Source organism: Lissotriton helveticus, chromosome 4_1, assembly GCF_964261635.1.
Source record: "Lissotriton helveticus chromosome 4_1, aLisHel1.1, whole genome shotgun sequence".
In the NCBI taxonomy this organism is placed as follows: Eukaryota; Metazoa; Chordata; class Amphibia; order Caudata; family Salamandridae; genus Lissotriton; species Lissotriton helveticus.
Window position 1 is genome coordinate 1,411,391,197 of NC_136063.1, and position 72,089 is coordinate 1,411,463,285.

The following is a 72,089-nucleotide window of genomic DNA, read 5'->3' on the forward strand; positions in this document are numbered from 1 at the left end:
CTATAGGTCGTAACACAGGTCGTTAAATTTTCCGGTCCTGTTTTGGTTGATGTCTCTAAAAGGCCCTCTCTATTCTGATTGTGAGCCCGTTTTTTGCATTTGTTAATTACTCGCCTAGGGTAGTCGCGGTCTGCCAATTCTTCACAGAGATCTTCTGCTTGGACTCTGTATTCAGTGTTCTTACTACAGGTTCTCCGTAGCCTGAGGAATTGGCTGTAGGGAAGATTTTCCCTCAGAGGGCGGGGATGGAAACTATTAAAAGATAAAAGACTGTTCTTCGCTGTTTCCTTGAAGAAAGTGCGTGTTTGGAGAGATCCATTGTCTGCATAGATTGTGATGTCCAAGAAATCTAAGCTTCTCTTGTCAGCACTGTACGTAAATTTTAAGCAGTTGTCTTTGGTGTTAATCCAAGTGTGGAAGTCTTTCAAGTTTTCTTCATCCCCGTTCCAAATTAGCAGAATGTCGTCAATATACCGCTTCCAAAGCAGTATATGACGAAAAAAGGGTTGGTTTCTGTGTGGATGTGGGTCCTTTCGAAGGTGCTCACATATAGCCCTGCCACGCTCGGGGCAAAAGTACTGCCCATCGAGGTCCCGTGGCATTTCAAGTATAGGGTCTCTTTATATTGAAAGTAGTTCTCTGTGAGGGCGAGACGGCAGCATTCCAAAATGAAGTGTCTTGGTGTCTTATGTGGCCAGTCTGTGTTGAACAGAATTGTCTCTAACATATCAAGGGTCTCTTGTTGGGGCAGACTAGTATAGAGACTTTCCACGTTGAGTCCTACTAGTATCATTGTGTCAGATGAGTACTCGACGTCCTTCAGGATGTTCAAAAGGTCCCTGGTATCCTTTAGGTACGTTGGCGTTTTTTGCACCAACGGTTTCAAATAATGATCAGAAAATTGTGAGAGGGGCTCCAAAATTGATCCGATCCCGGAAACAATTGGTCTCCCGGGGGGTGGCATCCGTGCTTTGTGGGTTTTTGGTAATGAATAGAAGTATGGGATTCTTGGATTTCTTGTTTCCAAAAAATCGGCCTCTTTTTTGGATAGCCAATTGTTGGCTTCAGCTTCTTCTATCATCATGCCTATCATTGTCTGTAGCCTTTTAGTGGGATCTGTAGTTAATCTTTTGTAGAACTTCTCGTCTGATAGTAAATCCAGGCATTGTTTGTCATAGCCGGCTGCAGAGAGTATGACTACGCCTCCGCCTTTGTCGGCAGGTTTGATTACAATTTGTCCATTGTTCTTCAATTCGTCCAGTGCCATCTGTTCTGCTCTTGTTATATTGTGAAATGGTCTCTGTTGGTCTAATACTATCTCGTCTGTCTCTCTCATGATCGCTTGCTCAAATGTGGCAATCGCAATTGGGACCTGAGAATTTAGTGGACAGAAAGTAGACTTGTTCCTCAGCGATGTATCGCCGTCTGTGGAGTTCATTGGCTGATCCTTAAAAAAGGCTTTGAGCTTTAAGGTGCGACAGAATTCAGCTAGTTCGCATTTTGTCTTGAAAATATCAATTTTCGGGGTTGGAACAAATCCTAAACCTTTGTTAAGGACATTCTCTTGTTCTTTTGTTAGCACTTTATCAGTCAGATTCACGATGAGGGAGTTGTGTCTAGTCCTGTCTTGGCTCTTGTCACGCTCCTTGTTTGAACCTGGCGAGTCTGGTCGGACCAAGTTACTCCTCGTTTTCTCCCTCGTTGTTGCATTTGGCTGTTCCCTAAAAAAGGAACCCTAGGTTGAAAATGTTGTCCCTGTTGATGAGGCATTTGTTGATTCATCGGAGGGGGGCCTGGGAAGAACGGGTTCATCCAGCCTTGGAATTGGGGATTGAAAGGTGGAAAGGGCATCCCTTGATGGTTCACTTGGAAGAATGGTGGGCGCCATGAGTTCCTACCTCTGCGGTTACCTCTTCTATTCTGGGGTATTCCTCTATTGAGATTAGAGAATTCGTCACCACTTTGATCTGAACCATCTGCTGATGAACCACTGGTAGACCCATAGTTTGATGTATTGTCATTACATTTGTGGTCCTTGTTACTATACGGATGTACACGTTCTAGAGAGAACCTTTTGAGTTCCTTCGCCAACTTCTGTAGTTTTGTTTGGGTAAGATATTCTTGGGTATCTTCCATCTCTTTGTTGATCTCCTCGAGTCTTTTTTTGTAAATGGTAACGTTCACTGTATTGTTGAGTTTGGTTTCCAAGATCTGGATCTTGATAGTGAGTTCATCTGTTAATCTGGAGGCGGTCTTGATGATCAGGACTAAATAGTCTCTCGTGCATTTCCAAGATATGGCCGACCAGTCCTTTCTAAATGCAAGATCTTTCAGAAAAATTTGTGGGGCATTCGTCACCCAGAGACGTCTGGGAGCCGCGTTGACCCTCAGGTACTCTGTCATGATGATGCCATGAACAGCGGTTCTTACTTGTTCCTTTCTTGTCTCAGTCAAGTCGTCCCAATCTGTAGTGCTTGTGAGAGTCTGAGTGAGGTCACTGTCCAGAAAACGTGGGGGTCTGGCTAGTATTGCATCGATTTCTTCGGTCGTGAAGCTCAATCCGAAGTTTTCAGCCATGGTTGGTTTGTACCAAGGCGTGGGGCTCAATCCGGGTTGGATATTGGGAGAGTCCAGTTATTGTTATGCTCCCAGAGCTGTGCGCTGCTTAATACCTGCTAATCAATAAAGGGAGGAGGAAGTTGTGATCCTTCAACTTCCTAATAGCAATCCAAAAAATCAAATGGGGAAGGATCACTAGTCCTGCATGAACCAGGGTATGCAGGAAATGGAACAAATTGTATCCAGTAAAAAACCCTCATGCACGTGCTGGGAAGTGTGGTTAGCGGTATATATTGGTTCTCCGCTCTGTATACAAGTGTGTGCATAATCATAGGATTAGTTTGTTGGTATGCAGCCTCCACCAGGAGAATCTTACCCTTGGTTGAAAACAGTAGTGACCCAGTGATGTGGACAGTGTTCAGTAATAAAAATTACCCGGAAAACCAGAAGGAAATAAATGTATTAGGTCTGGGTTCGGGTAAATCCCATAAGGGAATGCTCTAGATAGTGCGTTCTATTGAAAAAAATTAGGTTTTTCAGGACGTACCAGCATTAAGATAACAATAAAAATGGCCGACATGTTTCAGCCCCATATGCCGGGATTCGGACTTGGGGGCTTTCTTCAGGACCAATAGTGGTGTTCAAAAGTGATATTACTTTACTAAACTTTAGAAAGTAAATGTTAGAAAAAGGAAATATTTAACCTGTTTTTCTTCTTCGAGGTCTCAATGTACCTGTGAATCAAGCATTACAGACATATACAGACAAAACAAGGGAAAGAGGTAAAGGAGACATATAAAGTAGTGAGTGCACTACTAATTAATGCAAAATTGATGCAACTTAAAAATGGCAATACTTCGTGACCTTCAGTAACTGGCAGTGTCAACTCTCTCTTTCTCCACAAGTGTGTATCATGCAAAAAGATTATCTTATAGTAAAGTGATGGTATATTTCTAAATTTCGTGCTTGGTAAGAACTGTTAAACTAGTTCCCATTGCCTGGAAATGTGATGTTTTTCATTCTTTCTTGATAAATGAAGTTAAATAGCATGTGTGATATGCGGAATTTAAGTGATCGTATGGAAAAAGACTCATGTGCCCATACTTATGGTCCTATTAACAGCGTGGTCAGTATCAACGATCTAAATCTGGTGCTTTCAAGATATAGCTAGCCACTCCGATCGATTAATTATTATACTGAAAAAATGCCTACCTGAAGTGTAGTTTAGTTACACCTCCTTCGGGTATTACAAGGGCTTCGAGTGGGCTAAATTCAAAAAGGATTTATAAATATTCAGGTCGGAATCTTGAATACTTGCGGTTGAGTCGTGGTGTGCTCGGCGGGCGTTGTTTACCTAACGCTCCGCTCCTCGTGCCTCGCGTTACGCTGTGACTGCCTCTTGTGACCCGGAAGTAGTCTAGCTAGGCTACCGGGTTGAATTTAATGCACAAGGAAACAGAGGTAGAAAGGGGACTACATTGAGATACAGTTTTGTGTGTCCCGAAGTACCACTACGTGAATCGCAATTTAGAGAAAGTAATTCTTAAGAAATGTTGCAATTCGAGAAAATCACAGGGACTATGGGGAAGGTTGGTCTGAAGGGTCCCAAATGTTACATTTGGTAGATGATTTAAAAATGAAATTCTCACTGACTACGGAGAATGATGGGAACAGGACTGGGCAATTTGCACACATGAGAGGATTTTCTCGTTTCATATCTATATGCCGAGGTTTTTTGTTTCGTGATCCTGCTGATGGGGCAGGTGTCGAGCCAGTATTTTCATGTGATAACCTGCCCATGTCTCCTGAGGTACATCGGGATGACATGTAGGAAGGTTAAACAGAGGATTGGTGAACATCGGAGCAATGTCAAATGTAAAAAGAGTACCACCAAGATGGCCAGTCATTACCTAGAAAAGAACCACACAGTCGATGAACTGAACTGGGTCGTGTTGGAAACTCTAGAAATAAAAGACCACAATGCAGAGAAAATCCTTTTCGAGAAGGAACAACGCTGGGTACATCGTCTGGGCACTGACACAAGAGGCCTGAATGATAGTATCCCATGGCTGAGCCTACTGAGATAAACAATATCACTCCCTTTTTAAAAAATTAACAATAGCCATGTCTCCCATACAGACTTTGAACACTAAAGTGACAGCCATTTCCCGGAGTAGTCTGATTAGCTACATCATACCTTTCTTGGACTTCCTCATCCCTCTCTGGTTAAACATGGCTGCACTAAATTCTAGTAAGTTCCCCTAATGCTATCTGGTCATATAATCAGATTTAAAAAGCTTTCTTTGTTATAATCTGCCCAATACTCCTTAATAAGTACCACACGAAATACTGGCTCGACACCTGCCCCATCATCAGGATCACGAAATAAAAAACCTCGGCATATAGATATGAAACGAGAAATTCCTCTCATGTGTGCAAATTGCCCAGTCCTGTTCCCATCATTCTCTGTAGTCAGTGAGAATTTCATTTTTAAATCACCTACCAAATGTAACATTTGGGACCCTTTAGACCAACCTTCTCCATAGTCCCTGTGATTTTCTCGAATTGCAACGTTTCTTAAGAATTACTTTCTCTAAATTCCGATTCACGTAGTGGTACTTCGGGACACACGAAACTGTATCTCAATGTAGTCCCCTTTCTACCTCTGTTTCCTTGTGTATTAAATTCAACCCGGTAGCCTAGTTCGACTACTTCCGGGTCACGAGAGGCAGTCACAGCGTAACGCGAGGCACGAGGAGCGGAGCGTTAGGTAAACAACGCCCGCCGAGCACACCACGACTCAACCGCAAGTATTCAAGATTCCGACCTGAATATTTATAAATCCTTTTTGAATTTAGCCCCCTGGAAGCCCTTGTAATACCCGAAGGAGGTGTAACTAAACTACACTTCAGGTAGGCATTTTTTCAGTATAATAATTGATCGATCGGAGTGGCTAGCTATATCTTGAAAGCACCAAATTTAGATCGTTGATACTGACCACGCTGTTAATAGGACCATAAGTATGGGCACATGAGTCTTTTTCCATACGATCACTTAAATTCCGCTATATCACGCATGATATTTAACTTCATTTATCAAGAAAGAATGAAAAACATCACATTTCCAGGCAATGGGAACTAGTTTAACAGTTCTTACCACGCACGAAATTTAGAAATATACCATCACTTTACTATAAGATAATCTTTTTGCATGATACACATTTGTGGAGAAAGAGAGAGTTGACACTGCCAGTTACTGAAGGTCACGAAGTATTGCCATTTTTAAGTTGCATCAATTTTGCATTAATTAGTAGTGCACTCACTACTTTATATGTCTCCTTTACCTCGTTCCCTTGTTTTGTCTGTATATGTCTGTAATGCTTGATTCACAGGTACATTGAGACCTCGAAGAAGAAAAACAGGTTAAATATTTCCTTTTTCTAACATTTGCTTTCTAAAGATTAGTAAAGTAATATCACTTTTGCACACCACTATTGGTCCTGAAGAAAGCCCCCAAGTCCGAATCCCGGCATATGGGGCTGAAACATGTTGGACATTTTTATTGTTATCTTAATGCTGGTACGTCCTGAAAAACCTAATTGTTTTCAATAGAACGCACTATCTAGAGCATTCCCTTATGGGATTTACCCGAACCCAGACCTAATAAATTTATTTCCTTCTGGTTTTCCGGGTAATTTTTAATACTGAACACTGTCCACATCACTGGGTCACTACTGTTTTTAACCAAGGGTAAGATCCTCCTGGTGGAGGCTGCATACCAACAAACTAACCCTATGATTATGCACACACGTGTATGAAGAGCGGAGAACCAATATATACCGCTAACCACACTTCCCAGCACGTGCATGAGGGTTTTTTACTGGAGACAATTTGTTCCATTTCCTGCATACCCTGGTTCATGCAGGACAAGTCATCCTTCCCCATTTGATTTTTTGGGATTTTTATTATTTTTTTGAACTCTCCTTCAACTCCTGACATCGGTGAGGATTTGTCTTCCAGGTCTCCGGGTCACTCTTGAGTGACATAGACTCTGTCTCCTCTGCTTGAAGGTACTTCTCATCCTGAATCCACTTTTGGATTCCATGAACACTTTCTCCTTCTTCAGCAGCAGCACTTTTCTGAAGTCCTTCATTGGGTTCGACTTTGGTTTCTGACACTACTTCACACCTATGCAACAGGCTTCTCTGGTATAGGTAATGTGGGTTCTAGGGTATCCACAGGTGGGGTGCTTCTCCAACATTTTTGTATTCCAAGGGGTTTCTTCAGGGTACAGTGGGAAGGGTGCTTAATCTTTAAATTTGCAACCGCGACTTACACGTCGATTTGTAGGGAGAATGAAGTTGTGTTCCCACACAGCACATGATATCCGTGGGGCTTCTAGTCTCTCACCTTGGGTGGTTCTGTGGATCCCCAGCACTTCTACGTCCTCTGAACATTGTCTTGGCATGAGTCGTGGTTCTTATACCACTTTCTTAGTATATGGTTTGGTCTCCCCTTGGGGTCTACTGTGAATTTTGTGCTATTTACATGATTTCTATGCAAAGCATTGTGCATATCTCCAGGTAGGAGATATTTGTATGTGTTAGAAAGTATTATATAATAAATACATATTTTTATAAATACTAAGTATGGGCAAAATTTGCGAATTCGCGCTTCGCGAATTCGTGCGAAATGGCAAAAAAACTCAGCGAGTTCACGAATTTTCCCGCAAACTCGCGGATTTTTGTGCCATTTGCACAAATATGTGACCACGTGTGCCTGTAACTTTGCCAGCGCGTCAAAAGGCACCGAGGTCCCTTGAGTGAGCTAGCCATTATAGTGGGGACGGGCGGGAAGACGTTTCATACCGCTAGTGTGTGGTGGACAGGCCAAACGGGCGGGGCTTCTATGCGAGTTCACATGCATCTTGTTTATAAAGGGTCAGAGACCAAGCAGAGCAGCAGATGAGGAGAAAGCAGCCTCCTGGTCACAGGAGCTACACGGGGATGGCGCTCGGGAAACTCATGGATGCAAAAATACGTTTGGCACAGGACACCAGAATCCTTCAGATGTCCAAGATAGCTCTGCTGCGCGTGTTGGTACAAAGCCATTCTGATCCTGCTCAGTGGGTTCAGGCGCATGCAGCTGCTGCTGCTGGACAATGTCCCATCTCATACTAAACTGCCCCGTACAGGCATATGCTGGTGCTGGGCAGTAGGGTGCAGTGGCATGCGGGTGCTGCACGCCTTGTAAATGCGCATACCGGTGCCAGGGGGGACACATGTTTATTGGTGCTGTGTAGCAAGTTATGACTTTACATTTTGACTGCACCAGACGGTGGTACCAACTACACGGATGAGGAGCATCCAGGCACCAGACTTCATGGTGCAAGAGCATAATGGTGCTGTGCGGTATGGGTATATATGTACTGGGGGCAGGGGGCACTTAGCACAATGTGTGCTTACACCCAGAGGGCTCCCAGGCAATTGAGCACAAATGATTTTCACACTGAGAGGGCTCCGGGGCAGTTCAGCAGCACGGGGGCTCACACCCACTGGGCCCCAGGGCAGTTCAGTAGCACGGGGCTCACAACCCCTGGGCAGCTCAGCAGCGCGGGGGCTCACACCCACAGAGCTCCTGGGCAGTTTAGCAGTGCCACCCTCTGGTTCATCACTGTGACCCTCTGGTTCATCACTGCCACTGTCTGGTTCATCACTGCCAGTCTCTGGTTCACCACTGCCACCCTCTGGTTCATCACAGCCATCCTCTGGTTCACCACAGCCACCCTCTGGTTCACCACTGTCACCGTCTGGTTCATCACTGTCACCGTCTGGTTCATCACTGCCGCCCTCTGGTTCATCACAGCACCCTCTGGTTCACCACTGCCACCCTCTGTTTCATCACTGTCACCCTCTGGTTCATCACTGCCACCCTGTGGTTCATCACAGCACACTCTGGTTCACCACTGCCACCTTCTGGTTCATCACTGCCACCCCCTGGTTCATCACTGTCACCCTCTGGTTCATCACTGCCACCCTCTGGTTCATCACAGCACCCTCTGGTTCACCACTGCTTCACCACTGCCACCCTCTGGTTCATCACTGTCACCCTCTGGTTCATCACTGCCACTGGTTCATCACAGCACTCTCTGGTTCATCACAGCACCCTCTGGTTCATCACTGTCACTCTCTGGTTCATCACTGTCACCCTCTGGTTCATCACTGCCATCCTCTGGTTCATCAAAGCACCCTCTGGTTCACCACTGCCACCCTCTGGTTCACAACTGCCACCCTCTGGTTCACCACTGCCACCCTCTGATTCATCACTGCCACCCTCTGGTTCATCACAACCACCCTCTGGTTCATCACAGCCACCCTATGGTTCATCACTGCCACCCTCTGGTTCATCACAGCACCCTCTGGTTCATCACAGCACCCTCTGGTTCACCACTGCCACCCTCTGGTTCATCACAGCACCTTCTGGTTCACCACTGCCACCCTCTGGTTCACCACTTTCACCCTCTGGTTCAACACTGTCGCCTTCTGGTTCATCACTGCCACCCTCTGGTTCACCAGTGTCACCCTCTAGTTCACCACTGTCACCCTCTGGTTCACCACTGCCACCCTCTGGTTCATCACTGCCACCCTCTGGTTCACCACTGCCACCCTCTGGTTCATCACGGTCACCCTCTGGTTCATCACAACCACCCTCTGGTTCATCACAGCCACCCTATGGTTCATCACTGCCACCCTCTGGTTCATCACAGCACCCACTGGTTCATCACAGCACCCTCTGGTTCACCACTGCCACCCTCTGGTTCATCACAGCACCTTCTGGTTCACCACTGCCACCCTCTGGTTCACCACTGTCACCCTCTGGTTCATCACTGTCACACTCTGGTTCATCACTGTCACCCTCTGGTTCATCACAGCACCCTCTGGTTCACCAGTGCCACCCTCTAGTTCACCACTGCCACCCCCTGGTTCATCACTGCCACCCTCTGGTTCAACACTGCCACCCTCTGGTTCATCACTGCCACCCTCTGTTTCACCACTGCACCTTCTGGTTCATCACAGCACCCTCTGGTTCATCACTGCCACCCTCTGGTTCATCACTGCCACCCTCTGGTTCATCACAGCACCCTCAGGTTCATCACAGCACCCTCTGGTTCACCACTGCCACCCTCTGGTTCATCACTGCCACCCTCTGGTTCATCACAGCACCCTCTGGTTCATCACAGCACCCTCTGGTTCACCACTGCCACCCTCTGGTTCACCACTGTCAATCACTGGTTCACCACTGCCACCCTCTGGTTCATCACTGCCACCCTCTGGTTCATCACTGCCACCCTCTGGTTCATCACTGCCACCCTCTGGTTCACCACTGCCACCCTCTGGTTCACCACTGCCACCCTCTGGTTCCCCACTGTCACCCTCTGGTTCATCACAGCACCTTCTGGTTCACCACTGTAGATTATGGGGAGAAAGCACACCTGCCCAGCCTCAACCGAGACAAATTAATGTGGGGCTGTTTAATGTGTTACTGAATTTGAGCTTCAAGTCCAGCACCTGCTTCCTTATCTGTAAGTGCTCCTGTTGCTGTTTAATTTTTGTGAAAGGAGCATTGTGCCATAATTGTAACTATTCTCTGACCCTGCTTCGAGGGTCAGACCAGGGTCAGAGAATAGTTGCAAGTAGGCAACCAACTCTGGAGGCGCCGCTCAGGAAGCAATTACAGGGTTACAGCAGGTGCTCAAGTTGAAGTTAATTTCTTTGTAACCATTTTGTAAATGGTTACAAAAAAATTAGCTTCAACTTGGGCACCTGCTATAACCCTGTAAGTGCTTCATGTACTTCAGTTTTGCAAAATCCGTTCCGCTCGCGATTTCGCTGAGTTTTCTACAATTTCGCGAGATTCGCGGAATACGAAATTGCAGAAAATCCGCAAATTCCGCGAGCGGAACGAATTTTCCGCCCATACTTAATAAATCCCTTGTGTGGTTCTTTTTCACTTAATCTATACATATAAGATTGCATTCTAGTATAACAAACTGCTTTACAGTCCTACTGGACTACGCCTGAAGGCTGCTCTCCACAGCTACCACTTAGAGAGCTTCCTAAGGTTGTCTAAGACCTCTTAAATCACTTAAATAATTGTTGTCTGGACTGGAGGAGGGTGCCCATTTACATTTGTGGAGATCATATACCAGGCCAGCCTCTCACATTGGTGTGCAGCGTTTGGGATTCAAGCCAGCATTGTTTTACCAGATACATCTTTGTGTAGATTAATTGATAAACCATCACTAATAGTAGGCACATATAATACAAGTTTGGAATAGTAAGTTCTACTGAACTTAGGGTTGGGTAAGCCAAGGGTCGAGCACATCCTTTCTACAACTTCAGAGAGTTTAGTTCTCACTACGTTAGGTACTTGCAACACCCCTCTATACTTAGTGTGTCTTCAAAAGGAGATGCCAGTGGCTCTCTATCTGCTGGATACAGTGAACTTTCGTTCGAAGAACTGAAAGCACTGTGTGCCTCTAGAAAATTGAAGAAAGGGAAGGGAGCCAACACACCACGCCTTCTAGAGGTGTTACTGTTAGATGACCTTCAGAAAACAAGTGGGACAGATAAACAGGAATGAGTGGGTGGGCAGGTAGATTAAGAGAGGCCAGGTGGGGAACTCCTCTATGTCCTAGAATCTAAGCGTGACCAAAAAGCCCCTAATGAATCCCATCTGGAAAACACAGATCTCCCAGAGGATACTGCAGGTGGCTCAAATGGTACCCCCTGCAGTAGTGCAAAGTAGACCAAGGAGGTCTAGATCCTCCTCCAGAGAATCCAATGCCTCAGAACAGTCATTAAGGACCTCCATATATAGTAAGCGGGAAAACTCTTTGGATAGAGAATACCACATGCTTGAACTTGAGAAAGCAATGCTTAGGGTCAGGCAAGAGCAGTTGGCCCTTGACAAAGAGTCCCTAGAAGTCCAGTGAGCAAGTAGAAAATTTGTGACTAGAGTCCCATGGTGGCAGCAACAGTGTCCTTAAAGTTAAAGAAACTTCTTTCGACCATAGGAACCTGAATAAGATATTTCCTCCCTACCATGTTGGGATGACATCCACAAATGGATAACTGCGTTGGAAATGGCCTGGAAAGTTCGGAGGGTCCCCCAAGAGCAGTGGGCAGCTATCTTGTGGCTATCTTTTGCTGACAACAGAGGTAGAGAAAGGCTCCTCACTGTTAAAAAGGAAGATGATGATACTTACTCAGTGCTCTCATAGATGGGTTGGGCTTAACCACTGAACAATATAGGATTAAGTTCAGAGACACTCAGAACACACAAACCCAGGACTGGGTAGATTTTGTGGATAGTGCCATTATGGCTCTGGAAGGCTGGCTACATGGAAGCATAGTGCATGACTACCAAGTATTGTACAATTTGATTATGAGGAAGGAGATCCTTAATAATTGTTAGAACCAGCGTTTGCACCAGTACCTGGTGGTCTCTGATCTGACCTCTCCCCAAACATTGGGTAAAAATGCAGACAAATGGGTTCGCACCAGGGTGAAGCAGAACAACCAGGGTAATAGTGGTGGCCAGAAGAAGCGAGATTCTTCTAAAACTCAAGATAAGAGTGGAGGCAAGAGTACAGATAAGAAAGAGTCTTCCCGAGGGCCCCAAAAACCTGCATCTGGGGGGAGTCACAAATATATTTTTTTAAAGAACCTTTGTGCTATGTCTGTAAGGTAAAGACCAATTGGACAAAGGCTGCTGATTGTCCAAAAGCCAAGCAAACTTCTACTATCACTGCCCCTAAGGCAACTGCACCCCCTAGCTCCAGCTCAAGTGGTAGTACAACCTCCAAGGGATTAGTAGGGTTAACCTTGGGTTCTGAGGTGGGTTCTGACTCAATCAGGCCTCCAGCCCAGGCTTTTTTGGTCTTTGATGGTGGCATAGATCTTGCCACCTTACTGATAACTCCCAATAACTTGGGCAAGTACAGGCAACAGCCTTTAATAAATGTACAAGAGGCCATGGCCTACAGGGACACAGGGGCCAGTGTCACTACGGTGACAGAGAAACTTGCGTCTCCTGACCAGATCATAGTTGGACAAGTTACCAAGTGACCAATGCTAGCAACGTTAGGGCTAACCATTCCTTGGCAGTTGTGAATCTCAGCTGGGGAGGGGTAACTGGACCTAAGAAAGTTTTGGTATCTTCAGACCTACCTGTAGATTCTTTTTGTGTACTGATTTGAAAACTTCAGCCTGGGCTGAAGTAGCGTTCAGGATTCATGCAGAAATGTTGGGCATCTCTGAAAGTGTGTTTGTTGTGTCAAATGCTCAGGCCAAACAGCTTACACTGAACAGGCCCTGGATCCTGGAACAATGGACCAGATGCCTTCTAAGAGAAGGGGTGGGAAGGATAAGGCTTTGCCCTCCTCACAGACTCAGAATGAAGATAAGTCTCCTGGGAGATGATCTTAGTCCCTGTGAAGTTACTGCCTCAGAGGAACTTGAGCCTGATCAGGATGAATTCTAGGGGGCAAGTGGCCCTACCAGGACAGATGTGAGTTTGGAGCAGCAGACCTGCCCCTCTCTTGAATCCCTCAGACAGCATGCTGCTGCTGAGGCCACAGGGAATATCAGTGGGTCTTGTAGGATCTACTGGGATGAAGGACTTTTTTACTCAGAGGGTAGAGACCCCAAGCCTGGTGCCACCAGGAGGTTGGTTATACCCCAGAAGTTTAGAGGTTTCCTGCTCAACATTGCACAAGATATTCCTCTGGCAGGACACTTAGGGCAAAGCAAGACTTGGGGAAGGCTTGTCTCTCACTTTCACTGGCTCCATATGTCTTAGGACACTAAGGCATTTTGTCGCTCCTAAGCCACTTGCTAAGCCAGTGGTAAATCAGGTGGCATCACAAAGGCTCCCTTAATTCCACTTTCAGTGGCTGGGGTTCCCTTTGAGAGGATTTAGATTGACATTATTAGTCTCATGAACTCTCCAACAGCATCTGGGCACAGTTATATCCTAGTGGTAGTGGACCATGCCACTAGGTACACAGAGGCTATTCCCCGTAGAAACACTATGGCTCCTGTAGTGGCAAGGGCCCTCTTGGGATTTTTTTCCAGACTGGGTTTCCCTAAGGAGGTCTTGACTGACAGAGGTACAAACTTCATGTCAAGTTATATAACTGCAATGTGGAAAGAGTGTGGAGTGAATTACAAATTCATCATACCTACCACCCTCAATGCAATGGGCTTGATGAAAGGTTCAATAAGACCCTGAAGGGTATGATAATGGGACTCCCAGAAAAGCTTAGGCAAAAATGGGATGTCCTACTACCCTGCCTTCTCTTGCCTACAGAGAGGTTCCTCAGAAGAGGGTTGGCTACAGCCCTTTTGAACTTCTATTTGGATATCCAGCTAGGGGTCCTTTGTGTCTGGTGAAGGAAGGATGAGAGTTACCTCTCAAACCTCCCAAACAGGACATATTGGACTATGTACTTGGCCTGCGTCTCACATGGCAGAGTATGAGAAGAAGGCCAGCAAAAACCTGGAGGCCAGCCAACAACTTCAAAAAGCTTGGCATGACCAAAAGACTGTCCTGACTGTTTACAGCCAGGTCAGAAGGCGTGGGTGTTGGAGCCTGTGGCCCCAGCAGCTCTCCAAGACAAGTGGAGTGGACCCCACACTATACTTGAGAAGAAAGGTGAGGTCACCTACTTGGTGGGCCTAGGCACTCCCAGAGGTACCCATAGGTTACTTCAAGTGAACAGGCAAAAACCTTTTGTTTACAGGGCTGACATGGGCTTGCACATGGCAACTGATGAGGGACAGAAGGAAGAGAGTGACCCTCTCCCTGACCTCCTCTCTCAGAACCCTGATGGTGGATCAGTAGATGGAGTGGCTTTGGTAGGCAACCTCACTGATCAACCACAGATTGATTGCAGGAAAGTGCTCAATCAGTTCAGGCCTATGTTTTTCCTGACACCCAGTGAAACCAGTTAGTGGACCCATGAAGTTGACACAGATGAGAGTATACCTGTTAAGAATAAAATCTACAAGCAACTTGACCACGTCAGAGATTTCATCAGGACAGAGGTCCACAAGATGCTGGAGTTGGGAGTAATTGAACCCTCAGAGAGCCCTTGGACTAGCCCAGTAGTTCTAGTACCTAAACCTTACATCACGGGTAGAAAAAGAGAAATGAGGTTTTGTGTAGAAGACAGAGGTCTCAATGCAGTCACTAGAACTGATGCTCATCCAATTCCCAGGGCAGATGAACTTATAGATACTTTGGCCTCAGCCAAGTTTCTGAGTGCATTTGACCTGACTGCCGGCTACTGGCAAACCAGACTAGCTGAGAATGCCAAGCGAAAAACAGCATTCTCAACACCTAGTGGGAGTTATCAATTTATTGTAACGCCCTTTGGTTTGAAGAATGCACCTGCCACATTCCAGAGGTTGGTGAACAAAGTTCTCACAGGCCTGGAAGCCTATAGTGTAGCACATCTAGAAGATATAGCTGTCTTTAGCTCTACCTGGGAAGATCACCTGGTTCACGTAAAAAATGTTGTGGAGGTTTTGCAGAAAGCAGGCCTCACTATCAAGGCCACTAAGTGCCAGATAGGGCAGAGCAAGGTTGTGCTCCTTGCCCACCTGGTAGGTGGAAGCCAGGTACAACCACTACAGAGCAAAATCCAGACCATAATGAAATGGGTTGCTCTAACTACCCAGACTCGGGTCAGAGCTTTCTTGGGCCTGACTGGGTATTACAGAAGATTTATGAATGGATATGGGTCCATAGTGACTCCACTGAATGAACTGACATCAAAGAAAATGCCCAAGAAAGTTCAGTGGACAGTAAGCTGTCAAAAGGCATTTGATAACCTCAAGCAGGCCATGGACACTGCTCCCATTTTGAAAAGTCCTGATTACTCTAAAACTTTCATTGTTCAGACAGATGCATCTGAGTTAGGGGTAGGGCTGTGTTATCACTACTGAATGCAGAGGGTCAGGATAAACCAATCGCTTTTATCAGCAAAAGGTTGACCTCAAGAGAAAAACGTTGGTCAGCTGTTGAGAGGGAGGCCTTTGCTGTGGTCTGTTGCCTGAGGAAGTTGAGACCATACTTGTTTGGCACTCACATCATTTTTCAGACAGACCTGAAGCCCCTCTTGTGGCTTAAATAGATGAATGGTGATAACCCCAAACTTGAAAGGTGGTCCTTTTACCTACAGGGATGGACTATACAGTGAAACATAGACCTGGGAGTAACCATGCCAACGCAGATAGACTCTCCAGATATTTCCACTTAGAAACTGAACTGGGCAAGGTTGGTCTCATATCCCTACGTTTAGGGGGTTATGTAGGAAAGTAGGGTCTGCTTTTATGGTTACCCCCACTTTTTACCTGGTGCCAAGCTGTTTTTCACTAGTCTGACTGGGATCCTACTTATCCAGAACCCAGTCTCTCTGCTTTTCCCCTTAAATTGTTGTGGTCAGTACTTAGGTACATCCCAAATTGGATTCTGGGGTACTGTTATCAGTCCCTATTATATGGTACTTAGGTACCCAGGGCATAGGTACCCCAGAGGTCCTCTATAGGCTGAAGCATGAATTATGCCACCCATGGGAGAGCATTCAAAATGCAATTACAGGCCTGCCATTGCAGCCTCTGTAAGCTGTTGCTAGCACCACTTACGAACGTTATAGGTTTCCTATATCTAGGGTCACTGCACTTAAAAATGATAAGTTAGTCCTATAGCAGGCCTTATCAATCCTGAAAACAGGGTGCATGGTTCTAGGTGTGAGGGTGACCCTGCATGAGCAAGACAGCCCTATAGCCTACGGATTCCATTCTCCCGGGTTGTAAGTGAAGCAGCATGAGGGGCACATTTGGTGCCCCTCATGCACCTTCCATAGTCCAGTTAAAACCAGCTCTAGCGTGAAACTGTACAAAGGACACAGGAGTAACCTCCCCCTGTCCAAACCCTCCCCTGGAAGGGTCCCCTGAATCATCCCAACCCTTTCTTTAGGGTACTTACAGGCTTACCTGGGTCTAGATCCCTAGATTTGTCGTGGGACATGATTCAATGCAGACACCACTTCAACTTCTACCGTGTGGGCACTTTGGACTTTGCTGGACTTTTTTTTGGCTCAACTTCATCCCCCTTTTAGACTGCTGCATCGTCTGTGCCTGTACACCATACAGGAACCTTCTAAGGCCTGTGGGCATTCAAGACACCTGAAGGATTCTCCCTTGGAGTGAAGGAGTCACTTCCTTGCATCTGCAGGCACCGCAACTAAGCTGACCGGTCTGCTGATCCTGAGCTCCTATGGACTCCAAAAGGTTTAGCAACACAGGTGGTGGTTCTCCACAGCTCATGAGCCTTGCCCTGCCATCTCACCATGTTTGAGGTCAGTATCCCTTGTGGGAGCCGCAGGAACCGAACCCCTGTGCACCTCATCGACTTGTCGTTGCAAAGGATTGTTGGCATCCTTCTACCAAGATCTTTGGGCTCCATGTAGCCCCAACCACAAGCACCTCCAGTGACCAAAGTATTTGTCCACATCGCATTCTTTGCACCATGGCCTGCACCTTGTGGTGAGATGCTCGATGTCCTCTTGAGACTCCAGTGACTTCGGCTGTGGGTCCTGCTTAGGGTCATTTTTGTTTCTTTTGGGCTCCCCTGATTGCACAGGCCTGCTCTGACTCCCCTGCTTGTGGTGAGTCCCCTGGACCTTGCTGGTCCCGATGTTGCACCTTCGTCAACTTCAAAGTTGGTTGCAGTTGCCAAGGCTTGTTGGTGCTCCCGAAGGACATCAACCCCTCAATTCTCCACATCCAACGTGGGAAAGCTTTTGCTTTGCTCCTCGTCTTCTTCGGCATCGCCTGGTCCTCACACCTGAAGAGTCAAGGTCACTGTCAAGTGTCCTGCAACTCCCGACATCGTTGGACATTCTTCTTCCAGGTCTCCGGCTCACTCCTGAGTGACGTAGACTCTGTCCCCCTGCTTACAAGTACTTCTCATCCTGAATCCACCTTCGAATTCCACCAGACACTTTCTCTTTCTCCAGCAGCGGCACTTTCCTGAAGTCCGCAACTGGGTTTGACTTTGGTTTCTGACACTACTTCTCACCTATGAACCCGGCTTCCCTTGTTTAGGTAACATGGATACTAGAGTATCCACAGGTGGGGTGGCTCTCCAACCTTCTGTCTTCCACTGGGTTTCTTCAGGGTCCACTGGGAAGGGTCCTCAATCTTTCAATTTGCCACCATGACTTGCATGTTTATTTGCATGGAGAATGCCGTTGAGATCCCACACTGCACACGATCTCAGTGGGGGTCCTAGTCTCTCACTTTGGGTGGTTGCTTGGGTCCCGAGCACTTCTACTTCCTCTGGAAATTGTCTTGATACGAGTTGTGGTTCTTCTTATATCACTTTTTTAGTATATGGTTTGGTCCCCCGCCCCCGGGTCCACTGTGTATGTTGTGCTATTTACGTGATTTCTATGCAAAGTATTGTGTGCAAAACTTTCCGGGTAGGAGATAATTGTACATGTTAGAGAGTATTATATAATAAATACATATTTATAAATAATAACGCAGAAAGCTCTGGTAAAGAGATCTTTTGGATAGTCAGCTCCTTCACCAAGCCTTCTGTGATGGAGGGTGATATACAGCCTTCCCCCTGTGCATGAAGCTATTGGACTTCTTTGAGATCAAAATACAGAAGCTATATGCCACATTTATGGCAGGGGATTGGTTAGCTGAGCCACAGTCACAGGGAATCCTAAATACACCCACTCAAATTTTCTCCCTATTTCCCAGCAGTAATCACTGGCTGAAATCATGAAATGCAAGTCTGGTTCGCCTTAGGATCCATGAACCCCAAAGTTGTTCAAGACATTTGCTCATTTCATTAACCCTGTTTTAAATCACATTTGGAATACCTAGTTTTCCACCCTCATTTTCCCTGATATTGGGAAATATGCTTTGTTACTGCCCCTATTAAAAAAGCAAAACGCTGACACAACAGAGCTTAGCAACTTTCACCCAATCTCAATACTGCCAGCACCTGCGAAGATGATGTAACTGGTGCGACGCCAACTGGCCAATTTTATAGACGGTCATGACATCCTGTACGACACTCAGTCCGGTTTCTGGTCAGGATTCAGCACAGAGACTGCACTGGTGGAGGTGGTGGATTCTGTAAGAATGATGGTAGACGCAGGGGCTTCAGCAATGCTGGTTCATTTAGATCTGTCTGCTGCATTCGGCACAGTTGTGCACCCAATTTTACTGGACAGACTCAAAGAGCTTGGCTTACAGGTGGTAGTATTCTCCTGGATCCAGTCTTACCTTAAAGACAGCTCTCAAAGGGTCTTTCTCCAACTCCATCAATCGGAACTTAAGCCACTGTGGTGCGGTGTGCCTCAAGGCTCGGTCCTGAGCCCATTGCTCTTCAACACCTATCTGGTGCCACTCTTATGTGTCATTGCTTCTTGGGAAGTGAAGGCAGTGTCCTATGCGGAAGACACCCAGATGGTGTTCTCTTTTAAGGATCACTCAGCTGATTCTTTTACTAGATTTAGTCGGTATTTGAAGGACATTTCACACTGGATGAATAATAACAGGTTAAAACTTAACGAGGACAAGAGGAAGGTCTTATTCTTCGGCCAGACATCTCCTCCCCCGCCGGACTTTGGTGGCCAGTAGAAATGGGTTTGCACCTTTACCGGCAAACACAGTGAAAAACCTGGACTTCAAATGGGAGACAGACTTCTCTTTCTCGGCCCAAGTCTGTCATATATCAGCCTCATGCTTTGGGAAGTTGAGAAGTTTGAGGAAATTCTTGCATCTGTTGCAGAAGGATTGTCGCAGGATCATAGTCCATGCTACTGTGACATCTCGGCTGGACTACGCAAACTGTCTTTACCTCGGGCTTCCTGCCTATCTGATTAATAGATTACAGATGGTACAGAATGCGGCAGCAAAATTAATTCAACGAGTCCCATTCCGTAACCACATCTCTCTCCGCACATCAGACAACTTCACTGGCTACCTGTAGCTAAAACAATAGAGTTTAAGTCCCTGACTCTGGCCTTTCTGGCTTTGCAAGATGGTGGTCCGGGCTATCTTAAGCGTGGGCTCTGCCTATACCAACAAGAACACCTGCTGAAATCTAACTCCCAGCACCTGCTCTCTGTACCTTGATTTGCTAAGTCCCGTATCGGAGGCAGGTCCTTCACTGTGGGGACTGCCGGACTGCGCCTGATCAAGTCTGAATGGGAGTACAGAAAGACCTTGAAGACTTGGCTCTTTAGCCAATGCTAGTACCTTGGTTGGACCTCCCTCCACTGCTGTTGACCGCGAACCGTCGGGACACCTCTGCTTGAGTTAGATGTTGCACTCTACAAATGCTATTATTATTATAATTATTCTTATTATTCTTATTCTTATTTTTTTTATAAATTACTTGTGTGGTTCTTTTTCACTGAATCTATACATATAAGATTGCATTCTGTTAAACAAGCTGCTTTACTATCCTTCTAGACTAAGCCTGAAGTTTGCTCTGCACAGCTACCACTTAGCGAGCTTTCTAACGTTGTCTAGGACCTCTTAAATCACCATAAGGGTTGTCTGTACTGGTGCAGGGTGCCCACTTACATTCGTGGACATCAAACACCAGGCCAGTCTCTCACACCCAGCTTGGCGACCTTCTATTTTGGTCCCTAGATGGTTTGATTCTAACTGCCCTTGCACATCTTGGAAACTGAAGGAAGCCCTAAGCCAGATCCCTAGGGAACCTGTCCTAATTAAGATCTGTCGTAGGTCCTATAAAGTGGAACTAGGAAGACGAAAGGCTGCGCTGTAGTAGGCAGCATCGAGGGAGCTAATTGAGGCAAGCTCTTTAAAGAGTAGCTTGAATTTCTCGAGCCTCAAAAATAGCCTCTTGCTATCTAAAGTTGCAGCATACACCCTGGTGGCCCATATAACGGAAGACAGATGGGTACTCCACTTTGAGGACATGTTTCAGTGCCCCCTAACAGGATTACAGCATCTGGATTGGAGTGAAGGGAAATCTGCTTTGGTTTTTTCTGCTGAAGAAGTTAGGAAGGGAATCTCTGGGTTTTCCAGTAATAAAGTGCCAGGTAGAGATGGTATTCCACCTGATCTTTACAAACCTGACTTGAACTTGTGGGTACCAGTCCTTACAGCGGTTATTAATGCCGCAGTAAGGACTGCCCCCCCTGGTTCCTGGGCCATATTTCCTATAGTCCTAGTATTTAAAAAGGGAAATAGAGACAGTAAGCATTGCTACAGGCCAATCTCCCTGTTGAAGTCAGTGGTCAAGGTGGTTGGACCCATCTTATTAGATAGGCTGACCTGCTGGGCAGAAGAAAATGTCATCTTAGCCGATGCCCATTATGGCTTTCGTCTGGGATGGTCGACCATTGACCAATGCTTAAACTTATTTATGGTCCTGAACAAGTACACAGTTGCCCGGCTTTGGAGCATCCATCTGGCATTTATGAACCTGTCTTTCGCATTTGATTGCGTAAATAGATCAAAGCTCTGGCAGACCATGTTGTCAATCGGGTGGGTGGTGATATTGTCCATTTCCTGCACAATCTCCATAGAGATACAATGGCCGAGGTTCGATTCATCCAAGATTTGAAGGTTACCCATCAGTTTTCTATAAAATAAGGAGTTTGACAAGGGTGTACCTTTGCTCCTTTTTTGTTTATCCACCATATTAACAATCTGGAGAAGGTTTCACTAGAGTCTAAGGTGAATCATCCCTAGGTGTGCCGACATGGTCTGCCCATTTTACTGTAAGTGGATGGCTTGGTTCTTATGGCAAGAGGTGTGCAAATTTAACTAAATCCATTTGCCTAATTTCTGGAAGAACAGGACCTGCTGATAAACAATTTGAAATCTTATGTGATGCAGATGGGCCTTGTACAAGAAAGCACTATTGCCTCCAAGTTGGATCCATTCAGGTCCCACGTATACATGTTTTTTCCTACCTGGGGGTCCTGTTAGATGATAAGATGAAATGGGGCCATTAAAACAGAGAAAGAAGGGAGATTCAATACGTGCCAATACAACCATCTTTAACTTTGTCTCGAGATTAGGAAGAAGACTGATCGGGGCTCTCCTGCAGATCGTTTTTTATTGACTAGGTTTCGTTTTGATCTCTTTTATCTCCTGCTGGTGCAGCCATGTGGGTGTAGTAGGGGTGAAAGCCTTGCATCTTGTGACTGTGAGGGTAAGTCTCCACAGGACATGCTCCATTTTATAATGTTTTATAGTTATTTTGAGGTACAGAAAGGGGGTTGGGAGCACACTGCTTCACAGTCCCAGCACAGTTCGCCCCTTTGCATCCTGGTAAATGCAGTACACAGTTCAAACCTACTTCAAAATTAGCTGGAGTTTTTCACCAAAGTTGTTGCAGACATTGCTGTATATCTCTAGACTCGTGTTTCTCGATTGAGCCCATAATCATTAGAGAGCAGCAGTATCAGAGAGCAAAGAAAAATCATCTGGGGTTGCTGGAAATGCTGCCAAGTTCCTCTCAGGTCACAGTACCACTCACAGGCACACAGGTGCATCTCCAAAGCTCGTCAGCTTGCTGGCTCAACGGAGCCTTTTAAACAGAGAGTGGGTTGGGAGCACAGTGCTTCACAGTCCCACCCCTGTTCCTGTTTAATAGTACTTCCGTGAGTCATTGAGCTGACGAGCTCGTGGATGACGCACCCTCATGCCTTTGAGAGGTACCTGACCTTAGAAAGATGTTGGCAGCCTACTCAGCAAACCCCAAATTTGAAAGACTGTAATCTCTACTGATGACGGTTAAAGAACCAGAAACACGTGTCTAGAGATCAGCACTATCTGCGCCAACTGTGGCAAAACACTTGAACACTCTTGAAGCAAGCAAGTAACTGAAACTGCATTTACAATAATGCCAGGGGCGAACCTTGCTGGGAGGTGAAGCGGTGTGCTCCCACCCCTGTTACTGTTTAATAGTACACCCGTGAGTCATTGAGCTGACGAGCTCGTGGATGAAGCACCCGCATGCCTTTGAGAGGTACCTGACCTGAGAAAGATATTGGCAGCTTACTCAGCAAACCCCAAATTTGAAAGACTATAATATCTACTGATGATGGTGAAAGAACCAGAAACACGTGTCTAGAGATCAGCACTATCTGTGCCAACGGTGCCGAAACACTTTAACACTCTTGAAGCAAGAAAGTAACTGAAACTGCATTTACCATAATGCCAGGGGTGAACCTTGCTGGGAGGTGAAGCGGTGTGCTCCCACCCTTGTTCCTGTTTAATAGTACTCCTGTGAGTCATTGAGCTGACGAGCTCGTGGATGACGCACCCTCATGCCTTTGAGAGGTACCTGACCTTAGAAAGATGTTGGCAGCCTACTCAGCAAACCCCAAATTTGAAAGACTGTAATCTCTACTGATGACGGTTAAAGAACCAGAAACACGTGTCTAGAGATCAGCACTATCTGCGCCAACTGTGGCAAAACACTTGAACACTCTTGAAGCAAGCAAGTAACTGAAACTGCATTTACAATAATGCCAGGGGCGAACCTTGCTGGGAGGTGAAGCGGTGTGCTCCCACCCCTGTTACTGTTTAATAGTACACCCGTGAGTCATTGAGCTGACGAGCTCGTGGATGAAGCACCCGCATGCCTTTGAGAGGTACCTGACCTGAGAAAGATATTGGCAGCTTACTCAGCAAACCCCAAATTTGAAAGACTATAATATCTACTGATGATGGTGAAAGAACCAGAAACACGTGTCTAGAGATCAGCACTATCTGTGCCAACGGTGCCGAAACACTTTAACACTCTTGAAGCAAGAAAGTAACTGAAACTGCATTTACCATAATGCCAGGGGTGAACCTTGCTGGGAGGTGAAGCGGTGTGCTCCCACCCTTGTTCCTGTTTAATAGTACTCCTGTGAGTCATTGAGCTGACAAGCTCGTGGATGACGCACCCTCATGCCTTTGAGAGGTACCTGACCTTAGAAAGATGTTGGCAGCCTACTCAGCAAACCCCAAATTTGAAAGACTGTAATCTCTACTGATGACGGTTAAAGAACCAGAAACACGTGTCTAGAGATCAGCACTATCTGCGCCAACTGTGGCAAAACACTTGAACACTCTTGAAGCAAGCAAGTAACTGAAACTGCATTTACAATAATGCCAGGGGCGAACCTTGCTGGGAGGTGAAGCGGTGTGCTCCCACCCCTGTTACTGTTTAATAGTACACCCGTGAGTCATTGAGCTGACGAGCTCGTGGATGAAGCACCCGCATGCCTTTGAGAGGTACCTGACCTGAGAAAGATATTGGCAGCTTACTCAGCAAACCCCAAATTTGAAAGACTATAATATCTACTGATGATGGTGAAAGAACCAGAAACACGTGTCTAGAGATCAGCACTATCTGTGCCAACGGTGCCGAAACACTTTAACACTCTTGAAGCAAGAAAGTAACTGAAACTGCATTTACCATAATGCCAGGGGTGAACCTTGCTGGGAGGTGAAGCGGTGTGCTCCCACCCTTGTTCCTGTTTAATAGTACTCCTGTGAGTCATTGAGCTGACGAGCTCGTGAATGAAGCACCCGCATGCCTTTGAGAGTTACCTGACCTGAGAAAGATGTTGGCAGCCTACTCAGCAAACCCCAAATTTGAAAGAATGTAATCTCTATGGATGACGGTTAAAGGACCAGAAACCCTGTCTAGAGATCAGCACTATCTGCGCCAACTGTGGCAAAACACTTGAACACTCTTGAAGCAAGTAAGTAACTGAAACTGCATTTACCATATTGCCAGGGGCAAACCTTGCTGGGAGGTGAAGCGGTGTACTCCCACCCCTGTTCCTGTTATTTTGAGGTACCCCGGAAATCTTTTCTTATTCCCATTTTGGAAATGCCAAAGTTCAGGCAGGTGCGCCCTGCCTTTACTTTTTTACAAATGTTATCTGGCAACACTGTTTTTTACATCCTTAACTTTTTTAAATCAGCTGTTAGGCTCAGAGCTAGTTGTGATTAGCAGTTAGAGGTGCACAAGGGATGGTCAAGATATGACCCTGAATGTATTGAAATGTTCCACTGAGTACCTGTAGGGATCTTCTATCTTTTTATAGATTTTTTTATGTATAGCACTTAATGTTATTTAGTAGAATCTTTCCTCAAGAGACTTTTTTCTTGTACATATTGTTTTACTTGTTTTACCCGTCTTTTATGGTTTTATGCAAAAACCGAATAAAGTGATTTGATGATGATGATGATGATGGTGTATGAGGATATTGGTTTAGGGCAGCAGGTGACAATGCATATGTTGTATGGCAATCTACGAGTTATGCTACTGATAGTTGTAGACAGTTTTTTTTTACAGCAATACAGATAAACAAAAAGTCACAAAAACATTGTTTGTTCTTTCCTTTCATGTATCCATACCGGTCAACGCCCGTCAATAACATGACATATGGAAGGCCATTTACAGGAAGGTGCGGACCCTGGGGGCCTATAAGTAGTGCAGCGTCCATTGCCGCAAGAAGTAGGAGGACCTTAGAAGCTGGACACGTAAGATCGCTGAAGTTCAGCTCGGGAAGTCTCCCTAAGGAGTGAGGGGCACATGCCGCACCCTGACTCCCATAATATCCCACATTCTTGTGGTGACCTATCAAGAGATCGATGGGCAGTTGAGGGCCTAACAGCAGCAACATGGGGGTAAGTTCTTATCAGAGTTAAATGTTACATTACCCATTTTTCATTACAGCCAGGATTTTGACCATCGACATTCAGGTTGACCAATGGCCAATGCTCTAAAGAGTTCTTGAAGGGTTAAGTTTTGTACAAGGTGCATGATGATGTGCTTTGCTGATTGTTTTTTTATGATTATCCCACCTCATTCCTCTGCATAACCAATGTACTGTTCCTAGCAGACACATGGCTGCTTAACTTCCAAATATACACCATGTTGTTTGCTGTTATTAGGGACAGTTGTACCAAATAGGCAAATAGTCTTTATTGTGTCAGGTGTGATGGTCCTTCACTGATGTGGATGATGAAATGGTAGTCCCATTTCAGGTGACATAGCACACTAGGCACTTATGATGCAGTGGATGTACTAACCATCACATTGGTAAGTTGAGATTCTACACAAGTGAGCATGTGATCCAAAATGGCTAGTGACCGCGGAATTGATGGCTACATATTGGTATCAAGGCATATCCAAATTATGTACAGCATCAGAAATACTGTTTCAAACATATTAAACAGTGACAGATTTGCATGATGTCTTACTGTTTTACAAATGCGTGTGTAAGGCAGTCTGCTTTTGGCCAAATAATTGAAACAGCCATACAATTTGTGATGAAACACAGACAGGAATGTATACACAATGATGACAGAGTGACAAATATCCAAAACCATTCCTCATTGTCCTTTGTCATGTCCAGATTATGAGAAGTTTGCCTGGCATATGCTGTCCACTATTCTAGTGGGCACCTTGCACTAGTCCAAATGACACTTATTGATGGTAGGTTTAAAGACAACCTATATAGAAAGCTATCCTAGTAGTAGCTATGTAGAGCAGCCTTCAGGCTAAGTCTTGAAGGAATGTAAAGCAGCTTGTTTTACCAGTCTAAAATCTTGTGAATGACCAAATGAAAGTAGAACCACACCAGGTATATATATAAAATATATGTATTTATTCTAAACACATCCTTCTAGTCTCTTTATGAGGCTAGAGGCAAAAGTATGTTCATAAACTTATTTAGCACACAGTAAATTAGCACAATATACGTTGAGCCCTAGGGGCGTAGCAATCCATATACTAAGAAAGTGGTATAAGAACCACGACTGACATAGATACAAGGCCTAGAGCCTTTAGATCTGTTGGGGCCACCAGGAACCACCCAAGGTAGTGACACAGCAGAACCACGGGGGACGCGTGCAGTGTCTAAACAAGGCTGCGAATCACTATTAACTTCTATGGGGAAAGTCGCGTTTGGAAAATTACAGATTAAGGACACTTAGAAGGGGACTTGGAGCAAACCACTTTAGAACTAGGAGGTTCTAGAGTCAACACCCACGGGAGCACCAGAGTACTCGAGGTAACCTCACCCAGGTAAGCCGGGTGCATAGGTATCCATTCGTCATCGATTTCAGTGGCGAGCTGCTGAAAAATGCTTCAGGCGACCAAGTGGAAAGTGTCCCGGTGGATCCAAGGGTGGATCGGAGATTTAAAGAACCTGAAAGCAGAGTAGACAGAGTCTGGGTCACTTGCCAGTGAGCAGGAAGGCGATGAGAAGATGGCAACCGATGTTGGGTGATTTCAGGTGAAGAAGGTGAAGCTTGACTCTTCAGCCACAAGGACCAGGAGGTGTTGAGGACAACCAGGAGCTGGATTCAAGCTGTTGCACAAAGGATGTCGAGTACTGCGGTGTCGGTTTCCAGATTGGACCCAACAAACCTTGGCAACAGCAACCCGCACAGAAACAAAGATTGGCTTTGGTGCAGAGCAGCAAGGTCTGAGGGACTCACATTTAGAGGGGAGTCAGGACACATCTGGAGCAACCAGGAAAAAAAATCAAAAACAGAAGAGTTACCATTGTGGGGACCCATCAGTCGACGGACCAGGGATCACAAAGGGGCCTTGAGCAGAAATGCTAGAAGTGGACTCACAGAATACTCGTGGAGTGTAGGGCCACAATCTTCCGTGCAGATGGTGCTCGGGGCTTGGACTATAAGTAGCCCAATGCACAACTTCGTGAAAGCTCGGGAAGTTGATGCACTAGCAAATGTGCATGGTGTCCAGGAGTTTCGATCTCACGTCACTCGTGAGGGATGCGGGTCTCAACTTTGCTGGGATCTCGTGTTGGCCTCTGAGAAGTCTGGAAGTCCATGTCCTGAGTTGCAAATCCAGCGGGATCCGGCGGGAGCCTTGGAAATGCAGACTGGCAAGATGCTTCTTTGGTGCCTGTTTGACAGGGGAGTCACTCCTTGCCCCAAGGGAGATTCTTCCATCTTCTAGTCGATGGAGAATGTCAAAGTTCCAGGATATATGTTGCAGAGTTTCATCCAGGTGTAATCTGGAGTCCTAAGGACTGGGCTCCCATACTTATACTAAGTTAGGGGGTTGGACATACTCTGGGGACCCACCTATGGGAGGATCCCTTTGTCCAGTTTAGCGCCAGAGCAGGGGCTGAGTGCCCCTGCAACCGGTTTGAACTGGGATATGCACAGGGACACCAAGTGTGCCCCCAGCACTGTCTGAGAAGCATTCTATGAATGCACTCACCCAGTCCCAATACACTAAAGCCTGCCTGGAAGGTGGTTACACCTCCCTGTGACAGGAAACCTATTGTCCAGGCCTACCCTGCCAGAGTTTCGTCCAGCAGCAGGAGGCCAGACTCATGTCTGTGGCTGCAGCATCCATTTTGTGATGATTGGGCTCTTTTGAACTATTACCAGTTAGGCTAGTGTGTACATGTCTCTCCCTCTAGAAGGGTGGAATTCTACCCCCGCCGCCAGGACTGGTGGGGGGTAGGATTCCAAAGTGCTTGACACCAAACACAACATGTTTCCATGCAGTCATTCCAAAGTTAGCATTTACCGCGAGGTTATAATGCACTTAAGAGTATATGGTCTGGCTGCATCACAGAACAGCTACAGAAAATAGATTCCAAATGCTGCAGAGGGATCCTGCTCATGCATAGGCACCCTCTCACACAAAACCAAGCACTCTGCCTTCAGGAATGATAAAGCCTTCCTTAGGAGTGACTTATAGGTTTATATGTGTCAGTGATTAAAGGTAGATATAGGTATCCTATATCTCAGTAAGGGGTACATGCACCACCTTACCCAAGCTGCAGTAGCAGACCTGTGGTGCCATTTTGGAAGGCTTCCCAGGGGTGGGATAATACATGCTTCAGCCCCTGGTAGGCCTCTGGGGTACCTATGCCCTTAGTACCTAAGGTACCATATACTAGGGACTCACAAGGGTAACCCAGTAACCAATCTGGAGTGTACCTAAAGTACATGCAATCAATTTAGAAAGGAAAGCAGATAGTCTGGGGCCCTGAATATTAAGATCCCAGCCAAAGTCAAAAACCATCAAAACACCAGAAAAAAAGTGGGGGCAACCACGTAGTCAGATTCCACCTTCCTACATCAATGATGAGTGCAATGGAAATCTTAAAGGTATTTTGGAAGATGGAATGTTCCATCACATATATGTGTGAGTGTCCCATCAGGAAACCTCAGATTCAGGCCAAAGTCATGACTCATTAGGCAAATGCTGAAATGCTTAAAGGTGTACTATGTTGCATATTGTGATTCACTTCAGTTCAATTCAATTCTTTAATTGGTCTTACAAGTAAGATCATAAAAGTACATACAATTTCAATACATTAAAAATTTAATTACATAAAACATAAGACCCAATAATTAAGAAGATGCTCCTACTCTGTTTGTTATGCGGTCCATTTCATCTGTGTGAACATTGACTACTTAATAACAGTTTAGGAACATTAAATAGTACAGAAAATAAAAATTAGAACACAATCCCTCTACTGACTATGGACCCCCTTTTTTCTTTTTTTTCATACATGCCTGTAGAAATGATGTAAATGAGAAGCAGACGAAAGAGTTTGGAAGGGATTTAAAAAAATACAATGCTACGCAACAACATTTTAAATTATATCGTTTACAGATCAGGACAATAAGATTCTGTCTTTCCTGTCGATAGAAACCACAAAAGAATAGGACGTGAAGATCATTTTGTGGTGATTGCATATCACAGGTACACAAAAAAAAAGTTCAAAGTGCCTAACTTTCTTCCCAGGATATCCTATCACCAGGGTATCATGTTTAGATGGAATCTTAACAAAATACATTTGTGGTATTGTATAGTTACGTCAGCCAAGTAAAAATATCCTCCTCGTGCAGATGTGGGTTTAATTCATACATGAGGGCCGACTGACTTTGATGATTTCTTTCCCCTTTCTGATATTGAACCTGCAGCATAAATGTATCAGCCAACCTCCGTCTCGATATAGTCTTACAAGTAGATGGGTCCTTAAAGAGGTGATTTAAACCAATGGCCGTCAATTCCATCTCTACATACTTCAGCCACCTAATCCTGCTGTAGTTTTCTGATTTTAGAATATTACTTATAATATTTTGGGTAACAGGGACCGTGTCCCTATGCCAAATACAAAGCCACAGTAGGAGTGGGGCCAGTTTATTAGTGTATACAATGTAATGAAGGGCCAATTTGATATGAAGAACATAGTTAGAATAGGACTGGAGAAGAGAAGTAAAGGATTTAAAAAATATATTCTCTGTGGACTGAAGGGAGTCGTTAGGTGCCATGCCCCATACACCTGCCCCATAAGAAGCTGCAGCTTTAGTCTTAGCATGATGAATCTTTTTCACAGGGATAAAGGGTTTTGCTCCTAGCCTTTTAGAGAATACTTTTAAAGCCATTAAGCTCCCCTCCATACCCTTGGCTCTTCCCTCAACCACTTTAGACGATGATTGATTTTTGTCGAAAAGTATACCTAAAAAGGGAAACTACTCCACCACTTCAATTTTCCCAGAATCCATAAAAAATAATGGTGTTTTGTTGCGTTTCCCTGCCCCTGCAATAACTACAAAGGATTTCGACTGGTTAACCCTTAAATCCAGTGATTTCATAAAGACAGCATAGGCTGATATCATTCGCTGAAGCCCCATCCCGGTTCGGGCCATCAAGACAGCGTCATCGGAATATCCCAAAATTGGTAGCCGCTGGTGATTAGTGGACACAGGAAGATCAAAGGCTGCGCCCTTATGATGTTTTCCTACACCGTTAGTATAGATGGAAAAGAGAAACTGTGCAAGGACGCAGCCTTGCCTTACCCCTCTTAAGATCTTAAATGGTCGAGTGCATTCCCGTTTTTCCCATAACGGACAGAAGAGAAGGCATGAGAGTACAGATGACGAATAAAGTCAACTATAGCCCGAACAAGTCCCATCTCCTCCATTACATGCCATAGTCTAGGGCGGGACACACAGTCAAAGGCTGCGGCATATTTGTCCATAATCAGTGAGAGGTTCAGGCCCAATCTATTGTGCCCTTTCCTTGTTGAAAACCATACTGAGACTCCATTAAAATGTTCTTACCCTCTTACCCTTCACCCATGCCTCCATTCTTGTCAAGAGGAGATGGCCCATGAGTTTGGCTGTCCTATCAATCAACGAGATCGGTTGGTACTTTTTAGGGTTACCTTTATCACTCTTCTTGTGGATCGGGACAATTATACTTGTTTTCCTGGAAGGCAGAGGGGCAACTATAGCAAATTTATTAGAACATTAGTTAATAATGAGACCCATAAATCCTCATTGTTGTGAAAAAAGTCAATATGGACTCCATCAGGGCCCAGGGCTTTCCCAACACTACAGCCTCTAACCTGGCCCTTACTTGAGCAAGTGAAAAAGAAAGGTGGTCCTGGATCGTAGTACATGGGATAACTGTATCTAGTGCCGGATAGACATTAGGGGAAAAGACTTGTGAAGTGAGACACCCATTAACATTTAGGGAAGGATCCTTCTGCGTCTTAAAATGGGGTCCATTTAATATCACCCAAAACTCCTTTGAGTTACCTAAAGCTGAAGCCTGCTCTAGTTCGGCCCAAGTCCCATCCTTTAATGCCTTCTCCCTATTTTTCCTAACCAGTTTATAGTCCTTGCGGAGTGTGGCAATTTCGTCTATATTTCTAGGTTTGTTGCCCAAGGCTAGAAGAAGAGATTTCCTCTTATTTGAGCAAAAAGAATCAACCAACCCTTATCCTTTTTTGCATATTGTGATTCACGTTTCAATCTTTGACATAAATATCATATATGAATAATTGTATGTAATGATTAGTGTGATAACAGTTTCACTATCGGGAAAGCCAGCATATTTAGTGAAACCATTTCACAAAGATACAACAAAGTTCAAATAACTATACATATTTACCAGCCAAATGTGACAATGCTCTGTACTGAAGTATATTCAAAATGTTTCAAGGGCTATGTATTTCATTATATTGTAGTAGTCATTTTTTCAATCCCCTCAAATATTACTTTTAGACTGTCTTCGCCAGCATAGGTCTGTAGATAGTATGTAATGCATTGCTAAGCTACTGCAGTACAGAATTCATGCATACATTTTGTTTTGACACTTGACATATACTTTAGTGACTTGAAGTGAGTGCTACCATTGTGAAATGACCAAACAAAGGTAATCTTCTTTCAGTTTATGCTAATATTGGTACAAAATTGCAGTATGTGTTGACAGACATTGATTCGTATTTTATTTATTGATAATGATAAGTATGCAGATTGTAGGGCCGAGTGAACACACAGTGCAAAGGTATTGTTTGTGGATATCTTTTTTAGTGACCTTGGTTCACTATTCTGTAAGACCAACCATTCTGGGGGGTGAAACAGTTCCTGAAGAGACGTAATAAAATATAAGAGATAACATCATACATGGTATATAAGCTATCATGGGGAATGACATTACTGTGACCAAGTGTCATCTGAAAATGCTGCCTACATGCACGTGCTTTTGCTAATGTAGTACCAAAGTCTGAGAGGCTTAAAGCAGATGAATTCTGAAAACTTGGTAATTGTTTTGTGGTCAAAGTTCATGATCTGTTCTGTTTACACATGCAAAATAACACTATTGTATACATAATTTCAGCATCATCTGGGACAGGGGAAGGAGAAGTTGCCAAAGTAGGCAGGGAAGTATTTGGACATGGCCTTTCAGGTATGGACACCACCGACAGTGAGGAACTAGTGGCAGGGAGAGTGACAGGAGTGCCACAGAGGCTACCAGTAACACCACATCTTCTCTCATAGGCCTCCTCCATTGGGCACTACCTAGTGGTGTTGACCCTACTGCTCTAGTTACACCTGCATCCTTGTCCACCACTCTGATTACCATATCCACCCTCCCTCTTGCTCCCCCCGTCAGCCTACCGAGGGCCAATAAAGGCCTGGGATCTCCTTTGCTACAGGCACCTACCCCCTGCCTCCCCGACAGCACTGAATGAGAAGGATATTGATCTCCTTCGGAGCATAGCTGTAGGTCAGTCAGCCCTGCTGAATGCCATCCAGAGGCTCAGCTGACTTATGCAACAAATGGTTGCATACCTGGAAGACATTCACAGTGATATGTCTGTCCTACAGCTGTCATTTCAAGCTCTGGCCTCCTCATTCACCACAACCTCCCAGCCAACCTAACCTTCTGCCCTACATCTGCCCCTTTCCTATCTGAATTCCCTATTCTCAGCCCCGTACAAGCACACTCACACCATTTCATGCACCTGCAAAACAGACACAAGCAGAAAATACACACACAAATAGAGACACCACAGAAAACCTCATGTGCCCTGCAAAACACACAGACAGCACACCATGCACATATGCACCAAACCCAAAGACAGCACACTGACAGAAAGGGCACCATACCCACATACAGCATACCCACCACACACACACATGCACTCACACAGCACACCAACAGATAGAACACCCATCATTACACACACATGCACCAAACCTGCCACCAGCACACCATCATAGAGCACACCCACTACCACACACACATGCATCATACCCACCACCAGCACACCTACCACCACACACACATGCACCACACTTACCACCAGCACACCAACAGACAGCACACTCACCACTTCACACCAGCACTATACCCGCACCCAGCACCTCCATAGCCCACACATACACAGACTTACCTTAGAATTCACACCCAAAAATCATAGAAACTCAGAATCAAATATACAACAGGCACCTATAACACACAACACACACAAACAAGCACAAAATGCACCAGACCCATAGGCACCTGCACCCTCAACAGACACGTGCACAGCACACACTGCCGCTCCCTCTACCTCCAAAAAGCACAAACACTCACAATGAAACACATGACAATCTATAACACCAGACACACTCAAAGAAGCACAACATACACCAGCCCCAAAGGCACCTGCACCCTCAAAAGACATATGCACATCACACACTGCCACTCCCTCTATCCCCAAATCCCACTGCCTCCCCAACAGCCTATCACATTTCCCATTGAGTATATCAGTTTTAACCTTGCCCTAACCCCTTCCACAGCCCATCCCACTCCTTCCACATCCCACTCCACCCTTGCCAAAAAGAAATCCACACCTTCAAAACCTCAACCTACCGCTAAAAAACCCACACCCCCTCCCAAACCCAAGGGCACCCCTTCCAAACCCAAGGGCACCCCTCCCAAACACAAGGAGAGCCCTCCCAAACCCATCCCCACTCCAATGTAAGGTCTTTAAGATGCCTGCTCTGCCCACTAGATGCCCCTTTCTGGGAGGTCCCCTTTGACAGTTATGTAGGAGGCATGCTGAGTGCCACTGTACAACAGCCCCCAGGACTTTTGGGATAAGTAATGGACAACACACAATACCAAGTAAATTAGAGGTTTTATTCATGATCAAGATTGGCTGAAACATGTAGACCTTTCATATATTCTTCACCTGCACGGTCGCACATTTTTTCAGACCGCGCCTTGTCTGCTTTTAACCTTTGACACCACGGGATAATTAATAAATACTTCTCATGGAAGTCAATTTTAACACACTTTCCCCTTTTTTACACTGCACTACGTACTTTTACCACACTGTTTTGCTTCATTGATCCTAGGAGATCTAGCCCCCGGTTTACACTAAAACATCCGTGAGCTCCACCTTTACACTAGCAAAAAGTTGCAGCTCCTTGGCTGCACTAGGTTGCAACCAAGAGGAGATCCCAAATGATGAAGCATGCCACCTCAGGGGGTGATGTGATTCCGTCCTCTTAAAGAGGACTTCCTCCAAGGTTTTGTGTCCTGTTGAGTTGTGCTTGTCTGTTTGCTTATAATTCTTCTAGGAACCCGCGGATTCTTTGGTATTGTTATAAGTAATGGACTGCCATTTGGCTTACTTTTATTTTTGAGAGACACTCTCACTGGTATGAAGAAAAACCTATTTTTCGTTTCCCTAAGCTTGTCCTAGCATTATTTTTCTTTAGCAATTGCTGTATTCTTACCAATGTTTCTGAGTGAAATGTGAGGTACTTATTTATCTTTCTCATGATCGCAGATGATACAACTGATTTATTTAATTTCTACTTTATTAAGTGCACACACTGCTTAACATTGTATGTGATAGGCATTTGAATTTCGATGCACTTGCACCAACTAGTTGATGTTACAATTTTTGGGAGGATGTGTTACTACAGGTGTGTTTGTTTCACCTTAGTTACTGTTCAGTATGAGCACATATGCATGACAACGAAAAAATTCAGTTGTGACTATTGATATTGGATACAATACAGGACTTGCACTAATAAAGAGAGGTAAAGGTAACACCTTGCCTGGTGCAATTACAACCTCATGTTACATTGCATTTATTCCTTTGATGTGTGTTTCATATGTTTTTAGTGTTGGAATTTTTAACACCTAAATGGTGACATTTAGATTTTAATGTGGATATCCTATTTTTGTGCAAGTGTCCTTTTTTTAAAAGCCAGCTTTAACCAAATTCATACATACAATGCATTGCTATAGGTGTGTTTCTTTAAATTTCTAAGATGTCAACATTACAGACATATGCATTGTACATTGGTATGGTATAGCTTGTACAAGCAATTTCTAAATGCATGAGTACTGTGCAAATGTTAACTGACAATTCAATGGATAACAGTGTTGTTGTGTAGTATTTTAGAATACAAGCATAATTTACCGATTCATGCCCTTATATAGCTATAATTCACATTGCCCTTATATAAGCATACCCATATTTAGACATACTCCATCCAGTCCAAATGCAGGCATGGCTACTTCCACTAGTTCCAAAAAGCCACAACGATTTCTTGGAACACTCGGCTTCAGCATTCAGGGACATCCCCTTACATGAATATTGATTTCTCCTAGACATCATGGAGTTTTCAAAGAACCACCATTCTTGGGGTTCTTTGGTGACGTTATTATGTCCGACTTTACATCAAACTAGGCACCTTCAAGGTATAAATATGCCTACACTTGCCCTAGCAAACACACGGTTGTTAGTAGCAGCTGGACTATCTACTTGCCCGACGCAGCTCGCTACAGCAAGTGCCGAAGGAAGCCGACCCTCCATCTGACGCACTGACAGAGCAGCTGTCCTTTCTCTTGCTGAGAATCCAGCTCCAGAGTTTCCAAGCTCCCCTCGCCAGGTGTTGGGAAATCGAGTCCCGAGACAGAGATACCAGAACTCAGACATTCTAAAACCAAGGTACGAAGCTGATTAGACCCTATGAGAAATCTTGGTTAGATTCTTGGGAAAAATAAACTAAACCTATGCTACACCTCACTTACTTCTTCCCGCGTACTAGACTTAGGTTAGGTACATTTGGGTAGGCGTATTTTAGAAGCACCAGTTGAGTACTTTTAGCCTTTGTTATTTATGTATGTGTTTATCTATGGTCTAAAAACCATACAATGCTTTTACAGTATTATTTTATAATACTCTTCTTACTGTACGCATTATACTTTGCAACCAGTATTACAATTGTAGCAGTTCACTTTACTTGCATGAGAACGAAGACCATTCACTGAACCCTTTTATTGAATCCCCCATCTCTCTATTTCTCTGCACCTCTGATGAATCGAAGCATGCACGATTGACTGAGTAAAATATCTATCTATTGTTTCCATGACTCTGCAGATCAGTTTTATTCTTGGGGAAACAAAGTTGTCATGTTTTTGTGGTTGTCAGAAACTAATTCCTTCTTGTTTATTCAAGAAGGTTTCTAGTGACCTCTGAGCTAGCTGGCACTCACAATTAAGTCTAATATATTCGATAAATACCTAGTAGACATAAGTCCTACGTCAAATCTATAGGATATATTCTTCCAATGCGCAGTGCCTATTGGGAATATAGGAACTACACTACAGGGCGCCCAACGTTTGGTAAGGCACTAATTTGACGCTAGATTCTAGAGTAACTCAGTCGTGCTTTTTACAGAGACCCCTTTTCCCGTAAAATACTCCAATAGATGTCTGGAGTGAGTAAAAGGATAAAATATTCGCCATTACTGAGTAGGACGAAAATCCTATGTATTAGTTTTTGGTTTGATTCAAAGTTGAAGGATACAGTGTTCCAAATATTGTGCACCTTATGTTTGTTTCCTTGAAACTTGCTCAGCAAACTTCCATTAAACAATGTCTAATAACGGTGACAATAACACAGCCGTTGGAGCTGCAGCCCAACCAGGATTTAGACGTTACAGGTTTCCAAGAAAACGACCAGGATGCTATAATCATCCCGGAAAACTTAAGGAAAACCTTCACTATAAAGCTTATAACAAATGGCCTATCACCTAGAGGTGGTAGGGTAATTTTTGTCATAGAAGCACACAAATATCGGCAGACAGAGGTATTCTATTCATGGATAATCTTCCCTGAAGCAAATGCAGTATCGCATGTGTTTCACTTCTACAAAGCGGAGGAAATTCAGACGGAATACGTTCCTTTCGAGGACATTGCAATTCCACTAACTTACCAAGAGCATCAGCTCTGGTTTAAAGGTGCCCTACAACATCAAAATCACATTACCAGGCTCGGTCCACTAGTTAGACCAGGAGCAACATGGCCGGTACTAGTCAGCTATACACCACACCCTGACATTGAAGAAATGTCAGGTGAGGAACTATTAGTTCAACTAAAATAGCTCATTAAAATACATAGACAATTGGTTCAATATGTCATGAGGACTTTAACGGTCCAACCTCCTATAAGGATTCCACAACAGACCCTCACCAGGGGAACACAAATAAACTTACACCACAGACTATACAATCAGTCATTGGTAAAATTACCTGCAAAAAGGGAACAAATTCCATTCTGGATAGCTCAAAAAATTACTCAAATCGAGGCAGTATTTCCTGACAGTACACCTAATGAGAACCACAGAATTTTAACAATCTGTTTACCAATGGGGATCACACCACACCTGGAAAACTGTGACACTTGGGGTACAGTCTTTGCTGCAATTTACACAAAAACACATGGTGTTCCGTCTATGGCAGTTATACCAGACGTCCTGAAACATATTCAAAATGAATACGGGGCAGAGCCTGCTTTAAATCTGGGTATGAAATTACTGAAATATTTCAAACAGGTCTCAGCTATAATATTAGTTAATATTAAAGGTGAAACAGCATCAGTGGCAATCCGCTAAAAAATAGGAGAGATTGATATAACTGAGCAACCACGTGAACTGGCCAGAATAATTGAAAAATCCTACGAAGAACTAGGTAGAGATCGTTTGGGTGGGAAACCAGTTCAACACCAACTAACAGAAAGTCCTGAAAAGATCTTTATTAAAAACCCTCTCACTACTCCTAAAAAGAAGTGGGAAAATACTAAACAAACTTCTAATGAGAAGCCCTCTCAGTCCCGAGGAAGGTCTCCTCAAAAGGAGTCCTCTGAAAAGACGTATAACCTCAGGAACAGGGATAATTTGAGACAACCTGACAGATATCAAGATACTGATACACGTTCCTCTCGTACCTTTCAGACTTCCTCACAGAAATCGGAAAGGAGAGGACGGTCAGAACATAAGGAAGAAAGCGTGAAGTCCAAAGACGATCAACACTTTCCAAAAAATAAGAAAACCCAATTCACCCAAAAAAAAAAGGTAGCAGGTCTAAAAATCAGACATGCCGAGGATCTTGAGGACACAACTCAAGAACGGGGAGTGGGCCCAGACAATGCTGGACAGCGCAGCAGAAGTCACCATAGCTCACAAGATCTTGAAGGATCATCTGGAGACAGTGGACTTGAATGAGTACATTCAAGTTGAAACTGCCGACACTAGGGTTAGTGTACCCCATAGGTTATATGAAGTAACACTCCGGATGGAGGGGGACAGAACTAGAAAAATAAGAGCACTCTTTTGGGAGAAGGTCTCTAAGGGTTATGACATTCTTCTAGCTGAAAAAGACTGGCCACCAAAATTTGTCAGGGACTGTCCACACGGCGAAGACATTATTATGCCAGCCTTCTCGAATCATATTCCAATTCACTTAAAATATACGTATGCCAGAAAAGGGCTGAACCCCATGCTCCAGCATTATATAAACATCATGTGGGAAGGGATGAGTATTCTCCTCACCACAAAATCCAGTTAAAATCACTACAAACTGCACAGAGTCAGTATCCAGTTAAGCAAGAAGCTAAAAAACAGGTCAAGGAGATCTTAGATCAACTTGAATACCAAGGGGTGATTGAAACATGCACCTCATCAATGAAGAATCCTTTGTTCCCTGTCTCCAAACCAGACAATACATATTGTCTAGTTTTGGACTACAGACATTTAAAATCTTGTTGCAAAACGTTTGCAGTACAAAATGCTCACAGTGCAGCACTAATGAATAACATTGTGTGTAAAAAGTACAAAACCACATTAGATATTTCTAACGGTTTCTTCTGTCAAAACATTGCTCTTGAAAGCAGGAACTTGACCGCTTTCTCAATTATGGGGACACAACGTCACTTCTGTTGTCTCCCCCAGGGATTTAAGAATAGTCCAGGGATATTTTCAGCCAGAGTAACAGAGTTACTACAAACGTATGATGATGAGGCATTATCTTATGTCGATGACATCTATCTAACAGACGATGACTTGGACAGGCACTCGAACAGAGTGAATACAATTATACTTGGTTTTGCCTCTGAAGGGTACAAATTCAACTTTAAAAAATCAAGAATTGCCCACCTCAGCGTACTATTCTTGGGATACGAGTTATCGAATGAAGGCAAAATCCTGGCAGCCAACTTTTTAGTGTGCGCTGCTCCAACCGCCAAAAACGCGGAAAAACTTACAGTCAATTCTAGGTTTCCTGAATTTCGGAAGAACATACATTCTAAACTATGCAGAGAGGGTTAAACCTCTCTACGAATTAATCAAACCTGATTTCAAAACTACTAATTGGACTCAAAAACACACAGAAATTTTGCGTTCAGTGCAGCAGACATGTTAGCAACATCACATTTACAAACATGCGTAAACGTACGCAACCTTGTAATCAGAATAATCCCAGGAAGATGCGTATTTATGTACTTAACTTTTAATGAAGGTGAAAAAGTACCAATTGCTTACAAATCACACTTGTACACACAAGCTGAAATGAAATTCACTTCAACAGAAATAATTCTGACAGCGGTTCAAACTGCAGTAGCAAAAGAGAGAGCTCTCGCACAGGGTAAACGCATAATGTTCATTACTCCTGTACCTGCCTTAGAGGCAGTGACAAAAGCAAGCATTCCGAATGCTAAGGCTTTACATCCAAGATGGATACAATGGGTTAACTCTCTTGCTGCAACAGACGTTGAATATGTTTTTGACCCCTACTTGAAAACTAAAAAATTTCTACAATAGGAACAAGAATGTCCTCTGCCCACTGAGATTCTGCCTCTAGAACAGTACGAATGTATAATTTATACATACGGATCAGCACAGCCCGCAATTCGGGGTAAACAAGCTTATAGTGCTGCGTGCGCGATTGTTAAAGGTCGCTGGTGCGATGGTAAATTCCGACCTATGGTCACAAAAACACAATCTCTCGGAGAGTGTACAGCTCAGCAAGCTGCACTACAGGCTTTTGAGATGGCGCTTGAAAATACCGATCGCGAATTCCCCACACTCATATTGTGCGATTCGTATTACTGCGTCCAGTCTTACACTGAATACTTGCAGAACTGGGTTCAAGACGGTTTCAAAGATGTAAAAGGTGGCACAATCAAGCATAAGCTGCTTTGGGAACAAGTGGTTCAATTACAGAAAGAACTACAAAAGACTCACGTGATCCATACCATACACTGAGTCATCAGCGTGATGGCGTTCACATTGCAGGGAATTCATTGGCTGATGAAGCCGCGAAGGCAGCTGTGCAAACAGCTTCCGTAGCTGCAATCTCTTGTTCAAAAACAAAAATAGACAGCGAAATAATGCAGGCTGTCGCTGCTTCCAATAAAGACAGCGGTAAAACGTTACCAAAAGGCTTTCTACTCAAGTACTCATATATAACCGATGTAAATAATGTTACTTTTGCTCAAATTCATGGAGTGGGGGATAGAGTAATTCCAAACATGAACATAGATTAGGACTAATCTTAGCAGCACATGAAGGGCTCGCCTCTGCACACGCAGGTGTTTCCGCCACAGTGTCATTATTAAAACAAAGATACTGGTGGCCGCGCATGAGGAAACATATCAGAAACTATGTTTTGGAATGTGAAATCTGCCAGAAAATAAAGGTTTCAACAGTTAAACGCCCGGCGCAGACATCCCTTTTAATTTCAGATAAACCATTAGCTGACGTTTACCTGGATCACTGCGGTCCCTTACAGAGGGATGGTAACTATAAATATACCATGGTCGCAGTGGATTCATGGTCAAGATTCATTTGGATGTGGCCTCAGTGCTCGGCTGATGCCCAAACTGTTATAAAAGATTTGCGAGTCTTTATCGGCACATACGCAATCGGCACGCTACATTCTGACCACGGTCCTGCGTTTAGCTCCTAAAGCTTACAAGAAGGCCATGACCAATCTGGGCGTTGCTTTGCGGTATACGATTCCATTCCATCCTGAGGGAAATTCTGTAGTGGAAAGAAAAAACCGGGACATAAAGTAATCTATAACAGCTAGGGTATTAGGCTCGGGTGACGGGTGGGTCAAATATCTAATAAGTGTCCAACGTAGTTTCAAATAATCTCCTTAGAATTTCTCTGGGTGGAATCACTCCATATGAAATCCTTTTTGGTACTAGAATGCTTGTCCAGGCCCTTGATCGTCACACTTCAGTGGAGGAACAAAAACCCTTTGATATCAAAGACCATTTGGCTGTTTTGCAGGACTTAAACGAGAAACGGAGAAGTCAAAGCAACACAATAAAGAATCCAACGACCACTGAAAGGGAACCACCTGTCCCAGCAAGGCCTGTCTGGATTCCCACGATTGGGGATCTAGTCAGAGAAAAGATCGCGGATAAGAAGGAATTTGGGCCTTCTTACAGAAAACCAGTACCTGTACTAGAAATCCACGGAACAAGAGCAGTGTTACTGCCACCCCTTGCTGGAAGAAAAGAGAACAGGTTTGTACCCATCGACCTGGTCAAACCACATCATGTAGCCAATAATAAGTAGTAACGATACAGAAAAGGGGGTGGTGATGAACAGAGTGTCTGAATTAAGCAGACCACTCTTACCCAGTCCAAAGATCAGGGCTTGATCCATCACCGTTATTTATCTCACTGCCCCATCCAAGCTCAGAACCTGGCTGTATGCAAATTAGTCTGTCCCTGGCCCAGTGCATCATGGGAACAGGGCAGACCAAACTACAAAGCCAATTCTTCACCAGAAAGGAGACAAGCTACCGGGGACCGGTTTCTGGCATTTCAGCCTCTTCGGCCCGGCTTGCTTGAATCCTGATGGAGCAGTGAGAAAGGGACTCATGTCTGAGTATACCCTGCCACACCTATAGTGGCCAAAAACGATACAGAAAAGGGGGTGGTGATGAACAGAGTGTCTGAATTAAGCAGACCACTCTTACCCAGTCCAAAGATCAGGGCTTGATCCATCACCGTTATTTATCTCACTGCCCCATCCCAGCTCAGAACCTGGCTGTATGCAAATTAGTCTGTCCGTGGCCCAGTGCATCATGGGAACAGGGCAGACCAAACTACAAAGCCAATTCTTCACCAGAAAGGAGACAAGCTACCGGGGACCGGTTTCTGGCATTTCAGCCTCTTCGGCCCTGCTTGCTTGAATCCTGATGGAGCAGTGAGAAAGGGACTCATGTCTGAGTATACCCTGCCACACCTATAGTGGCCAAAAACGATACAGAAAAGGGGGTGGTGATGAACAGAGTGTCTGAATTAAGCAGACCACTCTTACCCAGTCCAAAGATCAGGGCTTGATCCATCACCGTTATTTATCTCACTGCCCCATCCCAGCTCAGAACCTGGCTGTATGCAAATTAGTCTGTCCCTGGCCCAGTGCATCATGGGAACAGGGCAGACCAAACTACAAAGCCAATTCTTCACCAGAAAGGAGACAAGCTACCGGGGACCGGTTTCTGGCATTTCAGCCTCTTCGGCCCGGCTTGCTTGAATCCTGATGGAGCAGTGAGAAAGGGACTCATGTCTGAGTATACCCTGCCACACCTATAGTGGCCAAAAACGATACAGAAAAGGGGGTGGTGATGAACAGAGTGTCTGAATTAAGCAGACCACTCTTACCCAGTCCAAAGATCAGGGCTTGATCCATCACCGTTATTTATCTCACTGCCCCATCCCAGCTCAGAACCTGGCTGTATGCAAATTAGTCTGTCCCTGGCCCAGTGCATCATGGGAACAGGGCAGACCAAACTACAAAGCCAATTCTTCACCAGAAAGGAGACAAGCTACCGGGGACCGGTTTCTGGCATTTCAGCCTCTTCGGCCCGGCTTGCTTGAATCCTGATGGAGCAGTGAGAAAGGGACTCATGTCTGAGTATACCCTGCCACACCTATAGTGGCCAAAAACGATACAGAAAAGGGGGTGGTGATGAACAGAGTGTCTGAATTAAGCAGACCACTCTTACCCAGTCCAAAGATCAGGGCTTGATCCATCACCGTTATTTATCTCACTGCCCCATCCCAGCTCAGAACCTGGCTGTATGCAAATTAGTCTGTCCCTGGCCCAGTGCATCATGGGAACAGGGCAGACCAAACTACAAAGCCAATTCTTCACCAGAAAGGAGACAAGCTACCGGGGACCGGTTTCTGGCATGGTCTGCTTAATTCAGACACTCTGTTCATCACCACCCCCTTTTCTGAATCCTTTTTGGCCACTATAGGGGTGGCAGGGTATACTCAGACATGAGTCCCTTGCTCACTGCTCCATCAGGATTCAAGCAAGCCGGGCCGACGAGGCTGAAATGCCAGAAACCGGTCCCCGGAAGCTTGTTTCCTTTCCAGTAAAGAATTGGCTTGGTAGTTTGGTCTGCCCTGTTCCCATGATGCACTGGGCCAGGGACAGACTAATTTGCATGTAGCCAGGTTCTGAACTGGGATGGTGCAGTGAGCTAAAAAACAGTGATGGATCAAGCCCTGATCTGTTGACTGGGTAGGAGTGTTCTGATTAACTCAGATACTCTGTCCATCACCACCCCCTTTTTGAATCGTTTTGGCCACCACAAGTGTGGAAGGGTATGCTCAGATGTGAGTCCCTTGCTCACTGCACCATCAGGATTCAAGCAAGCCGGGCCGAAGACGGCTGTAATGCCAGAAACCGGTCCCCGGAAGCTTGTTTCCTTTCCAGTAAAGAATTGGCTTGGTAGTTTGGTCTGCCCTGTTCCCATGATGCACTGGGCCAGGGACAGACTAATTTGCATGTAGCCAGGTTCTGAACTGGGATGGTGCAGTGAGCTAAAAAACGGTGATGGATCAAGCCCTGATCTGTTGACTGGGTAGGAGTGTTCTGATTAACTCAGATACTCTGTCCATCACCACCCCCTTTTTTGAATCGTTTTGGCCACCACAAGTGTGGAAGGGTATGCTCAGATGTGAGTCCCTTGCTCACTGCACCATCAGGATTCAAGCAAGCCCGGCCGAAGACGGCTGTAATGCCAGAAACCGGTCCCCGGAAGCTTGTTTCCTTTCCAGTAAAGAATTGGCTTGGTAGTTTGGTCTGCCCTGTTCCCATGATGCACTGGGCCAGGGACAGACTAATTTGCATGTAGCCAGGTTCTGAACTGGGATGGTGCAGTGAGCTAAAAAACGGTGATGGATCAAGCCCTGATCTGTTGACTGGGTAGGAGTGTTCTGATTAACTCAGATACTCTGTCCATCACCACCCCCTTTTTGAATCGTTTTGGCCACCACAAGTGTGGAAGGGTATGCTCAGATGTGAGTCCCTTGCTCACTGCACCATCAGGATTCAAGCAAGCCGGGCCGAAGACGGCTGTAATGCCAGAAACCGGTCCCCGGAAGCTTGTTTCCTTTCCAGTAAAGAATTGGCTTGGTAGTTTGGTCTGCCCTGTTCCAATGATGCACTGGGCCAGGGACAGACTAATTTGCATGTAGCCAGGTTCTGAACTGGGATGGTGCAGTGAGCTAAAAAAACGGTGATGGATCAAGCCCTGATCTGTTGACTGGGTAGGAGTGTTCTGATTAACTCAGATACTCTGTCCATCACCACCCCCTTTTTGAATCAATAATAAGTAGTAGGCCCAGTGGACTCCAAAGATGTGGCAGAAGACCAAATCTTGCTACTATCCAAGAGGTTCAGACTGCGAGAATGATAACATTTGAATACTCTGCAGCACAAAACAAAGGACTAAGCAATAAAGCTATGGAACTTGTGCCTCTTGAGACCCAAATAACAGTTTGTCAAGAAACACCTGTCTACAGTGATGTAGCATCTGAATATACTAACATGACAAAGGATCTGGTAGCTCTAGTGATTTCAAGTAATCCTGATGCAATTCCAACAATTGACAGAACTGCCTCTGGCTATTTCATTAACTTTGATACGTTTTCTGAGGATCCCAGTGAGCCTGAAACAACGCCAGTAAATAAAACATTTAAAGAACATGTAACAGAACTTTTTCAGCAACTTGAAAAAACTTATCTGGTTTCACCATGGGTTGAATTTTGGATTGTAATAGGCATACTTTTTCTACTACTTTGGCTAATCCTGGTATGAAGTTTGGGAATGCTGATAAATGGAAGATATAGTAAAATGGACACAGCAGGTAAGAAGATCAACTTGCTCCTAAAGCCACACAAATCATCTCATTGTGAACAAAGAGACTTGACATCAGTGGACATCACAGCCGTTCCTATACCTGAGGTATAGCATGGGACAGAACTGATTATGACATCTATGGTTCTGCAGAACTGTTGAAGATTCCACATCAATTTAAAGTTTCCTTGAGTAACTTTGTTTCACCCAGCACGTTTTCTGATGATTGGGACTTTGAGACTGTTAATAATATGATGTCAGACTTAGAGATGTCTGCAAAATTTACAAAACATGAATACTTAGAAGGTTCATCAGATTATGCATATATGTATTGTTATAATCACTATGGTCATCATTGCTTGCACAAATCTGTGAACCCTAGGAATATTTATACTTTCAATCAATGGGAACATTGTCCAACGCCACCAAAGGGTAGCTCAAAAACATTCTATGATAAATTTCCATACTTCTCAGGTTTTAATACCTCTAATCCAGAAACATTTTACTTTAGAAATGTTAATAGGACAAAAATGAAAAGTATGTTAAAAAATACAAAGCAAATTTATTCAGCAGCCTTTTATGCCCAGCTGTCCTCATTAGGTTTCGACTTTTGGAGTGACAATATAGAAACAAAAACTGTCTGGGGCTCAAAAGACTGGTAGGTGCAGGGAATAGAAGCTTTATTTAGAGCCTGCATTATCCCTGGACAAATTATGTTTTTGAATGACACTGTTCAACAGACATCCTGCCTTGGCATGGCCAAGATAAAAGATTTGAACAAACCGTCCATACCTACACCTACACCTGATAGTAAAAACACTTTAGAAGGAGGGATCGACGTAAAAACTATTTTACTTAAAAACAGAACTGATCCTGATTGGAAAAAATGGTTAATCTGGCCCACAGACACAGATAACTGTCAAGATAGATTCCTGAACAAGACACATGGATTTACAGTAATTAGGCCAGATCCAAGATATGTCCAAAGACAACATCCAGGGATAGTAACAACATACAGTGTAGAAAAACTATGCCTAGAGTCGCTACAAAAGTCTACACTGACAGAGGTTAAACACCACTTATCTTTACTTAAAGATGGCGTTGATTTAAGGGACTTCTTACTAGGTCCTGCGAAACGAAGTCATAAACGTTTCATATATGCAGGTATATATGCAATTTATAATGAAGCTTGGAAAGCGACACAGGCAGAGACTGCAGAAAGAATACGAGATATTGATCGTATTAATTTAGATAAAGCACTCTCTGTAGTTGACAATGGGTTAACGACCCTGTCATAAATAATGTATTCTTTGTACAGGATGGTATCATCTGCCATAGACATAATGGAACAGGACTTGCTCATGCTACAGCATGGACAGTCGCAATTACGTTCTATAATGCTTTTAGGCTGGACATTGCAAAATCTTCGTTTTGGACATGTGCCATGGTGTCTAATCAACACCACGTCATTGCTTTCTGTATTGAACCTTACAGATAAACAAATCAATTTGGCACAAAGAGGAGCAGACTATACGGTGCTGAGCATTGAAAAACTGGAAAGATTACCATTAACTGTTTCGGAAAAACCTGCAAAGAATGGATAATACACGGGATAATCACTCTGCATGTCACAATTTTCAATTTTCAATACTGTTTGAAACAAATACCTGTTGCCGTGTATGAAAGGTTGGGTAAGGAATACATAAAGTCAACCTGGGAATTACCGTACACACACAAATGTTAGAGTGGGAGAAAATAAGTATTTCTTAGTGGTACACAGTGTAAAAGCACACTAAGCGGTACACTTTTATGCCAGAGTATTAATTTACATGGAGCCTGTGAAGGTTCTTCGACCAACTTATCCTGCCACCTGCAAGGTTCTCCAGCAGCAATGATAGATCCAATTTTTAGGCAGCTTTCTAACGGGAGCTATATAATGTTGAATGATCACAGCTGTTGTGGAATAATGCCAGGAATAGCCTATCTCGTAACTGTGTCAGCCAGGGTCACTAGTTGTATGCAAGTATTGTTTCCTGAAGCTAAGACAGACGGGGAGTCACCATTATGGCCTTCACTGAATATCTCGTCTATTCAAATTGATATTTTAAGCAGAATGAAAGCCATTCTTTTATAAAAAAACTGTGCCACTGACCTCGTCCAAAGAGACGTATGAACTACAAGTTGCAAGGTCCTCTACATTCCCTTTTATCCACAAACTGCCCAATACATCTCGTAGAAATGTTAAGTCGTATCTTAAACATGTCTGATACCAGTGGTATTGTACATGTATTTAAGACAGTTTTTTCGGGACTGTTAGCACCATTTGAAGCAGTCCTCGGCATTTTTCCAAACTTTGTGCACTCTGTGTTCGATGGCCTGCCTCTCAATTTTGGGACTCGTAGCAGAAATACTATTCTTGTTCCTTCTGCTCCGATATGGCAAGTCCGGTCAGCAGTGACACCCATATTAACATGAAGAACACTCTCCTGGCAATGAAGTGTCCTGGGCCTGGCTCGGTTAAGAGACCTGAATACCAAGTGGTTCCTATCATTCCGACCAATCAGGCAAGATTGCATCTTTCCTGCTCTATGATACCTGCTATGTGGAGAAGAATGCGTGTTGGATGTCTGCCTAACACTTCCATCAGCACTGCCAACGGATGTTGATACCTTCCTTGGTTCAGTAACGGCCATGCATCGTGTTGCCCCCAGCGGCTACCAATCCTGATGACGGCATTCATTGAGATCTCACAGACGCAATCTGCTGACGGTGAGATACGTGGATCGACAGGCACACAGGTACCATCTCCATCTCCGACGAACATTGCTAATGCGGCCAACGCTGAAAGCGATGCTTCACATTTTTGTGCTATCGGTTTACTTAATGAAGTGGTCCAACTTTCACCTACTGTGGTCTACAATTTCTTTGCCAGCTTAGAAGATTTAATGCTTTCTCCAAACAACGAGAATGACTTTTGAAGTTAGCACACAGCGTTCTATGGGACTCTGTATTCGACCTTCACTTTTCAAAATAAAACTTCCAACTTTAAGAACTCTGTGATTTGACTTTTTCCAAAACTTAATTTTTTTTGGGCACAAAGTAATCTTCTTAAAGTAGAACTATTCTTAGAGAACAAGAATTATTTGAAACACTTCCAAATGACAATATTTGACCTTGTCCACAACCTAAACAGTTTATATATTCTGTCATGGAAAGGTCTCAACCTTTCTTCTGTATTTAAGAGCCATTTCATAAATGTTATTTCATGACTCATTCTGATAAGCATTTTTTCACTGTCACACTACATGCTGGGAATGAAAATATTGCTTTTTTTAAATGCGTACAGCACAAATGCTCATTTTTTGTGTACAACCATTTCGAATGCATTTTATGAATTTTGGGAGGGATTTTTACACATCATAATTTAGATATGTTTAAAAATGCTTAAAATTTAGTAATATCGAAGATAATAAAGTGGAGTGGGTGTTCTGTATCATTTTAGAATCCAAGAATTATAGCCCTTATATAGCAATAATTCACATTGGCCTTATTTAGGCATAGAAATCATACCCATATTTAGACATAACCCATCCAGTCCAAATACATGCATGGCTACTTCCACTAGTTCCAAAAAGCCACAACGCTTTCTTGGAAAATGCGGCTTCAGCAGTCAGGGACATCCCCTTACTTGAATATTGATTTGTCCTAGAAATCATGGAGTTTTCAAAGAACTACCATTCCCTTGGAATACTTTGGTGACGTTATTATATCCGACTTTATGTCAAACTAGGCACCTTCAAGGTATAAATATGCCTACACTTGCCCTAGCAAACACACGGTGGTTCGGAGCAGCTGGACTATCTACTTGCCCGACGCAGCTCGCTACAGCAAGTGCCGAAGGAAGCCGACCCTCCATCTGACGCACTGACAGAGAAGCTGTCCTTTCTCTTGCTGAAAATCCAGCTCCAGTGTTTCCAAGCTCCCCTCGCCGGATGTTGGGCAATCGAGTCCCGAGACAAAGATACCAGACCTCCGACATTCTAAAACCAAGGTACGGAGCTGATTAGACCCTAAGAGAAATCTTGGTTAGATTCTTGGCAAAGACAAACTAAACCTATGCTACACCTCACTTACTTCTTCCATCATACTAGACTTAGGTTAGGTACATTTGGGGTAGGCGTATTTTAGAAGCACCAGTTGAGTAAATTTTAGCCTTTGTTATTTATGTATGTATTTATCTATGGTCTTGGGGCCATACAATGCTTTTACAGTATTATTTTATAATACTCTTCTTACTGTACGCATTATACTTTGCAACCAGTATTACAATTGTAGCAGTTCACTTTACTTGCATGCGAAAGAAGACTGTTCAATAAACCCTTTTATTGTAAATGCCCGTCTCTCTATTTCTCTGCACCTCTGATGAAACAAAGCATGCACGATTGACTGAGTAAAATATCTATCTATTGTTTCCACGACTCTGAAGATCAGTTTTATTCTGGGGGAAACAAAGTTGTCATGTTTATGTGGTTGTCAGAAACGAATCTTTTCTTGTTTATTCGGGAAAGTTTCTAGTGGCCTCTGAGCTTGCTGGCACTCACAATTAAGTCTAATATATTCGATAGAGACCTAGTAGACATAAGTCCTACGTCAAATCTATAGGATATATTATTCCAATGCGTGGAGCCTATTGGGAATAAAGGACCTACACTACATTGTAGCTTACAGTTAATTGCATCTACAATGGTGTTGGATTTGTTTGTCATCAAGCAGCAGCGGCAGGACTTGCAAGATCAGATCCACGGTGAAACAGCAGGGGTCAAAGTGAGAAAAGGTGAGTTTCAGCCTTACATCTCTTCCATTCTACCAACTTAGGTGTGAAGATGCTATGTTCATTTCTATTTGTATAGCTCCAAATCACCAGCAAGTCTCTAAGCGATAAGACAAGCCCTAATCCTGGTGCCTAACATGATTCCCAAAGCTCCGCATCTCCGGATGAGCCTATCCAAACACCTGAGTGAAAATAAAGGTCTTATGACCCTTCATAAACGGGTGTAAGATAACTTCCCTGCACAGGCTGTCAGGGAGCTTATTCCAAAGCTGAGGAATCACAACTGAGAAAGCTCGCCCCCCCCCCCCCCAGAGTGTTTTATCAAAGCATGGGCATGCCAGCAGACATGCCTCAGCCGATCGGAGGAGTTGTCCTGGCACATATTTTTTTAAACAGTCTTTGATGTAACCGGGTGCTGCTCCATGGAGGGCTTTCTTTGCAATGCACAGCCCCTTGAACCCGACCCTCTGCTTGATTGGAAGCCAGTGCAGTTGTTGTAGCAGCGGTGTGGTGTATGCTCTTCTCTGGAGTTTGAAAATCAGGCTTGCCGCATCATTCATTACCACATGATGTCTCCCCAATAGTTTGTCTGGTAGCCCTAAATATACTGTGTTACCGTAATCCAGGCACAACACGATTAGGGATGACACCACAGTGCGCATGGTGGAAAATGACAGCAAGAGTATAAGTCTCCGGAGTTGCCTCATAATGCAAGAACCACAATCACATGAGCAGAAAGGTACATCATGATGGGCCCGGTCTGGAAATTGGCAGGCCTCTCTCCGACAGCTGGTTTTGCCTATCCTCCGTCAATGTGGTCAAGATTTCCTGGCATTGGTGGCAGGACTACAGTAGTCTTTTGTCTATGCATTAGCCAACATCTAAATAGGGCGGGTGGACCACCAAGTCGGCGGTGGGAAGACTGAAGAAAAAGCGGCAGCAGGACCGATTCTACAAAGATATAAATGAGGCCCTAAGATACTATGGGCTGGTTCAAGATGCGGTTGAGAATGTCTAGAGCTAATAACTGAAGAGGTCTCACCTTGGCAAGCCTGTAATTCGAAGGGGCTTACCAAAAACCCACACTTTGAATATTTAATGCAGGAGAATGACTTCACTAGAACAAAAAATGCACAATAATTTTAAGGCATGGAGTACTACCTATCTAGAGTGATAGGTGTGTTCCTTAGAAAGAGGGGAAATCTACCCCTTGGTATCTATCGGACAGTAAATTTTATCAATATGCTTATTCTTCCTAAGCTGACCTTCTTTATCAACACAATTCTGCTCCCCTTCCTCAAAAAGCTTCTTCAGAAACTTCAAGGGAGAGTGAGCAGTTGTATATGGGCTTACAAGGAACCTATTATCCCTGAAAAAAGCTACAAATGGGGCTGAAGCAAGGGGGTAGCTCTTCCGGACTTTTCAGGCCTCCTGTTATGTGTTTCAATGAAATAATGTTTGGCACTTGGCTGGTCAGCTTGGTGACTCTTACATGGGCCTACTGTGCTATGCTGTAGCACATTGATCCAGGTAAGTATCAGTTCAAATTCGGGGATCTGAAATTCTTCAAATGCGTAACTCTAAAGGTACTCCTGACTGCTTTAAGGGTGTGGGTCTATTTCAGGAAAGCTCTCAGGATACACTACTATGAAGACCTGGCACCAATATTGAACTCTCCAGGAACCCCTGAGTGGGTCAAGGATAAACTCAGGCTGCTGCTCCGGAATGAGAACTGTTCCACCTGGGGAGACCTCAGTAAGGGTGAAAAGCTAGTTTCATGGCAGGAATTTTCTGATCTGGCAAATGGAGAGTTGCAAAGTTTAAATATCTCTTGGTGGACATCCCTACGCCTATCAGAAAGTGAGCTGGCCGGTCCGAGCGGACTTCCTTGAACACACAGGAACTAAGGATTAACTCAAGAAAGAGGTAGCCTTTTGGTACTGGACAATCATCGCAGTAGTAGACAAGAAAATGTGAGCCACATACTCACATTAGGAAAATTAATTCCCAGAGCGGGAAATGGAGCAATTATAGTGAGTATCTTTAGATTCAGGGGCGTAACACAGGCCCCCGCAGCCCACGCGGTGCGGGGGGGCCCGAAGCTCCAGGGGGCCCCCTCCGCACTGCACTCTGTCTGGAGAGCTCCTAATAAAGCCCAGAGGGGGCCCCTCTACATACCTTGCAGGGAGGCCCCCTCAATTTTCGTTACACAGTGTTTAGATTCACTATACTCTATCGTAAAACCTCCCAAAAACATTTGTTCAGAGCCTATTGGTCCCCGATGAAACTGTCCACGTTCTTGTCAGAGCCCCCCAGAATGCAAGAAGTGTGCTTAAGAGGTGGACGACAAGCATATGTTTTTGGAGGGCCTGGCATTGATCTCTTTTTGGAGGGATATAAGTAAGATCCTTCAAGAAATAATGGGCCACGGAATTAAGGTGAGCCCTTACTTGATTTTATTTGAGGTCGATCCAACTCGACGTTGCCACTTAAATACAGTGCAGTTCTCATTATTGTTTTTCCTGATGCTACTCGCAAGAAGGGTAGTCTGCCAGAAATCGATTTCCCCTGATCCTCCCAAAGTGTTAGAATGGGTGAGCTCTGTTAGCTCTATTAGGAGACTGGGTGTAGAATGAAAAGTGCTTTCAGCTGAGATGAGATGGATGCCCTTTCTGATGTGGCAAAGCATACCATAACTGTCCAATGATTACACTTCAGACTATCTGCTTGAGAATGGGGACGTTGCCTTCATGAAAGTGAGAAGCAAAAGGAAAGGTCCAGCGATTGCACATACTAGATATGACAGAGGGATGTGTCTGTGCTTCAGCGTACTCAGCTGGATGGTAATACGAGGACTTAAAATGGGGAAAAAAGAAAAAGGAATAATAGTTTTAAGATATGGTAGGGCACGCACAAATACACATATTTGTATGAGCTTTGTTTGCAAGTGTTAGACACATTACTGTCAAATAGCCATGAGGATAGGCTGTGACTCTGTGGCACTGCATGTCACAAGAGTAGAATGAGATTCATTTTCATGCATTTCTACTTTAAAATGCCTTTTTTGGTGCAATATTGTCTTCAAGATGGTATTTAGTACGCCTGAAAGTATAATCTCCATGTCTGTGTCCAGGATGAAGACAGACTGCCAACATTATATAGCTAAGAATGGCTGAAATTGCATAGTAACTGTTTTCCATGGATCATTAGGGGAAAGGGACCTTCTGATATAGAACAGAAGTTCAACAGGGTTGTTTCAATAGGAGCGAACCTGTTTTCCAATTTCTGTTGCTGAGCCAGTTTTTAATGAGCAAATCAAGTCTTTAATTAGATGTATTAAATATTGAAACAATTCTAATCAGAGTGGGTGGACAAGGATCACCTTCACAGATAATTATTATATTACCAGGAGAAGGGCTACTGCTAAATTAAATATATCAGTCTCTTATTGAATCCATGCACTGCATTATGTGATGCTCAGTTATACTGAATAATTCTAATTAATAGTAATTTAGAGCGCACACAAATATGTGGTTTAATTATATAATATTTGATAAATAAACCGAAATGTTTTACATTTGCTCAATGGGTAGTTTACCATAGTAGCAACTGAGGGCCTGATTCACAAATAGCCTAAGCAGTTTCAGCAGAGCCCCGCAGTTGTATCGGGGGTCCCGCACTTATGGTGGACCCCCACATTGGGTAACTGTTGTATGCATGTCCTGCCACAAGTCCAGAGGCAGTTTGTGAATCAGAGTCTAAAAGTTTTGGGGCATCAATGGAAACCTCTGAGCTACACTGGGCAACGTTTATGAATCTGACTTTAGAAGACAACTGTCAAATGAAATGTCTAAAATATCAAACAATTTACAGCGAATTTTGAGGCGCGCTCCTAAATGATTCCAATATTTTCATGATGTGCCTATTAACCTGCATTAAAGGTGAGGGACTTTATAATCATTTCACATATTTTGGAGTTGCAATGTATTTTGGCCTCCTATTATGTTTCAAGATAAATAAGCATTACTACTTTCAGTTCACTTTAATTGTCATATCTTGTTTCTTCCCCAGTGAGGGCATTATTTAGCAAATAGGGGATGACTTGCTAGCACACCAGTTCATAAGAGCATTTTCTCTGCTTCCCTGAGAAGAACCTGTCACTATAGCCAGGTAGGCAGGGATCTTTGTGCTTTCAAGAGAGTCACGTCTGTGGTGGCTCCACTGAGGGCACTCAACATTTGCCGAGCAGGCGCGATGTTTGTTGCTCCTGGTTGACAAAGGTTTATTGTTTGTAAGGAGCAAAGTCTCAAAGAGGAGTTTGTTTATTTAAAACAAAACAAAAAATGGCAAGGTGTACATAGAGATTTCTCACTGTATGTCAGGGCCATTCTTAATTTTCCTTGCCTGTTCTGCCATACATAGAATGTAAGTTGTTACTTTGCAGGTCGTTACTTCGAGAGTCTTTACATATGTAGTCATTGCTTTAGAAGTACCTTTACATTGCAGTGTATTAGATATTAAATCAGGAGTACTTTACTTTCAAGTTGAATCTCTTCTCTCTATATATATACAATACACACCAGACAGGGAAAGTCAAACAGAATCACATGAAACTAGAATAATTACTACGTACAGTTGCAACTCCCAGCAGATCTAGAAGATCTTTGCTAAACACTGGCCCATACTTAAAGGTGACTCTGTTATTGGCAAATCCATTTACACACGTCCTAGAATCACTTACAGGAAAGGCCGTAGTTTTAGGGACATTCTAGTTCACAATGATGTTACACAACCACAAGTACAAAGAGACCACAATTTGAAAGGGTTTTTCCCATGTGACCACTGCAAGGCCTGCCATAACAGCCATTTGGTGAAAGAATATATCATACCAGAAAGAGACAACAAAAAACAGATTACTCAATTTCTTACCTGTGGCACCACTTTTTTTTCTGTACGCACTAGAATACCCATGTTGACTCCTTTATATCGGTAGCACCACTCTTATGGCCAAAGAAAGAGTCTTAGAGCATATGCGGGCCATAAGTAACAGAGATCCTCACTACCCAGTCGCACGCCATTACCAAACACACCACCTATCTAACAGCTCTTTATTGTTTTATTTCATAATCGAACAAGTACACACAGGCAACTGTGGGGGCAACTGAGTACAACTGTTACGCTGATGTGTGTGGAGAGCTAGGAATTAGTGAGTGGATATGTACTAACTGGTATTGGTGTGTCAATGGTTTCGAAAATAATAGTCTGTATTTTAGAGTGGGTGTATCAAGGGTTATATTAGTGTGTGATGAGTTGCATCAGATTTTCACTTGGATGATGTCATCAGTGACATCATCAGTGATCTTATTTGAGATGTCATCAGTGATGTCATCAGTGATGTCACTGACCATGTCATGAATGATGTAATATGTCACGTTATCAGCAGTGCATTGCGGGGGCACGAGTTATAGTTAGCTCAACTAACTTTAACAGCCGAATTTCTACGGTTTTGTACGAGTGAAATGTCCAACTAACTATAACAATCCTGAAACCTATGTTTTTTTCAGTGAGTTTCTAAGGTTTTTTAAATGCTAATTTCTAACTATAACATACCTGAAATCTTTGGGTTTTTTTCAGTGAATTTCAAAGGTTTTGTAAATGCTAATTTCTAACTAAAATGTTCATTAAAGCTATGATTTGTTCAGTAAATTTGTTTTATTTTTTTGTGATATATTGTAAGTTTAATATCCTAAAAATAGGTTTTGTTATGCTTTTTGTTTTCTTACGTATGTTTTTTTTTTTTAGAAAAAGTAGAGTCGCCCACCCATCATGTAACTATCTCGGTGGGTGCTCGGATTGAAGCCTCCATATTTGCAAAGTAGTGAAGGATGCGCATTTGGTCATATACATATGGGGTTGCGGTGGGTGCGTGTTTCATGTGCGATGTGTGCGCCGTGCCGGGCCCTGCGTAACGTCATATACGTATGGGATCGCGTAATATGCACCTTTGGTATGCGACATATTCGCGGTCCCGCGTAAACTAATGAACGTGTGCAGTCCCGCTGGGTGCGCAACTCCCGCAAAAAATCTTTTATGTTGAAAACTATATGTATACTAGTTGAATATGTATATTTGACTAAGAGATTATTTAAACTGATTATAACAATGGTATATTACTGTTGAATATACTTTCGCAAAGTTGCATCGGGTGTGTGCTTAGTGCCCGAATCCCATGTGACCTGAAAAGAAAGCATATTATTGGTTCATGAGGTTTTCCATTCTAGAACTTGAAAGACCCCACCCATTTTTCTCATTCTTTCTACAGCATCCCATGAGACACACCTGCTATGTTTTTTGAGCCAGTTTGTACATTTCTTTGCTGTTTTCCTTTTTCTTATGATATGGCTTCTTCTACTCCTGTGGTGGATATTCCCTTGGAAGAAAAGGAAGAGGACATTCCATTAAGAATAAAAAAGGAAAGCATTGTCTGGAAATTCTTCACAATTCCACCTGGAGAAAAGAAAGTGAATGCACAAAAGGACTCTTTCATTCTATGCTCAAGGGTACTATCGAGGGGGAGTGACAAGAAATACTCCTGCGAAACATGCAGCATGTATAAACACATCCAGACCATTCATCCTCGACCATTTGCACCGGAACAACTGCGACATGCACAAGAAGAAAGGCAGCAGGTTGACCAGGGAGCTGGTCCAAGCACCTCTGGAGCCTCAAGCTCCTCATCTCTCGAGGCCCGGACATTCGTCCTGAATTTGGAAATCTAAAATAACTTTGCATCAAGTGCAACACTCTCGTTTGCTGCGGGGAGCAATCCTTAGATGCTGTGGTTTCTTTTTTATGGTTGCAATGACTGGTTAAATGCAGAGTTGAAACTTACTTCTTTTGTTTTTCCAGTTTTTAAAGAAAACACCAAAAAAAATACAAAATTGTTTACAAAAATAAAAAAAGTATGAAACCGAAAAAAGAAGAAAAAAAAGATATTTTCAAAACTACCTTATCTGGTTAAAAAAAGAGAAATAACTGCATGCTAATGCTTGGGCGATTGCATGAGTATATCTGTAGATGTTGATTTATTCAAGCAGTGCATGGGTAGCGCATGGATGATTGTATGACTGTATGAGTAGTTGTGCCTATTTAACTGGATGATTACAGTACTGCAAGGAGAGTGTATGGTGAATTTATAAGTGCTTGGGTATTGGTGGAGTGATTGGATTAGTATATGGTACTGGCTGGGGGACTGCAGGATTGCACAGGGAGTGCCAGTGTGATTGCTGGACTGCATGGGTAGTACCTGGGAAAATGAAGGTATGAATGAGCAGCGTGTAGGTGGTCAGAGGACTGCATGGATAGTGCACATGGGATTGTAGCACTGCATGTGTTGGTATCTTGGGCATTGCCTGAGTACATGGGTAGTGACTGGAGGATTACAGTACTGCAAGGAGACTGTATGTTGAATTTGTAAGTGCTTGGGTATTGGCTGAGTGATTGGATTAATATAGGGTACTAGCTGGGTGACTGGAGGAGAGCAGGGGGAGTGACAGTGTGATTGCTGGACTGCATGGGTAGTACCTGAGAAAATTAAGGTGTGAATGAGGAGGGTGTTGGGTGTTAACGGACTGCATGGATAGTGCACATGTGATTGTAACACCGCATGTGTTAGTGTCTGGGTCATTGCATGAGTGCATGGGCATACTGCTCAGGCTGATAAGAACCATCAGCTGTTCAGAGAACACTTACTATCCTTTAACAATAAACAGAGTTTTTGTCACCAGGCTCTCAACGTTGATACGTGGGGGGCTCGATATATTGCCATGGATGCAAACAGGTATTAGAACCTTACCAAAGACCGACAGAGAAAGGGGCACGTTGGACCCTAATCGGGGGTCTCATAAATGCTCGCTCCATGTGCAAGAACGCCACACATATTTTCGACCTTATTTCAGAAAATGATCTTAATTGTTTATTTGTCACAGAAACATGGCTTAGAGACTGGTCAAACCCTGACATAGTACATGCCTTGCCCCCAGGCTTTCAAATTCAGAGATTAGATAGACCTCTACATCGAGGGGGGGCTGGCAATTATTCATCGAGACACCCAAAAATGCATAACAACCGACCTTTCGGACATCAAAGGAGCTGAATGCCTTGGCTTTAGTTTTCAGGCACATGATTCATTTACCTTTGAGGGGGTATTGATATACCGACCCCCGGGACAATCTACACAGTTCCTAGAAAGTGTAGGTGAAGTACTGACTAGCCTAACTCTTAAATTCACCAACTTCACTCTATTGGGAGATTTAAATCTTCACCTAGACAGTATTAACGATCCCAACGTGCTCTGTTTTAAAGAGATTCTAAATGTCTTAGGACTGACGATACATACGTTAGAACCCACACATAAAGCTGGACACATCTTGGATTGTATCAGCTCAAACCTGGGCACGATTAAGGTAGAATCCCCTTTGCCCCAAACATGGTCCGATCACAAATTCATCGCTTTTAGCCTGAGGGTTGAGGGAAATAAGGCTATGAAAACGGCAATCTCATATAACTGGAAGCCCACACCATGTTGGGGGAAAATTATAGAGCATCCAGAGCTTAATGACTGGGCCAAGGATAGCAGACCATAGCTGCTAGGGAACGTGACTACTGATATCCAGAGATATGAGGGATGGATGAGGACCATCGGGGATAAGATGAAATCTCGAGGAACTAAGTCTATAACTAGACTAGGGAAAAAGTCCGCACCCTGGTTTACGAGTGCCCTAAAGGTAACGTTGGGAGAAGTGAGAGTGTTGGAGCGCAAATGGCAGCGACACTACATCAGCACTGACCAGGAGATATATAAGAGGGCTAGGAGACACTACCATGCTTTAATTAAAGGTGCTAAAGCGACCTATTATACAAAGATGATAGAAGACACAAAAAATAAGCAAAAGGAAATCTTTGAAATTGTTAATTGCTTTAGGAATCCCAAAACACTATCTCAGGAAATTCCACCATCCCAGACTCTATGCGATGAGATAGCGGCGTTCTTTGAACAGAAAATACTTAATCTTATCAAAGATTTCCCTCAGGTTAAGGTGGAGGATTTAGAGTCAACGGACATTATACACACTGGAGATTTTAACCCAGCGTGCTGGAAGATCTTCACTCCTATTAATATGGAGGACTCGTCCCAGGCCATATCCTCAATCAAGTCAGGGTCTCCATTTGACCCTTGCCCCCCAGCTTTGCTTAAAGCTATAAAAGAGGAGGTCAACCCTGTGATAAATTCTATCATTAATGCTTCACTCCTCACGGGCGAGATTCCAAATCATTGGGAAGTGGCAGCTGTTAGACCCCTACAGAAAAAAGTGCTACGAGACCCCACAGTCCTATCCAACCTACGACCTATCTCGCTCCTTCCAGCTGTTTGAAAGCTGGTAGAAGCTTGCGTTCATAAGCAGCTTACGGCTCATCTGGAGGAGAATAATATTCTTCACCCTAACCAAGCTGGTTTTAGAGCCCATCATTCTACTGAGTCGGCGCTATTGTTTACAACAGAGACTTTAGGAACTGCTCTGGATCAGGGCAAGAAGGCAGTCCTGATCCTACTAGATCTATCTGCAGCGTTTGACACAGTGTCCCATGCTATATTGTTACATCGCCTGGCAAATGCGGGCATAGCGGGCACCGTGTTAAAGTGGCTCAAAAATTTCCTGACGCACAGGCGGCAGGTTACTATGCTGGGACAGTTCTGCTCTGATGAGAAGGTGGTGCAATCAGGGGTCCACAGGGCTCTAGACTGAGCCCCACTCTTTTCAATCTGTATATGGTCCCCCTGATTGAACTAATCTCCTCGTTTAACATCAGCACAGTAGCGTATGCTGATGATACGCAATTAGTTCAAGTCTTGGATGAGGACCTGGCCAATGCCAAACAGACCCTGAAAGAGTGTCTAACTGCGCCCTTTGCCTGGATGTCTAACAATCATCTCAAATGTAACTACGCTAAAACAGAAATTTTGCCATTTGGACAAAATAACCTCTTTTCCCCCCAGACGTGCTGGCCTGAGGAGGCCGAAGCCACGCCCAATACTATTACTGCTGCACGCAATCTAGGGATTAAATTCGATAAGACCCTTTCGTTCAAACAGCAGGCGCGGGAAGTTGCCGGCTCTTGTTACAAAATTATAAAGGGCCATAGGAAATTTTTTGATCTCCTTCCTTTATAAGCCAGACACACTGTTGCAGTAGCATTGATCACATCCAGATTGGATTATTGCAACAGTTTGTATGCAGGAGCGAATAAGTCGAACCTGCACAGATTGCAGATGGTTCAACATGCAGCAGCGAGATTGGTTCTCAGATAGCCAAGAAAATCTTCTGCCTCCGCTGTGCTAGATGCCCTTCATTGGCTTCCTATCCAGAAGCGTATTCTATTCAAAGTCCTGACGATTGCCTTTAGGGCCTTTCATAAACATGGCCCACAGTATCTCTACAAAAACTTCAGGCGATACCATCCTACGCGAGACCTTAGATCCGCGACAGCAAACCTGATGATGGTCCCGAAATTTAGACTGACAATGAAGGGAGGAAAACCCCTGGCGGTTATAGACGCAAAGCCATGGAATAAACTGCCCTATCATCTACGCAGGATCACCACCGAACAAAAGTTTCGAAAACTGCTTAAGACATGGATCTACAGCTTTACAGACTCCGCATGTAAAATACTGGCCTAACCCCCCTGCCGGCTGAGTGAGGACAAGGAAGCTGTGACCATCTGTTCAGCTGCATGAGTTAATGCGCCAAGATGCTCCATGGGGTGGTAGTGCGCTATATAAATGCATATCACATCACATTACACATCACATCACATTGCATGGGTAGTGACTGGATGATTACAGTACTGCAAGGAGAGTATATGGTGAATTTGTAAATGCTTGGGTATTGGCGGAGTGATTGGATTAGTATATGGTACTGGCTGGGAGACTGTAGGAGAGGACTGGGAGTGACAGTGTGATTGCTGGACTGCATAGATAGTACCTGGGATAATAGAGCTGTGAATGAGCAGCATGTAGGTGGTTAGGGAACTGCATGGATAGTGCACATGTGATTGTAGCACAGATTGTGTTAGTGTCTGGGTCATTGCATGAGTACATGAGTGGTGAGAGGATACATACACTACTGCAAGGAGAGTGTATGGTGAATTTGTAAGTGCTTGAGTGTTGGCAGAGTGATTGGATTAGTATATGGTACTGACTGGGAGACTGTAGGAGAGGACAGGGAGTGACAGTGTTATTGCTGGACTGCATAGATAGTGCCTGGCAAAATAAAGGTGTGTGTGAAGGAGCCGCTTGTAGGTTGTTAGCAGACTGCAAGCTTAGTGCACATGTGATGGTAGCACTGATTGTGTTAGTGTCTGGGTTGTTGCATTTTCATTCCTTCACTTCATGGTTACTACCTGGGTAATTGGAGAAGTGAATCAGTGCTGTGTAGGTGTTTAGGGGACTGCATGGATAGTGCACATTTCATTGTAGCACTGCATGTCTTAATGCCTCAGTCATTATACAAGTACATGGATAGTTGACAGCATGGTGAATTTATAAGTGCTTGGGTTTTGGTGCAGTGATTAGATGAGGACATGGTACTGTCTGGATGATTGGGGGAGTGCACAGAGAGTGACAGTGTGATTCCTACACTGTATGGGTACTACTTGAGTTATTGGAGGAGTGATTCAGTACTGTGTAGTTGTTTAGCAGACTGCATCGATAGTGCACATTTCATTGTAGCACTGCATGTCTTAATGCCTCAGTCATTATAAAAGTACATGGATAATTGACAGCATGGTGAATTTATAAGTGCTTGGGTTTTGGCACAGTGATTAGATAAGGAGATGGCTGGATGTTTGGAGAAGTGCACAGAGAGTGACAGTGTGATTCCTGCCCTTCATTGGTACTGCCTGGGTAATTGAACGAGTGAATCAGTACTGTGTAGTTGTTTAGGGGACTGCATGGATAGTGCACATTTCATTGTAGCACTGCATGCGACAATGACTCAGTCATCATAAGTACATGGATAGCTGACCTCATGGTGAATTTATAAGTGCTTGTGTTTTGGCGCAGTGTTTAGATAAGGACATGGTACTGCTGGATGATTGGAGGAGTGCACAGAGAGTGGCAGTGTGATTCCTGCACTTCATGGGTACTACCCGAGTAATTAGACCAACAAATCAGTACTGTGTAGGTGTTTAGGGGCCTGCATGGATAGTGTACATTTCATTGTAGCATTGCATGTCTTAATGCCTTAGCCATTATACAAGTACATGGATAGTTGACAGCATGGTAAATTAATGAATGCTTTGGTTTTGGTGCACTGATTAGATGAGGACATGGTACTGGATGGATGATTGGGGGAGTGCACAGAGAGAGACAGGGTGATTCCTGCACTTCATAGGTACTACATGTGTAATTGGAGGAGTGAATCAGTACTGTATAGGTGTTTAGGGGCCTGCATGGATAGTGCACATTTCATTGTAGCACTGCATGTCTTAATGCCTCAGTCATTATACAAGTACATGGATAGTTGACAGCATGGTGAATGTATAAGTGCTTGGGTATTGGTGCAGTGTTTAGATAAGGACATGGTACTGCTGGATGATTGGAGGAGTGCACAGAGAGTGGCAGTGTGATTCCTGCACTTCATGGGTACTACCCGAGTAATTAGACAAACAAATCAGTACTGTGTAGGTGTTTAGGGGCCTGCATGGATAGTGCACATTTCATTGTAGCACTGCATGTTTTAATGCCTCAGTCATACAAGTAGATGGATACTTGACAGCACGGTTAATTTATAAGTGCTTGGGCTTCGGCGCAGTGATTAGATAAGGACTTGGTACTGGCTGGATAATTGAAGGAGTGCACAGAGAGTGATAGTGTGATTCCTGGACTTCATGGGTACTACCTGAGTAATTGTGTAGTGAATCAGTACTGTGTAGCTGGTTACTGGACTGAATGGATAGTAGACATTTCATTGTAGCATTGCATGTCTTAATGCCTTAGCCATTATACAAGTACATGGATAGTTGACAGCATGGTAAATTAATGAATGCTTTGGTTTTGGTGCACTGATTAGATGAGGACATGGTACTGGATGGATGATTGGGGGAGTGCACAGAGAGAGACAGGGTGATTCCTGCACTTCATAGGTACTACATGTGTAATTGGAGGAGTGAATCATTACTGTGAAGGTGTTTAGGGGACTGCATGGATAGTGCACATTTCATTGTAGCACTGCATGTCTTAATGCCTCAGTCATTATACAAGTACATGGATAGTTGACAGCATGGTGAATGTATAAGTGCTTGGGTATTGGTGCAGTTATTAGATAAGGACATGGTACTGGCTGGATGATTGGAGGAGTGCACAGAGAGTGACAGTGTGATTCCTGGACTTCATGGGTACTATCTGGGTAATTGGAGGAGTGAATCAGTACTGTTTAGTTGTTTAGGGGACTGAATGGATACTGCACAATTCATTGTAGCAATGCATGTGATAATGTCTCATTCATCATACAAGTACATGGACAGCTGATCCCATGGTGAATTTATAAGTGCTTTGGGTTTGGTGCAAGGATTAGATAAGGACATGGTACTGGCTGGATAATTGGAGGAGTGCACAGAGAATGACAGTGTGTTTCCTGGACTTCATGGGTACTACCCGAGTAATTAGACGAGTGAATCATTATTGTGAAGGTTTTTAGGGGACTGCATGAATAGAGCTCATTTCATTGTGGCACTGCATGTCTTAATACCTCAGTCATTAATCAAGTACATGGAAAGTTGACAGCATGGTAAATTTACGAGTGCTTTGGTTTTGGTGCAGTGATTAGATGAGGACATGGTACTGGATGGATGATGGGAGGAGTGCACAGAGAGTGACAGGGTGATTCATGGACTTCATAGGTACTACATCTACATGGGTAATTGGAGGAGTGAATCAGTACTGTATAGGTGTTTAAGGGACTGAATGGATAGTGCACATTTCATTGGAGCACTGCATGTCTTAATGCCTCAGTCATTATACAAGTACCTGGATGGTTGACAGCATGGTGAATTTATAAGTGCTTTGGTTTTGGTGCAGTGATTAGATAAGGAAATGGTACTGGCTGGATGATTGGAGGAGTGCACAGAGAGTGACAGTGTGATTCTTGGACTTCATGGGTACTATCTGGGCAAATGGACGAGTGAATCAGTACTGTGTAGGTGTTTAGGGGACTGCATGGATAGTGCACATTTCATTGTAGCACTGCATGTATTAATGCCTCAATCATTATACAAGTATATGGATGGTTGACACCATGGTGAATTTATAAGTGCTTGGGTTTCAGCACAGTGATTGGATAAGGAGATGGTACCAGCAGGATGATTGGAGGAGTGCACAGAGAGTGACTGTGTGATTCTTGGACTTCATGGGTACTACCTGGTAATTCTAGGAGTGAATAGGTACTGTATAGGTGTTTAGTGGACTGAATGGATAGTGCACATTTCATTGTAGCACTGCGTGTCCTATTGCCTCAGTCATTATACAAGTACCTAGATAGTTGAAAGCATGGTGAATTTATAAGTGCTTGGGTTTTGGTGCAGTGATTAGAAAATGATATGTACTGGCTGAAGGATTGGAGGAGTGCACAGAGAGTGACAGTGTCATTCCTGGATTTCATGGGTACTACCCGAGTAATTAGACGAGTGAATCAGTACTGTGTAGGTGTTTAGGGGACTGCATGGATAGTGCACATTTCATTGTAGCATTGCATTTCTTAATGCCTCAGTCATACAAGTAGATGGCTACTTGACAGCACAGTGAATTTTTATTAGTGCTTTGGTTTCGGCCCAGTGATTACATAAGGACATGGTACTGACTGGATAATTGGAGGAGTGCACAGAGAGTGATAGTGTGATTCCTGGACTTCATGGGTACTGCGTGAGTAATTGGAGGGGTGAATCAGCACTGTGTAGGTGGTTACACGACTGCATCGATAGTACACATTTCATTGTAGGACTGCATGTTTTAATGCCTTAGTCATTATACAAGTACATGGATAGTTGACAGCATGCTGAACTTATAAGTCCTTGGGTTTTGGCACAGTGATTACATAAGGACATGGTACTGGCTGGATGTTTGGAGAAGTCCACAGAGAGTGACAGTGTGAGTTCTGGACTTCATGGGTACTACCTGGATAATTGGAGGAGTGAATCAGTACTGTGTAGTTGTTTAGCAGACTGCATGGATAGTGCACATTATATTTTAGCACTGCATGTCTTAATGCCTCAGTCATTATACAAGTACATGGATAGTCGACAGCACGGTGAATTTATAAAGGCTTGGGTTATGGCACATTGATTAGATAAGGACATGGTACTGGCTGGATGATTGGAGGAGTGCACAGAGAGTGACAGTGTGATTCCTGCCCTTCATAGGTACTACATGGGTAATTGGAGGAGTGAATCAGTACTGTATAGGTGTTTAGGGGACTGATCGTATAGTACACATTTCATTGTAGCATTGCATGTCTTAATGCCTTAGTCATTATACAAGTACATGGACAGCTGACCCCATGGTGAATTCATAAGTGCTTTGGTTTTGGTGCAAGGATTAGATAAGGACATGGTACTGGCTGGATAATTGGAGGAGTGCACAGAGAATGACAGTGTGTTTCCTGGACTTCATGGGTACTACCCGAGTAATTAGACGAGTGAATCATTACTGTGAAGGTGTTTAGGGGACTGCATGGATAGTGCACATTTCATTGTAGCACTGAATGTCTTAATGCTTCAGTCATTATACAAGTACCTGGATAGTTGACAGCCTGGTGAATTTATAAGTGCTTGGGTTCCAGCACAGCGATTAGATAAGGAGATGATACTAGCAGGATGATTGGAGTGCATAGAGATTGACACTGTGATTCCTGGGTTTGATGGGTACTACCTTGGTAATTGGAGGAGTGAATCAGTACTGTACAGGTGTTTAAGGGACTGAATGGATAGTGCACATTTCATTGTAGCACTGCATGTCTTAATGCCTGTTTCTGTAGTTCGCTTTTCTTAGTTAAAAAGCGAACTACAGAAACAGGCATTCTATAACCATATAGATGTTATGTATTGTAAAAAATGAGAGTGGTCGCTTTTGGATACACAAACTTTATTTGAAACCTTTCACATATTGTTTCACAAACGTTATCTCTATGTTTTTGGTTCATAATTTCACTTGGGAGACATTACACAACTGTAAATAGCCTTTTGATATTTAGTGTAATAATTGCTTTCACTGTATACTCATATTTAAATACAGTCTTTGAAAAACGCAATCTGTGTTTTTGGCTTGTTTGTTCTATATGACATCTCACCTAAACCCTGCCTATACATGCGAATTCTCGCCTCTTCTCCATTCTATTATTAAGTATCTTCTCCACAGGAGCCATTGTTTTTCTTATAATACTTACTTACCCAGGCTCCGTTGTGAGTAGGGTTCCCTTGTTCTTTCGTTTACGACTGATCGTCTGTTTGAGCAGTACATACAACTTAATGTTTATGTCATCAAAAGAAGATTAGGGGATCCTACAGTGAAAGCCATTACCATTAAGATGGGCCAATGGGACCTCGTTAAATGCCTGACAGAGATGCTACTTCCTTTTGAGGTCTTCACAAGTAAAGTCAGCAGGGAGGACTGTACTATGGGCCAAGCTATCTCATTGTTGTACATGCTAGAACAACAGCTGAAGGAGGTGTCTGAAACGTACGAAGGTGTGGATGATAAAGTAGACGCATATCATTTGGCGGACGCCTTAGCCGTTCGCTTATCTGAAAATACAAGGATTCAAAATAACATTGTGTCACATCAACATTACATTACTGCCACAATTTTGGATCCACGGTACAAATTATTTCTGAACAGTAATGCAGTAATTCCTTTTTCAGAAGTGGATGTTGCCAAGTACGAAACTTTGATAGTTGAGGAAGCCACTGATTTAGAAAACGAACGGCTCTTAATTAAAGGCCTGCCACCCCAGGACAAAGCAAGTACTACAGGGCATCCAGAGTCAAGTTCTACTTCAGAGCCTGAGAGCAGTGTGTTTGCAGCACCAACAGGATCATCAGCCACATCAACAAAAAAAATGGTAACTGATTGGTCTCTACGGAAAGGGTTTGGTAGGTCCATTGCTGATGCAAAGTCAAAAGAGGCTAAGCAAATCGGATCACCCCTGAACATTAAGCGGATGGTCCAGTCCTATCTGGATGGCACAACAGAGGTCTTCATGGAGCAAAGCCCATTTGGTGTATTGGTATGGGAAAAGAAGGCCATGGCCAGTGCTCAGCAGGCTGGCGATAAAGTATCTGGCTTGCCCTGTCGCAAGTGTGTCTTATGAGCGTGTTTTCAGTGCTGCTGGTGCAATTGTAACTGTGAAAACGACCAGTCTCTCGCCCAAAAGTGTGGAGAGGTTAACCATGATCAAAATGAATCAGCACTTCATACCGCCGGAGTGCAAAATACGTGAATCACAGGAGGAAGAAGAGAGCGACTTCAAAGACATAAGTAGTGGGTTACATGACCTACTTCTGTCCGAACCACCAGAGTTTGAGGATGAGCTCCTCTTCCCTGACAACTAGGATTTCAAATTGTTACTTTCTTCCTTCCTTTATTTTTGTGTGTATCTGTCTTTCTGGTTCAAATCAAATCACAAGAAATCCATCACCACCTTCTCCTATTTTTATTTCCCTATTGCAGTTGCACGTCTGTGCATTTAACTGTCCACTCCACTCCTCAGAGTCCTGCTCCATCTTCCTGACTCACCCTAAATACATTTCCATCAAGCCAGACATTGGATGGAGATGGGGAATAGTACAATAAATGTTGCCTCTAACAGTCCCTCCATAAGAAGTGAAACGTACGTGACTATAGCTATCTTCTGTTTTGTTTCCAAGCTGAAACTCATCACTGTCCTAAGGCTACCACCAATGTCTGCAGGCATCCACAACTCTTCACTGTCAGAACTTGAGCAGGCATCCAAAAGTAAACTCATCACTGTCAGAAGGCTAGGCATCTGATCTGACAGCCAAAGAGAAGAGCAAGACAGGTAATGATTAATGAATGATGCCATGTATTGCATTGGATGCTTGCTGACTCTGAGCGAATGTGCATGAAGTCAAACTATACTAGTTAATCTACAAAGTAAAAGTGACTCAAGTGACAGTCAATGTTTCCTTGTTTAATAAGTTAACCACATTGTACTCCTAATACTGCAGATGTAGGCCAATATCCGTTGCACTTTTTCCAAATGGAATATGGATGTACTTAATCGGAGTCACTCACCACAGACTGAGTTGGTGTTGGACAACACGTACACGTACCACACCATGATGATGACCATACTATCTTTGCATGTAGTCAGTCAGTTGCATCGAAGATGATTGATGGAATAATTATGTTTCATGAACTGGCATAAAAGGTAAACAGTACACAACAATTCAACAAGAACCAAGGCAGACCTAGGCTACACATCCGTGTAGTGCTGGAGTCGAGTGTAGTGGTAGGACTGACAGTGGCGCATTGATTCAAGTAATCTTCATCATGCATGCATTTCATTTTTCTCCCTTTATAGATTTGTTGGATAGTGGATCATGGTCATCTTCCAAGATTGTGTTTTACTTTTGTTGTGTCCATGCGTACTATTTTTCTTTGTCAAACCTATCCCCAAAGCCCCCTTCCCATCTATTCATCAAACCCTAACCCTCTTCCCCCGGGCTGTGTGATTTATATTGAGGTGTGATGTGGTTGACTACATTAAAGGCCCACCAACAAATCACACGCTTGCTGGGGCAGATGTGGTGCAAGCAACACTAATTCAATTTCAAGGCAGGGCGAGGATCTTCTTCTGCTTACCCACTCATGCTCAGTCTATGTACAATCCACCTAATACATCATAATTAATTGCCGGCATTGATTGGATTCATTATCAAATTCAACATGATCTTACTACACAGCAGTAAAGTTTACGAATTACGTTTGTGTTAAGTCCCTCACTCGACACAACTGTAGCGGTCAGTGGTGGGAGTGCTCGCGGGTGGTGATTTGGGGAGGGGGATGTAAACTATGGATTGCGGACAATTACTGGTAAGTAAACATATAAATAAATAAAACCCTTTTTTTGCGCCCACTGCATCATAATCCATAGTTTACTCTCCCCCACCCTGCCCCTCCCCCTCCCCACATCACAACCCACCAGCCCTCTCACCACCGACCACTAATGCATAAGGTACTTTGTTCATTGATTGTGTAACCAACAGATAGGCCACCCTTTGCAGGCTGGCTGACACAATCGAAAATAAATCAACATAGGTAGGGAGTGGTCCTTGGAGTCAGAGGAAGGCGCTTGATAATGATGTGCTTGCTAACTACTGAGTCAACAGTATTCTGAAACTACTACTTATATATTCCCCTCCGCTTTGCTAATCTGGCTCAGTTTCTTTTACATTCTCTTGAAAGTAAGACTCTGCATCCAGTGACAGTCTTCACCTATGCTGTCTATGATGAATATATCCAGGCATCCATCCATTAAAAGTAAATGTCTATCATTCTTTTTTATATATCTCTTAACAAACTTTAGTTGATTTCACCAACAACCACCCATGCGTCTGCTCCTTCCTTGCTTGCCTTGGCTTTGAGTTTGACCCATAAACCCGGCTGATGATTCTTCTTGCTATCTAGTAACTATCCACCCATACTGTGTCGCCCACCCAGGCAGGCATCTTCTTCCACCTTCCACCCATCCTTCAACAACCCATTCATCTGATCTGATTCCTATCAGCCACCTATGCATGCTTCCAACGTATCCTTCTCTGCCAGTCATATCACATCTTGCCCGTCCTTCCTCCTTCAACCCTTGTTTCCCTTTTTGTTCAACACATCCATCAAGATCATCAGATCTGACTTTTAGTCTTCTCCATAAAACTTTCACAGCTGAGTCAGATAGAAGAGGCAATTGGTTACTCAACTCACGCTGGTAATGCTATTGCTAATGCATTGCTAATGCTAAGTAAAGGGTGTCTTCTTCAACCGTTGTATAATGTTCACTACAACTTCATACTTAATAAGTCTCACAGTACAATGAGGTAAGTGAACATCCTTCCAGCTAGTAGTAATGCCAACAAGTAATGAATATAACTTACCACCACCTGCCATTGCTGCTGGCTCCCCCCTGTAACTCCTACAGGTGCCGCATCTCCTGCCCCCTCCGGAATGGCAGCATCGCCATCGCCGCTGGCCCTACTGGTACTGGTGGTTGGTACTGGTAGTGCGCCTAGAAAAAAAATTACACATTTTTAGACGCCTGCACACCTCCCCCTATTTTATTCGTTTTTACTAGGACGATTGAAAAAACAGTTAATAGTACAACATCAACATGTACAACATACATCATCACTAGTGCAAATCGGGTACTAGAGTAAAGTCAGTAGACAGACATTAGTAGTGTTATTGTCCCTATGGTCATCTCTAGTCCTACTCTACTCTTTGGAAAGTTAGCCTGAGCCATGTAACCATTTTAGATTCATGTCTACTCTTTTGTGCATGTTACCTCGCAGCTTTTTGTGCAGTAAGACACCTTTGAGGCCACATGAGTGTTGCCTACAAGTGAAGAGGTCGATAAACGTATGGGATATTCATTCGGCTCCACTACTAGAGAAGATAAGTAAATATCTAAAGAGAATGGACAACTTATGCCTGTCGATAATAGGAAAGTGCAATGTGCTAAAAATGACGATGTTACCCAAAATGTTATATTTATTGCGTTGTATTCCGCTATAGCAGTAAAACAATTTTCTTCGGAAATTAGACGGAATATTTTCCCAATTTATCTAGCACCATAAGAAGGTCAGGTGTTCTCTAAAATGTTTGACACTTCCACAAAATCACGGGGGGGCTGGTGGTTCCTAATCTGCTTTATTATTATTGGACTATAACAATACAACAAATGGGCATACTGGTGGGGGGGGCAGAGACAGATGCGGATGGGCTGGAAAGAGAAATTCTCCTTCGATATTTGAGTTGGCCATATTTATGACAGTACCAGGGCTTTTATTAAGACAGTTAGAGGGCAGTTATTTTTAAAAAAACACTCTTTAAACCTCTTAGAGTGGCCTGGAATGTTTGGCACAAAGTATGCAAACTTGTAGAAATACCTAGGCTGCAGATAAACCTGCTTTTGTGGCACTCACCAGTATTTCCGGCTCTCCCACATAATGCGATAGGCAAACTCTGGGAACAGGAAGAAATTTGTAGGATAGGTGATGTTATTGATCTGAATGGATTTATTCCTTTTGTAGAGCTTCAGGAGCACTTTAGCCTTGAATCTAGATCGCTTGTTAAGTAAGTTCAAATCCGTGAGACGATTAAACCTGTTATATCTCATATAATTAACTCGGGTCAGATCTTGTTGTTAGAAAATATTTTGCATAAACTACCCTGAATAAAGGATATACACACTATTCTGATAAATGCCAATCAAGATGATCTGGTAAAGGTTGAGACGGCTCGGGCAGACAAGTTAGAGAATCAGGATGTGGACTTAAGTAGGGCACTGTTACTTTCCAGGAAAATCTTCCGTGCGGCTAATCTGAAGGCCCAACATTTCAAAACTGTGTGTAATTTGTTCTTTACTCCGGCCAAATTGTTTACTTGGGGGAAGATAGAGGACAATCACTCCCCGAGGTGTGGGCAGGATTCTGCTGCTTTGGCTCATATGTTTTGGGATTGTAG